At 37.4% G+C, this 71030-nt stretch overlaps 5 protein-coding genes, 1 long non-coding RNA gene, 1 other non-coding gene and 1 pseudogene across 18 annotated transcripts in view; 4 read left to right on the top strand and 4 right to left on the bottom strand.

Moving 5' to 3' along the window:
- The window catches only part of LOC148852024 (filament-like plant protein), an 11694-nt gene extending 877 nt beyond the window's left edge, over positions 1-10817 (top strand). For 3 of the 10 annotated variants that reach the window (XM_088944865.1, XM_088944867.1, XM_088944866.1), the window contains 4 exons: positions 414-574; positions 6808-7000; positions 8519-9828; positions 10324-10817. In XM_088944865.1, coding sequence (XP_088800991.1) covers positions 464-574; positions 6808-7000; positions 8519-9828; positions 10324-10728 — 2019 coding nt within the window. In that variant the 5' untranslated portion in view covers positions 414-463 and the 3' untranslated portion in view covers positions 10729-10817. Of the gene's footprint in view, positions 1-413; positions 575-6804; positions 7001-8481; positions 9829-10323 lie in introns of all 10 variants that reach the window. The other 7 variants (XM_088944861.1, XM_088944863.1, XM_088944862.1 and 4 more) reach the window with 3 other exon arrangements.
- Positions 10818-11953: 1136 nt separating this feature from the next.
- On the top strand, positions 11954-12025 carry TRNAQ-UUG (transfer RNA glutamine (anticodon UUG)). The gene has a single exon. It is a non-coding gene; the product is annotated as a tRNA-Gln (tRNA).
- A 232-nt stretch (positions 12026-12257) lies between these two features.
- Positions 12258-14541, top strand: LOC148852022 (26S rRNA (cytosine-C(5))-methyltransferase NOP2B pseudogene; annotated as a pseudogene). Its single transcript, XR_016099284.1, has one exon. The product of XR_016099284.1 is annotated as a 26S rRNA (cytosine-C(5))-methyltransferase NOP2B pseudogene (transcript).
- Positions 14542-14607: 66 nt separating this feature from the next.
- On the bottom strand, positions 14608-18318 carry LOC148852021 (TRAM, LAG1 and CLN8 (TLC) lipid-sensing domain containing protein). The gene is made up of 3 exons (XM_088944872.1): positions 17981-18318; positions 15411-15688; positions 14608-15214 (listed from the first exon to the last, which is right to left on the bottom strand). Exons 1-3 carry the CDS (start codon positions 18219-18221, stop codon positions 14909-14911), a joined length of 825 nt encoding a protein of 274 aa, XP_088800998.1. The 5' UTR covers positions 18222-18318; the 3' UTR covers positions 14608-14908.
- Positions 18319-25451: 7133 nt separating this feature from the next.
- LOC148852020 (uncharacterized) lies at positions 25452-26899 on the bottom strand. Its single transcript, XR_016099630.1, has 2 exons — positions 26666-26899; positions 25452-26096 (listed from the first exon to the last, which is right to left on the bottom strand). It is a non-coding gene; the product is annotated as an uncharacterized LOC148852020 (long non-coding RNA).
- Positions 26900-27062: 163 nt separating this feature from the next.
- CH1 (Pheophorbide a oxygenase family protein with Rieske 2Fe-2S domain-containing protein) lies at positions 27063-31952 on the top strand. Of its 2 annotated transcripts, none has more exons than XM_088946788.1 (9): positions 27063-27459; positions 27579-27815; positions 28074-28178; positions 29442-29717; positions 29851-29998; positions 30178-30362; positions 30502-30614; positions 30912-31206; positions 31408-31952. In XM_088946788.1, the coding sequence occupies exons 1-9, from the start codon at positions 27382-27384 to the stop codon at positions 31576-31578; spliced, it is 1608 nt and encodes a 535-aa protein (XP_088802914.1). In that variant the 5' UTR covers positions 27063-27381; the 3' UTR covers positions 31579-31952. The 2 variants fall into 2 exon arrangements, with proteins under 2 accessions (XP_088802914.1, XP_088802913.1); XM_088946787.1 differs by having other exon boundaries at positions 27195-27459; positions 27555-27815.
- Positions 31953-33501: 1549 nt separating this feature from the next.
- On the bottom strand, positions 33502-34283 carry LOC148852018 (zinc-ribbon domain protein). Its single transcript, XM_088942605.1, is given in 1 exon segment — positions 33502-34283. A coding segment is annotated over 1 exon segment (336 nt). The 5' UTR covers positions 34085-34283; the 3' UTR covers positions 33502-33748.
- A 9667-nt stretch (positions 34284-43950) lies between these two features.
- On the bottom strand, positions 43951-65186 carry LOC148852017 (uncharacterized). The gene is made up of 7 exons (XM_088944938.1): positions 64754-65186; positions 60676-60775; positions 60443-60563; positions 53420-53541; positions 53200-53321; positions 52934-53093; positions 43951-44319 (listed from the first exon to the last, which is right to left on the bottom strand). Exons 1-7 carry the CDS (start codon positions 64878-64880, stop codon positions 44205-44207), a joined length of 867 nt encoding a protein of 288 aa, XP_088801064.1. The 5' UTR covers positions 64881-65186; the 3' UTR covers positions 43951-44204.
- Positions 65187-71030: the final 5844 nt, after the last annotated feature.

The raw sequence follows: 71030 nt of genomic DNA, 5'->3' as shown, positions 1-71030 counted from the left end.
AACTTTGTTTTGTTTTGTTTTGCCTTTTTATCTTTATTTATATAGAAACTTTTTGGTTTAAAAAAAGATATAATATATAAGATATATTTCTGTTGGAGGTTGGATGGTTACTGGGGTGGATTTGAAGCAAAGGTGAGGGAATGATGAACAAAAGCTCTTTTTTGTTTAAAGAGCTGAGGCTGTGGGTGAGGGAACGGATTTCTTGGTTCTTAGGGTTTGATTTATTCTGTTTAGAGTTCTTTTAAGTAGCTATTTTTTCTTTTCTGCATCTGGATTTTCCTTAATGAATATGTTTTCCAGCTCAAGCGTTCCTCCACTTTCTTGTGACTTTGATTAATTGTCTGGGATCCACAACTTTGGATTCATGGTGTTTGTTAGTTATCCATGGAAGAATTGTGGGAATGTTTGTGCAGATGATGTTTATGTGAACTTTTAAAGAGGCTCTAGATCATTGGATTGGGAGATGGACCGCCGGAGCTGGTTATGGAGAAAGAAGTCTTCTGAGAAGAGTCCAGGAGAAACAGAAAGTTCGGGATCAATATCTTCTCATTCTGAAAGATGCTCTGATGATCAGGTAGATGCTAATTCCTTTCCTAGAGGGCAATGTTGCCCCTGTTTTCTTTCTCTTTGTTGTACAGTATAAGGTTTTGATTTGCCTCTAGAATAAGAGTTGTCTGGTAAGTGCTGTAAGGCTATGTTTATTTGTTATGCCATCATCATAACTTGATCTTCTAGTTATCTGGTTTATATGAAGCAATAAAGGAAATCTTGACTGCTTTAGTTCCACAAAAATACCTCAGAGAGAACTAAGCACACGTTTAGAAATTTGGTTGGTCTAACCGGTATTCAAGCTAGTGACTTTCATATTATTCTTGCTGACCTTATCCAATCCCATTTGCTAAATTTAATCCCCTTTGTTATATTTTAATTAGTGGTAAGAACCAAGACTTGCTGAGGTTCTGTAAATATTTAGGGCCTACATATTGATTCTTGAGTAAATTTTAATGAAGAGAATGATATGTTTAGAATGAAGGAGAGGCTCCAGAATCGTCCAGGAACAATGACAAAGAAAGTAAACTGATTCTAGGTTGCTGCTTTCCTGGTTTGTGTAATTCTTGAATTTAATTTGTTTGGTACTGCATTGTCCAACTATAGATGAATATAGAATACTTATTGATAAAAAAATGAATATAGAACACTACCAGAAAATAAACTGATTCTGACAATTGACATTGTCGTTAAACATTGATGGAAATAACAAAATGTCAAATTTGCCCTCTATTATTCTTCAAATTTTCAAAATAAACCCAACAGATTGAAAATAACAATACTGAAACTGATAAAATATTGAAAGAGTTGGCAAGCTTTCCCTAAGAAGTTGGTTGGGCCCATTAATTCTACAATTTTTTAAATCAAACCATTATCAGTCAAGAAAAATTCAGCAGCCAGCCAGCCAGCTAACTAGAGGGAGTCTGCCATGAGGATTCACTCCCAAACTTGAGATGGAAATCTGACTTCGAATAGCCCTAATTAAAGGAGTGAAGAGGAGAAAAGGGCTTAGAGAATAGAGGTTACATAGTAATGGCAATGCTTGAGTTCAAGCATTAGATGGCATTGCTTTAAGTGCTTTCAAGTTTTAACCCCATCATTCTATTGGACCCATAACAAAAGGGAGTTGATTGATCTGATCATTTCATTGATGGGGCTGCAGTGAGAATGGGCCTTAGTGGTTTTATTTCTTTTAAGTTATGCTTTAAGTTTATGTTCTTTTAGTTATGGGCCTCTTTTGGTTTGTTTTATTAGTTCTTTAGTGTTGGCTGCTCTATTAAGGGCATCTAAGAAATTGTAATCAGTTTTATCAAAGCGGGTTCTCACCTTCGACATCTTTTCCCTTTCTTAGACCATACATAGTGTGTATGGAGAACTGATCGGCTGATCAATTAGCAATTTATGTAGGAGGTTTTGTGGAGATTTTCATCCTTTGTTGAAGCCCAAGATAGGTTCTTGGATTTTTTTTCCCGAAAACCCTATATAACCGGAGAAATCTTGTTATAGGTCCTAGAGCCACTTTGAAGTTGGTGCTTGGGGATCAAAGGAGAGCACTTTGATTTCTATTAAAAGCAGTTTGTGTTGGACAGAGTTCTGAAACCTCTAGTAGGAGTGGTTGAACTTTCTCTCCTTCTCCTATCTTGCCAGGTCTTGTGAAACCCTAGTTTTGGGTGATTGAAGAGCAATTTTTTGCTTGAAATAGCAAATCTAGCCTAATCAAACCTTGATTTGATTTTCATTTGCTTCTGTTCACTCAATGGAGCAAATTGGAGGAGAAACCAAATATCCCACAGATTTTGGGTTTGGACATGGAGGGCCGGTGGAGACTGTTAGGGGTAGTGACCACTGTGAAGCTGGATGGAACCAATTATTTAGCTTGGTCTCAATCAGTTAAAATACATGTGTAGTAGAGGGAAATGGAGGTACATTATTAGGAGCAATAAGATATCAAAGGAGGATGATCCTACCTATGAAAGGTGGATGCAGGAAAATTACAAAGGAGGATGACCCTCACCTCCCCAACATCCAATCACTTTGGTCTTTGCCTCTGACTTTAGCCTTTTAAATCTTGGTTTACTATGCATGACATTGAAAAGAAGAGTTTGTAAGTTCTAAGTAATTAATTTGGGGAAGAGAAGAAGATTTTTTTTTTTTTCTTTTTTTTTGATAATTGGGAAGAGAAGAAGATTAAAGTGCAAGGTTCCTTGAACAATATTTTGGATCCTCTAATCTTCTAGCTTAAGCAAGTAGATTCTCTTACCCTGCCCCTACTTTCTATGTATATATATATATATCTTTTCATTTCAGAGCAATAAAACTCCAATCAGAGGGTGTAAATCAGGCCAGATAGGTGGCTTAAAGTTCAACCCGTCCACCAAAGCACTAGACTGTATCCAAGTCCTCTATCTAGTTCCATGGCAGTTCAATTCAATTTGAAAATTTGAACCTGTATAAATGTAAGTACTCAGACCAAAAGATTTTAACTACCTCCTCTTATTTTAATACTAGTTTTAGTATAATGCTTTGGGTCTGGGGTCCACATCATGCCACATTCCCTTTTCTGATTAATAAATTTATAATTGCACTAGGGTGTGCCAAGGCAAAATAATGATATAGGTTGCCCACATTAAGTGCCAATTTAATCCATTGATCAAGCATCAAACTAATGATCTAGACTATCCAAGTATTATTTATTTATTTATTTATTGATAAATAACTTGAGTGGCCAATTGGTATGGCAAGGTCAAGCATCTGATTTGGGTCTTCCACACAGTATCCAGAAATTGATCCAATGGCTTGGGCTGTTTAAGTTGTGTCTCAAGATCAAATCAATGATTTAAGCCATGCAAGTAGTGTGCTATAATGAAACCAATGATTTAGACCATGCAAGTGGTTTCCTAAAATCGGATTAATGATATAGGTCATCCAAGTGATAGCTATGGTTAAACTGATAATTTAGACATTCAAGCTGTATGTGAATAACACCAGTTGTTTGGACCATTATGTGTCAAGATTGAATTAATGAGAAGCACTACTGAGGTGCAAGGTGCAAGGTAAATACATGCTTGAATGGAGTGATTTGCCACTTTTGTTAAAAAAAAAAAAAAACTTATAAGAATATAAAGGGCAGTCCATTGCAAGAGACTCCCACCAATGCAGGTTCTGGGGAGGGACAGCCGTACACAGCATTTTGTGTGGACAGAACCCACACTTGTAATGGCTGTGATCTGCAAGCTTGAAATCAGTATGATCTCAGGTTCTTCAGTGAACCATCAATTATCTAGGTGGTACAGAGTTGCAGAAAGTTTTCAATGTGAAAACTGAATAGTTTCTAATGTAGAAACTGAGAGAGAAATGTCACCTACAAGTAAGCACAATAGGGCTACAGGAGTTACAAAGTTGAACACACAACAATTGCGGAAACTAGAAATGACAGTCCAGAAAATAACATGCTGGATTGCAAGGTTCCATTCAGTTTATATAGACCCTTCTACAACAGTAGAATTAATGACATATAGGAACTCACCTACATTATAAATACTCCCACGTTCCCCAACATTCTATGATTCCCAAAGGTCTCTTTGACTAACACAATAATAAGATGTTGACTATTTAATGTAGTCACAACTTACTATGACTCCACAGAGGACTACTGAATGCATTCTCAACTACTAAATTTGACATAAATAGGATTTTAATGGAAAATTTGACTCCAGCAATGGATCATCTAATAACCACTCGAAGCCCATTTTACCAAGTAGCCCTTGGCCCATGAAGCTGGCTCAGAATTCCTAGGCCTCGAAATTCAGGTCTAGAACTTGAATATCATAAGCTGCTACTTCTAGTTCTACATTCTGCCCACTTGGCCCATCTTGGTTGCCATAAAAAAGAAACAAAATATTGAAAGTCTATTAGCTTTTCATTTTGATAATTAAAATGGCCTATTGACTCAATTGGTTTGACTGTTATGGCATTATAGTATCGTATTATAAACAGAAAAGTCGTAGCATTGTATGTTCAACTGTAACGTAGGATAAACTATCTAAATATCATAGGTAATATCTACTCAACATCAAATTCAAGGTTAACTCATCAACATATAGAAAAAAGCAAGGACGGTTGCAACCTACAAAATGAGTCTGAGTCTAAGTGCCCAAAGGTGTATCTTTTAAAACATTTCTTTGTATGCCACTTAGATGATGATCTTGGTATGCCACTTGGATGTCTTGTTTGGCTTACTACTTGGATGCCATTGCCTTAACACACCAATTGGATGGCTGATGTAACTGACATGGAATGTTGCAAATTATCAAAAAAAAAAAAAAAGGAATTTGGCATGCTATAGGTCCGTAGGTCTAAAGCATTACCCTAGGAAAGGGGGAAATATTTGTTGAATGGGTTGAACAAGTCAGATTCTGGTGCCTGATTTTGTGTCTGGGTTGTCTCAATTCTCAAAAGAACCAAGAAACTGGATAAATGCATCTGATATGGGTTGAGCATTTTTCATTGGTTGCTTTTAGTTTGATTCAAGCTGCTGAATTGCCAACCTTTCCCCCCAATCAAGAATATTCTTTTCTGGTAGGTCTTCCAATCAGGAACATTGAGAGATTAAAGAACGAAATATATTGATCAAAAAAATTAAAGAATGAAAAAAGAAAGTGCATACAAAGCAAGAAGAGTAAAATATGCATAAGGAAACATATAATGGAGAAGTGGCTACAACTTCAATGAAAAAAGTGATTAAAAAACCATGGAGGCAACTGGATAAAGACTTAATCTATTTTAACTTTGATGGAAATAGCCTTGGCAACCTGGGACTTTGGAGTGGGAAGAGTCTTCAAGGATGAAGAGGGTAGAATATCCACTGGGAGTAGGGGATTCTACAAGGGCAAACTCTTGGCTGTTCTTCAAGGAACACAGTTGGTAAGGGACTTAAACGTGCACAAGTTAATCATGGAAGGGGACTTGCAAGTGGTGGTTGGGTGGTTGAAGAATGATGAGGAAGTAATTGATCAAAAAAATGATGAGGAAGTAGTATAGCCCTGCAGAGATGAACTTGGGAAGTTCAAACGGTTGACTAGGGATATTCACATGAAGATACAATGGGTATGGAGGTTTGCAAATGGTATGGTAGATGCACTAGCTAAGCAAGGGTTAAATAGGGATGGGTTTTATTGGGCTAATTTAAAGTGATAATGTTTTGGACAGGGTAGGATAATCCACCCTCTCCAAGGGGCACTTGCAATCAACGTTCAAGGTATCAGACTATTGGTATTGTGTATTGTATTGGTAATGAAATGGATACACCTGTATACATTGGGGAAACTCTTACAAATCTCACAAATACATCAATGATAATAAATCTAAAGTTGAAACATATACATATTGTACAATAGTTTTACTAATAATACATATACATATCATACAATAATTTACTAATAATACATCAACCATTGTTTGAGCTTCTAATCCACTAAAATTTCACTACAAGACACATTAATTTGATAGATCATTGCTAGATCCATCTTATAGTTCTTCCTTACCATGAAAATCAATTAGAATATATAAAATAAATGACTTTTTATTTTTCAAAGTTTCCCTGAAAATAAGAAAAAACCATTTTTGGCATAATTTTGGTTTTTGATAATTGAAGTAAGATTTTATTAACAGAGTATGAGATTACCAGCAACCCAAGGAGATTTTGGCATACATTATTGTTAGATGAATAAGTTGAAAAGATCATTGATGAATCCATTTATAATTCTTACCTGCAATGAAGATCATTTAAAACATATAAAAATCATTTATAATTTTCCATAGGTTTTTGGGACAGCCTATGGAAATTGTCAAAAAATTCAGAAGAATTAGTATTTTTATCTATGCCAGCTGTCACGTATCCACACTTGACAGTGTAGTTGTATTATTTAGTGGCGATAGTGACCGACAGTATAGTTGTATCATTTCGTTGCGTTCCGCGTATCCACATGTTTGGATACCAATGCGGTATGCCCTGTATTGGGCATATCATGTCAATATCTTAAACCTTAATGTATGTAAATTTCTATTGATATTTAGTACAATGTTCTCTTGTCTATCAAAGAAACTTGTTAAATATTATATTTCTTTCTGGGTCTTATACTTGTTCATTGTTGATTTCCCATGATGTATTGCATTAAGTTTTTGGTTTCTGTTTATAATGTGGTTGGTGACATTGGTTTTATCTTTTCACATGGTGCTGTATTGCCATTGGTGTAGCAGGAGACATCAAGGGCTTCTCCAAATCACAACACACTATCTCCAGAGATCACATCCAAAGTCACGGCTAGCAGTGAAGAGGTCAATGACAATGTGAAAAGCCTGACAGATAAATTAGCAGCTGCTCTTTCAAATATCAGTGCAAAAGAGGACTTGGTAAAGCAGCATGCCAAAGTTGCAGAAGAAGCTGTCTCAGGTAGGAAGCATTTCAGCAAGAAACAAGGTCACTGACCAAATTCTATTTTTAAACAAAGGAGAATCTGAAAGATACTCCAAGGCTGGACAACGGTTTTAAGCATGGTGCTTGTCTGTTAATCTTTGCCATCCAGATATTGGGCATTTCCTCTGATTTTCCAGTAAAAAAATGCATGTCTGATTATTCTGACTGTTGTGGGAATACAATATAAGCCATAAATTGGACTCTTGTCCCATCCAAAGAAAAGACTTATTAGCACTTGGTAGTTAGGTTTGTGACCAATCCATGAGGTATCCACATCAGCCCTATATTTCTAGTATGCATTGGATGTTCCTCCTATGAACAACAGCCACTGAAATATGCATGGTTTTTATATGCCAAATGGTAACACATTCTGTTCCTTTGGGTTGTCAAATGTGAGCTGTGTTATCATACATCAAAACAGGGAAGAATCCATAAGGAAGGAAATCAACTCTCGGACCTTCTTAAGCTCCATGATATGATGAGTTTACATAGGGGTGCCAAATGACCTTGTTAATCGTTGGGCTTAACTTCCACCCTTATCTATTTTATATTTTTTACTTTGTAATGAGAAATAAAAAGACAAGACTGTTCCTAGTAGACAGCAACAATAGAAAGACATAGAAAACTAATTATGTGTGGCTCAAAGGGCGTATTACAAACCCGCCCATAATGACCTTGTTAATCGGTGGGCTTAACTTCCCACCCTTTCACTTTGTAATGAGAAATAAAAAAGACAAGATTGCTCCTAGTAGGCGGCAATAATGGAAAGACATAGAAAACTTATTATGTTTGGTTCAAACGGCCTATTACATAACCCGCCCATAAAATAAACAAGTAAACTATTGGCCCGTATTTCAACAGTTTGTTTTGAAGCTACTCGCTGTCAAGAATGTAATATTCTTTTTTCTTTCCTTTTCTATTTCTTTATCTCTTATGGTGCACTGTCTCTTTTTTTCCTTTCTCTTCTATATTTTATATCTAATTCTCTCTTCTCATAATTTAGATCTTTATTCTTCCTTTCTTTACGCACCATGTACACCCTAGTAGGACTTTCCTCTTCCTTTCTTACATCACTATGGATCCGGACAATAATATCTCAGACAATGAGAAAACCTCTCTAGGTCTAGAGAAGCCTTCTATGTGAAAATGGAGGCCTAGCCTCTACTTATTAGGATCAAGTATGATGTCAATGCTCACATGAAGTATTGTTCTTGAATGAAACATTTGATAGAAATACTTGAGCAAAGATATATGGATATCTTAAAAAGTTGGATAGTTCTGTCTTGCTTATGGTAACTAGAAACTTATTGTCTATTAGTGTTATTCATGTCAATTGGCATTTTTTGATTGACTGTACTATGGATGAGCATGCCCTTACCTTACACTCTCTCTTGTATATATGTATTTTTTAATGAAAGAGATTGCTTCTTTATTTGAGATGATTTCATATTTTGTAGGAGAGTAACTTGTTACATTTAAAATTTCAAATGCTAGGCTGGGAAAAGGCAGAAAATGAAGTGGTGTCTTTGAAACAAAAATTGGAATCTGCCACTCAGAAGAACTCAACCCTTGAAGATCGGGTGAGCCACCTTGATGGAGCTCTCAAGGAGTGTGTCAGGCAGCTTCGGCAAGCACGAGAAGAAGAGCAGAAGATCCATGAAGCTGTTGTTGAAAAAACCAAGGAATGGGAATCTGTTAAACTTGAGCTTGAGAGCCAAGTTGATAATCTCCAGAGCCAAGTTGAAGCTGCTGCCAATTCTGATCTGTGCTCAAAACTCGAGTCTGCAGAGAAAAAGAATGCTGCCCTTAAACTCGAACTTCTTTCTCGAGTTGAGGAGCTTGAAATTAGGACTTTGGAAAGGGACTTAAGTACACAAACAGCTGAAACAGCTAGCAAGCAACATTTGGAAAGCATAAAAAAGGTTGCTAAGCTTGAGGCTGAGTGTCGCAGACTAAGGGCAATGTCCCGGAAGGCACCTTCAGCTAATGATCACAGGTCTGTTACTGCCTCTTCATTTTATGTTGAATCGCTCACTGATAGCCAATCAGACAGTGGGGAGAGGTTACTTGGAATGGAGATTGATACTCATAAGTTCAGTAGCATGGAGCTGAATGATGGTGAGCCAAGCTACTCAGACTCATGGGCATCAGCTCTGATCGCAGAACTTGATCAATTCAAGCAAGACAAAGCCATTGGTAGAAACCTCACTACGTCTTCTGTGGAGATTGATCTTATGGATGATTTCCTTGAGATGGAGCGGCTTGCAGCTCTGCCTGAAACTGAGAGTGGGGATCCTGAACCAGTAGCTGTTCCAGACCAAATTGATAGAGGGGAAAGCTCATTGACAGCTGAGCTTGAAACTATGATTCAGCGCAGTGCTGAATTGGAAGAGAAATTAGAGAAGTTGGAAGAGGAGAAAGCACAACTGAACATAGCTTTGGCAGAGACTCAAAGTCAACTTGAGATGTCAAATAATCAACTTAAGACAGCTGAGGAGAAGTTGGTGGAACTTCATAGGTGTCTAGATCTGGCCAACAACTTGAAGCAAACTACCGAGGAAAAGTTGGAGACAATCAATATGCAGAAAGAAGTCATTGAGTCACGCCTTGTAGGTGCAGATGCCGAGATTCGGGCCTTGCGTGGAAAGGTTGGTTCTTTAGAATCAGAAGTTGAAAAGGAGCGGACCTTGTCAGAAGAAATTGCGGTCAAGTGTCGGAAATTGGAGGATGAGCTAACGAAAAAGAAACATGAAGCTGAACTTTGGAGAGCTTCAAGATCAAATGGTGAACTGAAGATAAAGCAGGTCAGTATTCTATGACATTATTTAGGGATTGTTTGGTTTGCGGGAATAGGGGTTTGGAATCAGAACATTCCAGTTCCAACTGTTTGGTTGGGTGGAATCAGAACCCCATTCCCATTCCTGGTGGAATGGCATTCCCCCATTTGAGGGAATGGCCATTCCCTCCCCTCCCTTGGGAATGAAATCCCATTCCAGCTTATTCCAATTTTCATTCTGATTCCTGTCTGAACCAAACAGACTATGGGAATAGATCATTCTGATTCTGATTCCAAAGGATTTTGATTCTGATTCTGACTGCAAACCAGACAGACCCTTATTTTGTATTATTCTCTTTATCCACACTCTTGAAAGTGTAATATGTAGTCTGTGTATCCTTCTATGTTTTCTGTCTGAAAATAGTGGTTCTGCAGTCTTCTAATATTTAAAGATAATGCTCTCCATGATTACTTCCATGGTTGTTTTCTGTTTATTTAATCTTCATAACCATGTATATTTTAGGAGAAAGAGCTTGCAGTAGCGGCTGGAAAATTGGCAGAGTGTCAGAAAACCATCGCATCTCTTGGTAGGCAGTTGAAATCGCTAGCAACCCTGGAGGACTTCCTGATTGACCATGAGAAACCACTGGACCTCACTGTGGGATCGCCCATTCCTAAAGGTGGAGATCTATGGAAATTGCATTCAAATGATGCTCATTTACCCAAAGCCGAAGCCTATTCTTCCAAAATAGCTGGAGATGGCTCTGGTCCTTCTATGAATGGAAAAAATGGAGAGTCACCACCATCATCCTCATCCTCATCCTCATCTTCTGCACTAAACCATGCAGTTGCCTCTGAGAAGAGCCAAAATGGGTTTGGGAAATTGTTCTCCCGGGGTAAGAGCAGCATTCCTGTAGAAAATCAGTGAAGTAGAAACAGAAAGGGCTTTGGCGTTGCTGTTGTAAAGCAAATCAATTATTTTCTCATTAGTGAAATTGGCAGTTAATTTTACAACCATATATTGTCTTAAAATGTCTCTTTGGTTTCAATATCAAGTAGCTTACACACAAGGAAAATTGGCTCTGCTTCGATCTTGAATTTATCTCAGTTACCTGTAGTCATCTGTGTCAGGAATGGCATTTCATTCAAGTAATTGTGCCATTTCAAATCTACCCCTCATTAGGTTTGTAAAAAGTCTTGCATTGTGAATACTGAATACCGTCCTTTGAAATTCATTTTGAAGTCAAGCCCCTAATAGAAATGAAGAGCAATTTAGCAAGGGTAAACTTGGTGATGCTGTTTCTTATTAGTTTGGCCAAAGTTGTATTGATAAGATGGTCTGGACTGAGCAGCCCTACGGACTCTACCTGGAAAGAAAGAAGAAAAAACATACCGTGGTTGACATTGGTGATCTATTGGCTGTGTTTTAGAAAAAACGCCACCACATCAATGCCACATAGGCATGGGCATTTATTGCTTATGAAGCAAAATGAAACAACCCTTTGGTTTCACCGTTTATCAAATAAATGGTAGAAATCAGAAAGCTTTGATTTTTGTGCATGGGGCATTTGGGGAAACGTCAAATTATTGTTTCCCTCAATGCCCCAGCGTTTCTTGAAACCAAATGGAGGTGGAGAGTAAAAACCATTTAAAGTAATGGAATGGATTCGACTATGTTATGAAAAAGTTATGATATTTGAAAAACATCTGGCCAATCAATTGGAATCATAAACTAGGCAGCCAATCAAGTGTTATTTATCAAAATTGTTGAATGGGGTTTTAATTGGCCAAAACTTTTTCCATGCCATATGGCCCATATCTTTTCCATATCATATATTTTCCCTATATATAAAACCCAAATCAGAATCAATCAATGATGTCTACTGGATTAGGTTTGGAAGGGCAGTCATTTTCTAAATGGAATGGACAACAGTCGTTTAACTTGATGCCCTAGGCTGCAAAGATAAAACGAAAATGGTGGGTTAAGAGCTGGACCTCAGAATTACTCAGAACCTACGAGACCTACGCGCTAACCAAATGCACCACCATCCCATCGACATCTTATCATCAAATAGTAGAATAAAACCCTGGGCACGTGTAATTTCAATTTTGTCCTTATCTTAAGATTGACGTAAGCCTCTCTAACAGGAATTGGTTCCATGGTGTAGTGGTTAGCACTCTGGACTTTGAATCCAGCGACCTGGGTTCGACTCCCGGTGGGACCTTTTTCTTTTCTAATTATTTTCAATTTTGACTTCCGCATTGTGAGATGTGCGGTGTCACAATTCTACGGCTTGAATTTGTTGGTAGGAGCTTGGAATGTGTATTGTTGGCAGGAAATCCCAATTCTACGACTTGTGTTTTGAACGTTTGACATCTACAAGTCTTAGATGAGATCCATCTATCAATGGCCCAGATTGTCCGCATATAATATACGATTCAAGTCATTTAGGGCTGGGAGCCTCGGACAGAGACGGAGACCTTACAAGCACGAGCTAGGGTTTAGACTATTTTTATCTTTTGGAGCAAAAACCCAAGTCAGAACCCTGCTCTCCATTTCTCATTCTCTCTGTAGAATCAATGGCGGCAGCTCCTGCAGACAAGGGAAAAGGAGGGAAGGCTCGTAAGCCTTCCCCTAAGAAGAAGCAAAAGGAGTTCTTCTCGGAAAAGCCTCCGAAAGAACTTGAAGATTCTGATACTGATAGCCCAAGTGAAGAAGACGGTTCTGTAACTTATTCTGATGGAGATGACCCTTTCGCCGATGACTTCCTCCAAGGAAGCGATGAAGCAGGGAAGGAATCAGGTTTGGATTTAGAATCCGAACCAGACGACTCTGACATAGAGGAGAAGTCAAGGGCTATTGATGAAGAAAGAGCGAGGGAGGAAGAAGAAGCAGGGGCCGAGTTGCAGCTCAACATCAAAGAAGAATCCGATGAGTTCCGCTTGCTCACTAAGAAGGAGCTTGAAGAAGAGGCACTTCGACCTCCTGATCTCCCCAACCTGGAACGGAGGATAAAAGAGATTGTTAGAGTGTTGTCAAATTTCAAGCTTTTAAGGCAAGAGGGAGCTGCAAGAAAGGATTACATTGGACAACTTAAGTTGGACTTGAGTTCTTACTATGGTTACAATGACTTCTTGATTGGTGTTCTGGTGGAGATGTTTCCGGTAGTTGAACTTGTTGAGCTTATCGAAGCTTTTGAAAAGCCCCGGCCAATTTGCCTGCGGACAAACACTCTGAAGACTCGCAGACGAGATCTTGCTGATGTTTTAATAAACAGAGGTGTGAACCTAGATCCATTAAGCAAATGGTCAAAGGTTGGGTTGGTTGTGTATGATTCTCAAGTACCCATAGGAGCAACACCAGAATATATGGCTGGTTACTACATGCTGCAGAGTTCAAACTCCTTTTTGCCAGTCATGGCCCTTGCTCCACAGGAGAAGGAAAGAGTTGTGGATATGGCGGCAGCACCTGGTGGTAAGACTACTTATATTGCAGCTCTTATGAAGAATAGTGGAATAATTTATGCAAATGAGATGAAGGAATCCAGGCTCAAATCACTTGCTGCAAATTTACAACGAATGGGTGTGACAAATGCCATAGTGTCCAACTATGATGGAAAGGAGCTGCCCAAGGTTTTGGGTCTAAATTCTGTTGACAGGGTCTTACTAGATGCCCCCTGTAGTGGGACTGGGGTTATATCTAAGGATGAATCTGTAAAAGTTTCTAAAAGCTTAGATGATATTCAGAAGTGTGCTTCTCTGCAGAAGCAATTGATTCTTGCAGCAATTGACATGATTGATGCTAATTCCAAATCTGGGGGGTACATTGTCTATTCTACGTGCTCCATAATGGTTCCTGAGAATGAAGCGGTTATAGACTATGCACTCAAAAAGCGGGATGTAAAGCTTGTGCCATGTGGACTGGACTTTGGCCGTCCTGGATTTACCCACTTCAGGGAGTACCGATTTCATCCATCATTGGAAAAGACAAGGCGTTTCTACCCACATGTTCATAACATGGATGGATTTTTTGTAGCAAAGTTGAAGAAGATGAGCAATTCTAAGCCAACAACGAAACCATCTGATGCAGCAGAAGCAGTAGAGCAGGCAACTGGGCCTAATATAAAGAACAACCTGGAAGAAAAATCTCAACCCAGAGTTCCTAGTGATCTTAAGGATGGGAACAAGATGTCTGACGGTGGCTTGGGAAAGAGAATACCAAAGAATGGAAAGGACGAGTCTGATTCCACAACTAAGACGAAGAAAAGGAAAAGGAATTTTCCATCTCGAGAAGAAATTTCAAAAGCAAGAGAAGGAAGAAGAAAAGCTTTGAGGGAAGGTAAAGCCCCTCTAGCAAGAAAAGGGCAGAGACGGCCCAATAAACTTGCATGGTAACATGATTCGTGGTCGTTGGAACACATTGTCTGCAGATTCATGAGGACGCTATTTGAATTTCAGGTCACAAATGAAGATACATGAGCTCAGTGCACATGGTATAACCATGTTATCTAGGCATCTTCTAGTCTTGCTACTTTGTGGATGTGGAAGGGGTATTCATGCTTCACTCCTAGGGTTCCATAGATGCATGTCTACATTCTTGTCTTTGTTTATTTCCCTGAAAAGGAACCGATTGGTTGAAATAGTTGGGCCATATTTGTTTCCAGTGCAATTTCATTTGCATTGGTTAAAATGTATGGAAGTGCAAATGAGTTAGGTAGCAATTTTGGGTTTAATTTTGTTATATGTTTTGCTTTATTCTGTTTGTTTGCAGTGCATATGAAATAAAAGGAAAACTAAATAAGAATAATTTAAAAGCCGAGGCAAAAAACAAAGCAAATTCACGAACTTCTCGTTTACACTCTATCCATTTGTACTAGTACAAATGAAATTGCATTCTGGAAATAACTCCTTTAGCCAGCAAAAAATGGCGTCAAATTTAGAAATTGTGGTCTACAATTTTACACAACTTTCTGTAAAATTGCATTTCTCTTTTTTCTCTTTCTTTGGTTCAGAACTGAAATTTACATTCAGAGCTCTCATCTCTTGCCTTTTGAGTTTTTCTTTCCTTTCTTTCCTTCCTCTTTGTTCTGTTCTTGACCGTTCTCCCATCACTCCTGACGGTTATGTTGATGGGTCATCTCTCTTTTGTAAGCTTTAAAGAGATCAAGGCCGAGAAAGACGTTCAGTAAATTCATTCCTGCCATCCCAAAGAAGGCTAGTGGGAGCTCCACGCCATTGCCAAACTTGGATGCATCCTTGGTGAGCTTGATTGTGATCATAATGTGGGAGCCAAGCCTTGCTAGAAAGAAGGTGATCCAATTCAGCACCCACTCTACTCTCACATATTTGCTCTTTGCATCACGCATTCCAGCCATCCGTCTTACTTTCCTCATATGCAGTAAAATAGAATGAAGCTGCAAATAAGTCCAGACCACAGTTGATGCAAAGCATATTTTAATGGAAGCATAAGTATGAAGTAAGAAACTCATACACATTCATTAGTTTGCAAGCAAACTATTCGAAAAAAAAAAACATGTAGAAGCAAGAAAATGCACAAATGGGGGGGGGGGGGGGGGTGGGTAAGAGAGGAGGAAACATTAGGAGAAATACCTCACAAATAAGGGTGAGAATGAGGTAGTTTACTGTGACCTTACGATACAATGCAAGCGTAAAACAAATCAGGAGTATCAGATGATGTACAAGGATCGAAGGGATCCAGCCACTGTACAGGCGGTAGTGGAGCATATCCCACTGGTCATATGCAAAGTAGCCACATGAGAAGCACAAAGCTGGGTATGCCATAGGCCAAGTGCTTCCAAACAGCTGTGAATGCTCAAACATCTCATCTGGACCCTTTACTATCCACTGGTTAACCAGAATGAGAACCACTGCACATGATATAAAAGTTAATTCAACTTGATATGCTTCCAAACAACTGAGAATGCTCAAACATCTCATCTGGACTCTTTTCCATCCAGTGGATAAGATTCTTCTATAATACCTCATACAATCAACATAAAGAATCAGTGCATCACCAAAAGTACATTTATTTAGTTCCCATCAACGTGTCTATTCAATCTTTGCATATGTGCAAATTCTTGCCAATGCTATAGAATCAATAACTATATGAATGGATTGGAAGAGATGTGAAAAGAGGACACAGAGATATGGCCCAAGATTGATAAAAAAAAGAGATATAGCCCAAGGTGAAAATGGAAGCAAAACCTCAGAACAGAAAACCGAACAAAGGGTGAAAAGAGAATACAGTACTCCAATGGGACTGACATCCCGATATATGATGGCACTCAGTTAACCGTTGTTTTATCTAGATTGAAACAATGACCTAATACAGTGCCAAAGAAAACCATAAAAAAATATCACTCTCCAGATCAAGTCTCTTCTTGTATCCAAAGGAATGGGATGACCTCTATAACTTTGCTAAAAGTGGTCCTCATCTCCACCTGTGTATTTATGTTATTTGCACCAAACCAAGTCTTTCCTGTATTTGCAATATTTGCACCTAAACCAACAGAATGCAGCTTTTAATTGTAGTTTAACTTTGCAGTTAGAAACTCTCTAGCCTCATTAACCAAAGCTATGTTACCTGTAAATAAAATATTGGAGGACTTTCATCTAGGGAGCCGATATAAAAATATGCAGTCTCAATACTGAGATCTGCTGTAAACCCATTGTAGTTGGAAAAATATTTTTTCTTTCATCCATGCTTCTTAATGCTAGTTATTATTCTGTTATACTTGTCCTATATTCCTAGTAGATGTTGATGCATCTGATCAAGATTTAGTTCCTTTTCCAATGCCCATTAGATTATTGACCTTGAAACTCGATCTTATGCTTTCCCAGATCGGTAGGGTCATGTAGTGATTTATAAAATACCTTGTCGGAAAGGATGCTGCAGAAGGTAATGGAGGATAAAAAAACATCATATTGTGTCAAGGTCTTGAAGAGAGATACCTAAGCCCTGAAGAACATTCATCAATTTTTCTTCATTCATCATCAGAAAAAAAAAAAAAAAAATACAACATCCATCGACTCCTTCTAATATTACTAATTTATTATCATAAAACTGCACCCAGCTGAGACATTAGAAAGAATTCCATATTGAGCCTTGCCAAGAATGCTTTACTTTAGGGAGATTTTATTATTTAAGATATGTTCTATTGCCTGGTCTGGAAGATCTAAACTGGTCAAGTCGATTTTGAGAAGTTCCAAGTCAGTTTGGAAGAGCCCAAAATTAAACATCCAGATGACATTTTTATGCAACAAATCAAATAAAGTATTCTCAGAGAGATGAGACGAAGTTAAGAACGCTAATGTCATAAGGAAGCCAGAAACAGAGGGAAAGAGATTTCCTTATCTGGATATTGTCTTTGAAGATTATAAATGGAAAACAAAAAGCAAAATTAAATTGAAGAAGTAAATTTTGGTAAGAAATGATAATACAGAGCACCATCAGAGTTGATCACTAGAATAATATAACATAAGATTACAGTCAAAACAGGAAAGTAGTGCACTTAACGATTACCAATCACTATCACTGCAAAAATTAATATACCAAAACCGTTTCTGTTTCAATAGAAAAAATAGCGAAAGAAAAAAAAAAACCATCCTCAAAATTTCACTTTTAGCTAAAAAAAGTAAAAAGCTATCACAAACCCATTTCTGTTTCAACTGAGGAAATTAATTTCAGTTTAACCATCCTCATACCATTTTCCTGTTTCATGCTAAAACCCCATACTGGAGCAATCGAAAGCCAAATTGGAAAAAGTACCATATAATCCAAACAATAACTCAGACTTCACAAAGGAATTACACAGAAGTGCAGGATAAGCTTCACTCGCCAAACCTACTTACAATTTTACACTATTGGAGCTCAACCATCAAAAACCAAACAATAAAGACCCAAAAGAACACCGTCATTAAACATCCGTAAACCAGAAAATCCATCAACCGAGTCAAACAGGAACTCATGAAGTCATCAAAATAGTAAAGTAGAAATCCAAATCTCAAAACCGAGAAAACCATAGACCTAGAAACCAATTCACATCCATAAAACACCAGTAGAGCTGCAGAAGAAACAAGAAAGAATACTAATTCAAACAAAGTAATCCCCAATTCGAACTATAATTCACTAAAAGTCTAAAAGAAACAACATTGAGCACCTGAAATAGAAGCAATAGTTGAATGAAGCAAAGAAACGCTGGTGTTGACGAAGAGAGGGTCACGAGAGACAGAGCGACGGATGACCCAGTTGGCCGCTTGATAGAAGCAACAACCAGCAACGATGGATATGAGCTCTGACCTCTTGTTAAAGACTATCTCAAAGACAACAGACACGAACCAGAGAACCAGAGTCGCCACAAAGAAAGCTCCGGTGTCGTTTCTATGGCTTCCCCTTGCCATGTCGTTTCTATGGCTCGCCACCTCATCAGAGTATCGAGCTTCAAAAAAGTTTCGAGTGGCTGTCTGCCTGTCTGGTTCTTCCGTGTTCCGTATGCAGAGGAAAGGATAATGTCTCTTGTATGCGAGGCGATGGACGGTCTGTGATCGCCGTGGTCACACGTGGTAAGAGATGCCGCCGACTTTCGGTATTTCAAATTCCAATGCAACTTTGGGCCCCACGGTTGCAGCTTTCAATTTTAAAGAGCCGAGCCCACGAAATGACAGAAGCACCAGCCCCGCCCGTGTATTGGCAATTTGGCACAATTCTGAATTATCACCTACTTCTACTTGTACGGTACGGTGGAATTAAGATTTGTGAGAGTGAATTAAACAGTAAAAATCTTAATATACAAAAAAGCTGGGGGGAAAGGAATTTTGTCAATTAATTTAAAATGATAGACGAAAAATAAGATCTATACGTGTTTTCTTTTTAAATTACTAGCAACTACCCCCGCTTGTACATGTAATGTGGGCCGTGACGTGTCGGGAAGGCAACGAATTGAAGGCAGCCCGGATGCTATCCGTGGAGACTGGAACGGCATGGATATGCTTCTCACATATCGTACCTCACACCAGTGGCAAGGTTTAAAGTATTGAAAATGTTAGGTGTATCAAAAAATAATTTAAAAAAACGTTTTAAAAATATATAGATATAAAAAAATTTAAGATATGTATAAATATGCTATAATTTATTTGATTATAATTAATTTATTTAAACATAAAAACCATTATTTAATGATTTATATAAAGTATTATGACATAATTAGTAACTGTTGAAAAATAATAAAATAATTAAAATGTATGTGTATTTTTGAAGCTATTTATTATATATAGATTTAGATAATATTTATTATATACAAGTTAATATATACCTTAATTTTTAATAAATAAATATAACTTGTATTCATTTTATTATTATATAATTTTAATAATAAAATTTTAGCATTTGTTGAAAAACATCCACCAACGCAAGAAAAATTACATTAAGCATAAAAAAAATCTGTTAATATGATAAGTAATTAAGGTTGGCATAGTTGTTAACTAATTATTGTTGTAACCAAATGACTATGGTTCAAAACTTGATACATAATGTGTATCATCCCATTTCGGGATTGTATCGGCCGATACATATCTGAAATGGTCTGATATCGGGTGAAAAATTATGAAATTATCTAATATGTTTCGTGTATCGTAATTCTTCCGAAATAATACGTATCAGCTAATACATTGCAAAATTTTAAACCTTGCTTACATGCACATCTCACCATGTATTAAGAATATCTTCTATACATGTGTGCTATTATTCATGGGAGATGTTCCCAATACAAGGGATGTGCCTATGAGGTTGGTGAGAAGTGCACTGTGTGAGGAGAAGATGTCAATTCCTATGATGCCATTGCTTTGTCGTCCTGAGCTTCAAGCCTTAGTGGGGCATGCTTGGGCAACTTGGTCCCCTTCCTAGGTCAGGCCCTACTTGGCCTGTGGCCTAGTTTCTAACCGTGTCGGGCCTGAGGAATTGGGTCATGGTGGACTGGGCCTAGGCCGCTTGGCTTGTGCCTAATTTTCTCTTTTCCAATTTTTCCACCATTGTATCTATTAAAAGACACAATGATAAGCCATTCAATTCATCAAATTCAGCAGTTATGAGAAAACCTTTAAGAGGAAATTATGCAACAGATTTCCATTGAAATAAAACCATCAAGCAAAAATAGAATTGGTTTTTTCAACTTTTTTAAAGGGTGGATGTAGGGGTGTCACTTGGACGGGACTTGCTTCAATCCAATGAATATTTTGGATCATTTTGGCCTAGTTCAATTTGTTTAAATCGGCTTTAATTTAAATTGGTTCCAATACAAACTTGATCCATTGAAACATGTATTCTTATCTTCTATCAATGGACTGGATATTAGTTCGATTTGACCCAATCCAATATGATTCCATTACAAATGAATCGGGTTTAATCCAATCTAATAAATACTTTAGACCTCTAAGAGGGGCAGGGGATTAGTACATGAGTTTTCTTTTTTTCCCTTTTTTTAAGGCTCAGTTTAGGAGTATAAATGCAATATGTACCGTACAAATGCATACAAAATACAAGGTTTTACACTCTACATATTTGTATTTGTACTCATTCCAAACTGAGCCTATAAAGAACAAGAAGGATTCCAAAGGATTTTGATAAACTTTCGTTGAGTTTCTAAAGAAATCCTCTAACGCTATTTTATCAAGCTAGTTTTTCCATAATCCCTCCAACTTTCTCAAAAAGAACATATTCCAACAAAAAAAATCACCTAAACCTAGAAAGTAAAGCAAGAATATCAGGCGATACTTTGGAGTTCAGATCCTCTCTTCAGAGAGCGCTCCTCAAACCAATCTCACAACACATCCCAGTTACACATTGGAAACATCTCCCATACTTTATATTATTATTCATGGGGAGATGTTTCCAATTTACAATAGGATGGGGCTGTGAAATCAGTGAGGTGCGCTCTGTGAGGAGCAAATACCGATTCCATACTTAGCATGATAACAAAGGTCCTTTTAACAAAGACTTTTTGATTTCTTTGTTTTTTAGTAGTTAAAGTGATTGCATAATACAATATTACAAGCGTATAATGGTTAGACGAATTTCACCTTCAGAGATAAAGAAGTTTACAACCTCATTAAGAACTTAATCAATAAAAGACAAAACAATAAATCATATAAGTTCACTCACTTTAGCTATTATATCAAATCCAACAGCCTAATTTGATTGCTCATGAGGAAATTTCCATCCAAAGTAGACAGTTTCAATTCAATTTTTGTTAATATCAATGCAATTAATGCATTTTAGATACAAACTGTAATATATTTTAGGGCAAATTTCTTAAACTATCCTTATAGTTTTATTAATTGATCAAATTTATTCTTACTATTTACATATTGTCTTTAAGTACTCTTATTGTTTTTGATAATTGTCTAAAACCTCACCAACTGTTAACTCTCCATCATAAATCTCATAAATCGTTCACATGCAACATCAAGTGACTGATATATTATTCAAAAATCCCTAAAATGCCCTTTATTTGAGATTTGGAGTCATGGCTTTAAGAACTCATTCTTGGTATCTCGGAGGTCATGGCTGCCGAAATTTGCACGTCAACCACACTCTTCTTATTGGGAGTCATGGGGCGCTTGTACAGAGAGGTAGCATGGACAGAAGTTATGACCGAAGCACTTTCCATCCATGTCAGTTGCCATCGTCTTTGGAGAACCCAAACCATCAGAATCTGATGCTTCTTTCAGCCTCTCCATAAATCCCGTTCTTCAATCTTCGGCAATTAGGGATACGCTGGTGTGAACTGAGAGTTGGAGTAGTTCACAAGTGGACATCAATCTCCAGTAGTTCTTCAGTAGTTAGAGTAGTTCTTCAATCTCCAGTCTTCAGCAATTGGGGATCCAGTAAACCGGAATTTATTTCATTCAAGTGGACATCAAAGAATCTGAAAATATGCAATGTGAACTTAGAGTAGTTCGTTTTCCTTCTGCCACTTCTTCTTGATTGAAAGAAACCGCATGAAGAATCTGAAAATTGAAAGATAAGTCCCCTTTCTGTCACCTCATGTTCTGCAACCAGAATGGTCTCCCAAAGGTAAAGAGATAAAACAACTTAATCGATACTTGGGATCTGGTGCCGCCTTCCATGAAAGATGATCCTGACCTACAGCGTGTTTTTCCCCAAACAGTTCAAAGGCAATTTGGCTTTGTTGGGTTCGTTTGTAAAGGAGAATTCATGTTTTATTGTTGGGGAAATACATTACAGTAGCAGAAATGAGTGTAGAAACAATTTCATGACAGCATTAACCTTTCTCCTAAGTTTGTGTGTTGAAATAGTTTGTCAACAACAATGATAACAAGTAAACAAGTCAGTCAAGTAACAGAAAAACAAATAATAGTTACCACAGAATAGCACATTAGAATTTTTACGTGAAAAACCCCAAAATTTGTAAAAAATCATGGGACCTATGGTATGTAAAAGTCTTTTACTAATTCAGAAATTAATGGGTACAACAGTCATATCTAATTGCAACTAAAGGTTTACAAACTTCAATGAAATAATCATTGGCTCACAAGTACAATATTAACATCATCGAATGTAAGGTGGATATAACAAAAACAGAGGTTTAGATCTCACAAAATTGCTATAAATTTGAACTGAAAAGAAGAAGAAAGAATCAACAAATTTGAACTAGAATAGGATTCTTAACTCTAGCACTTGATTTCATTAAGAACGGGCTTAAAACACATTTGAACTTGGCCTTGAATGGAATAGGAACCGGTTCTTTCTTCTCTTGTTCACTAAACTCAAAACCTAAAAAACCCCTGACTCTCTGTTTTTTGTTTTCTTCTCCTTCGCGTCTTGCTAGGGTGATTACAAAAATATGAGACCCAAATCAGAAAAAGGTGGGAGACTTTTTGACTTCCACAATACACTCCTTTTGGAAGCATGTAAAGGTGGGGTGGGCCTCTCATATGGGTTGGACTCACACCCAACACTTATTGGGTCTTCTTCTACCCAAATTGGGGCTGACGATTGGAAAGAGTGAGAGAGATGAATTGCATAGAGGATTTACAGTTCTTCAAAATTTTCATCAGTTGGGTTTTATTTTGAAAATTTGAGAAACTATGAAAGGAAAATTTGACATATTATTTTTTTGTTAGAACTTATTGATAATGTCAGTTGTAGAAAACTCAAGGGTACTTATTTTAAAACAGTATATAAATAATAAGGATAGAGTTAGTCAATTAAATAAACCATAAGAATAATTTAAGAAATTTTCCCTATATTCTTATAAAGTCATTTCATTTCGATCTTTCTCATTTCAAGATGGACATAATTGGAACAAGGTTTAGATGATGATGATGATGCCACCAGCATAACTTAGAGTGCCTTCATCATAACTATAAGGGTATCATCTACCTTTAATCGTGCACCATGTGCCCCACTGGCTCGAAAAAATAAGTCCCATATATAATCTTCAGCCATCATTAAACAGGTCTCACCTAAAAGATGACTGCATAATCAGAAAGATTATATATATTCACCATCCCATTTGTGAATTCTAATGTAGTAGCTTATTATTCATTTTTCAATAAAATCTAACATCCCAAATAAATCTTTATGTTGAGTCTCTTAGTTCAGTTTGAAAAGAGTATAAATACAAATATATATAAATATATATATATATATATATATATGCATATATATACAAAATAGTTTAAAATACAAGGTTTTGCACTGTAGGTATTTGTACTGAGCCAATGTGACATGCAGAAGCCAGAAGACATCTCGTTACCGTTAAAAAGAGGTAGAAGACTTAAACATACCTAGAGCATTTTCAAATAAAAACATACCATCTCATGAACCTCTATTAGTATTTTAAAAAATCTCTTTTGCTCTTTGAAAAGAATCCCACTTCTAAACCAAAATGCATGCCTCGTTTTTTTGCTCCATTTCTACAACTGCAACAAAACTTGATTGTTCAAGGATCTTGCCCTGCTTTAAAACAGGGAGCTCTGCTTTAAATAGAACTTGATTGCTGAGGGTTGCTTTTTTTGAAATTGTATATGGGGAATGGTAACGTGATACATAGTTCTGTTTGTTTATCGTTCGATTGGAATCTGATACTTCTTTGTTTATCATTGTTACACCTTACACGAATTGTAAATGGCTCAATAGAATGTTGCACTAAAATGAAAAAAAAAAAAAAATCCATCTTTTCTTATTTTAACCATGAAACGATCATACTGGTATATTCTTTGACATAACAGCATTCTATCACTTCCATTTTCTTGGGTGGTTACTGATGAGGGCGGATTTGACCCTCCAATGATATTGTGACACATGACATCTCGGAACAACTAGGTGACACCCGAAATCACTTTGGCAACAATTTGCCTTAGCCAAGTTGATGGTGTCTCATCTGGCGGTTTGGCCCAGGCGCGACCTGGCGGCCTGGCACAGGCGCCAACCTGGCGACCTGCGAGACGTGTTCGTCGACAAATTTGACATGCATATCCAAACACTCACATGATGATTTGAAGTTGGCCCACGTGCCGAACGATTCAAAGGGTGGTCAACGTGCATGGGGGTTATCTTAGGGAATTTCGGACCACTTAGGCGACCTCTCGTATATCTCAGATATGGTGCATGAAGCCCATGTCAAACAATGCCTATATAAAGGCATCAACCCCAATAACATGAAGGGGGCAAGTAAACATGTTATAGCTCTCATACTTTATGATTTTTAGCTCGCAGTCTAACTATGAGAATATTGACTAAAGTGAAAAAAAAATCCATCTTTTCTTATTTTAACCATGAAACGATCATAGTGATATATTCTCTGACATGCCGGCATTCTATCACTTCCCTTTTCTTGGGTGGTTACCATCTTTTATCAGTTTCTCTGGTGAGAAAATAATGGGAGGGGGAGGGAATTTAGAAGGTAGCCGTACTCTTGTTTGGTTTGTTAGGTGGTAGTCGTTGGGGTTTGGATTTATTTGATTTTCTTTCAAAATTTAAAGAATGATGAGGGATAAAAAAGAGTATTTTACAGCCACAAGGTATATTTAAGTCTATTTAAGAAACTCAAGATACATTTAAGTCAATTTATGAAATTGGGGTATGTCTTAAGTGTTTTACCCATTTTATTGGCTCATTCCATCCCAACACTCGACTGATGGACACCCACCCAACATTCCCAACATTGTAGTATTGATATTTGACATATGCCTTGAAGATAACATGATGAGGGGCCCTAAATTCAATGAGAAAACATTTGGGTGTACACATTTGACAGCCTGTGCTGCTCGAAAGCTCTGTTCACATGTTAGCTCATACAGCCATGCCTTCAGCATGAAGTTCACATGAACTAATATGTTGTTAGTTAGACTGAGAAATGTAGACAGCCAAAGTCGCTCTCTGTTGCAACATTCCTTTAGAAGAAAAATTGTAAATAATTGAAACAGTGAAAAAAAAATCTTCTGAAAGATGAACTATTCTCCTTCCAATCAGTTTCTTCACTCAGAATATCTGCCAGAGAAAACATATATAATATGAGCCAAACAGAAACAAAGACAGCTGTACTGTTAGCAGATGTAATTAATCCATTTCTGTGTTGTTTCTACCTTTTAACAGATCCGGCCTCCAAAGATAAGAAGTGTCTTTGTGTTATAAGAGCCCGCAGGCAAAAACCAACTACAAACGCACGAAAAACAGAAAGAAACTACAAGGAAACCGAAACTAAAACAAACTAAAAAAAAAGCAACAGTCTTAAGCGATAGAACATATCAGAGAAGATAACCAATCGGGCAGAGCACCCTCAAACCACAGAACAGAATCAAAACCCAGTTTTGCAAGCTCATGAGCTGCACCATCGGCAGAAAGGCGGCACCACAAGAACTTGATCTCCAAGCCTTTACACAGGCTAACAAGATCCTCCTTCAGAAAAACCAGATCCGAAGGACTGAAATTAGCTGAACTGTTGAGGTGAGAAATCAAGTTTTGACAGTCTGATTCGACAAAAACCCGTGATAAACCAGATCTTCTCACGACTTTGACTGCTTCTACCAGAGCCTCTGCCATCAAAGGAGATTCAGCCAGGAGAGGACCACAAGAAGCCCAATGGCAAAAACCTGTTGAATCTCGAGCTATAATACCATAAGAAGCTTTATTAAGGGCTCTGAAACGTCCATCCACGTTGATCTTCACGAAGGCTTCTTGGGGAGGGTTCCAACAAAAAGATGGAGGGTCAAAAGAGCCTTTAGCTGAATAGTTTCCCGATTTCAGCTGCCGACCTGTTAATGACATTAATCACCTCCAAGGGATTAGGATTAGAAGAATTATTTTCAAAGCAGTAACTATTCCTATTTGATGGTTTTAAATGCTACTAATCCTCTCTGCAAAGTATAAGAAAAAAGGAGTATTGAAGTGATTAGACAGCCGATATTTAAAAATTGAATATTAAGCAAAACAATACCTTGGAGTTTGAATCATGTTAACACTAAATACTAATGATTTTTAATTAAAAACTTGGGATCCATTTGGTTTGCAGACCAAATTAGAGTAGGAACCAGAATTGGGATTCTCTGGAATTGGATATGGAGTGTTTTATTTCCTTTGCCTGTTTGGTTTAGGCTGGAATGTCAGTCAAGTCAAAATTGGCTGGAATGGGCTTTCATTCTCAAAGGGAGAGGGACGAAATGCCATCCTTCAAATAGAAAAAAAAAGGGAATCGGGTTCCAATTCCACCCAATCAAACGGTTGGAATCAGATTCCATTCCAATTTTAGACCCTTGTTCCCATGAACCAAACACACCCTTTTTTTAAAAGGAATAGCTGAAGTTTAACCTGTCTCTTCCCCTACCTTCATTGTTGCAACATCCTTACATGATCAGATTCATCCTTCTGGGCTTGTCTCCTTGTAACAGACCTCCAATTTTGTGGACACAAATCCTTGCAATAATTGAACCTCTTTTAGAGCAGTGCTTGGGTACCACCAGATTTGAAGTCGGAGCAAGAATAAAATTACTCTAATTTTGACTACTGAATGAAGCGTAGAAGAGTGGCTTGATATTTTTTCGCTTGGGGGGTGAAGGACGATTTGGGCACATCTCGGTTTCTTTTGATAATCAGGCACATCTGCAGCGAAAAGACAACAGCTACCCTTGTTTAATATTAACAAATGATAGAGATGCAGGGTATTTTTGTCTTTTAAGGGGCACCCAGTTTATCAAAAATGGGATATGCCCGTATCATGATTCATGAGAGATAAGAAACAGATAAGAAAAGATTGGGAAAGAAGGTAAAGATGTGATCCAAATCCGAGGTGGCAAGATATTCAGACCCACCGAGAGAAGATACTAACCAGAGACCAAACTCTCATTGTCACAGAGCGTGTGGGTGTGGGAGGCGCCACGAGTGCACCAGAGGAGTCCACGTTTGCACACATGTCAGTCCGTGGGCGGATTACTGAGATCGCGCGCGACGCCGGCCTCTTATCAACAATTCTCCCAAATAAAATTCCCCCACTTTCTCTCTCCTCTTTCTCTGCTGCTGGTGCTGCGAGTAAGCTTCAACGCCATGTCCACTGTCGCCACAGCTGCTGCTCTCTCTCTTCCCATCTCTCTGTGCCGGCCCTCTAAGATCAACACCAAGAAGGTACAGATTTTTATCCTTTTCTTGTGTAGTTTGTCTTCATTTTTTTTCCTGCTGAATTCATTGTGAGATTCGGTTGGTTGATGGGAATGGCTTAGATGGATTGCTGTCGGGATTTTCAGGGTGCTAGGGGGGGATTGCGGGTGGTTGCTATATTTGAAGGGGAGGAAGGGTTGGTGGAGAAGAAAAATGCTTGGAGTACACTCTTTGAAGTCGAGGATCCGAGGCCTAGAGTTCCTCAGTGTAAAGGGAGATTCTTGGATGCTAATCAGGCTCTAGAGGTGGCTAGGTTTGACATTCAGTACTGTGACTGGAGGGCTCGGCAAGATGTTCTTACCATCATGCACCTTCATGACAAGGTATCTACTTTCTTGTTCAAATTGTTTTTGTTATTTGTTATTTTTTTCGAGTTTGAAGGTGGGGGTTTGCGGGTTTTTTTTTTTTTTTTTCTTATACCGTAATGGGTCTTCTTTTTTTTTTTTTTGTTTTATTTTGATTTGATTAACTACCGATTTTTCAGTTTAAAGTTGAAAACAGATGGGTTCTTTCTGATTTGTTTGACGGGTATTTCTGTTCATGAAGAGAGATTAATCCTGTTTTCAGTGATCTGGGTGTAGGTGGTGGAAGTTCTCAATCCTTTGGCTCGGGATTATAAGTCCATTGGTACCATGAAGAAAGAGCTTGCCGAGTTGCAGGAACAATTAGCACAAGCTCACAAACAGGTCTGATAATTTTCAGTTAACGTAATGCAACTTGTTTTCGCACAAGGTTAAGTTGTAATGTGAAAACTAATTAGTAAAAATATCAGTCACTGATTAAACCCATTTGATTCGGACTTTCCTTCTAACTAGTTGCATTGTATGGATCTCCAATTCATGGATATTTCATGAATTGATCATTGCTCAAAATCAAGACAGGTTTACAAACAGGACTGATGACAATTAATAGGTTGAACTTATCTATCTTATACAATGTTTTCTGCAAAATTAAATCAGCACTAATAAATGGATTAACTATTTCAAGGTACCAACTGGCTAGTTGGTAAAGTCTCTGGCTGGTTGTAGTGGGGGAACTTGGGACGAATCCTGCCTGCACCAGGGTTGGGGGGTTATGGGTTTACCCCCTTTGTGTAGTCCTGTGGAGCAAAATATAAATAAATAAATAAATAAATGTATTAACTATTTAATTTAATAGGCCAATGCTTTGTTTATGATTATACAAACAAGGTTTTCTACAAAGGATCAATCAGCAGATATACATGCACTATTAATAATTATCCACTTGATATGGAGTTTCCAGTTAATGAATCATAGACTTAATAATAATAAGTTCCACAACTCGTTGATAAACCAGGATAAACCATGATCTAAATATTTCAAAGATTTAGTCTTAGGGGCTGACTTGGATTACTAAAACCAATTGACTATTTAGTTCATGTGCTACCTCATGAATGGACTGCTTATGACTCAACTATTCTCTAACCACTTCTTGATCCTAATATATTTAAGACTTTCTATTTTTTGAGAAAGGCACATTGGGGGAAGGGGGATGTTAAATATGTTATCACATACGAATACTGAGATCATTTTGAATCTTTACTGACTTCAATGATGAATTGACTGCTATACTTGGCATGAATTTCATTGGGACTGTGGATTGTCAAATTCTGTAGAAGCTCAATGGAAAATGGCCTGACTAAGCAGAAGCTACGTCCTGTTTTTTCTGTTGCGTCAGTGTAGACTCAACTGAACCATAATTGATCATAATCACCCCCCTCGCCAACAGGTGACTGGTGGAAATTGGTGCATGTTTTGTACCTTTTCTTTACCCTAAATCTGCCACATTTCATTTAGATTTCCAGGTAGTTCCAGTGAGTATGAATGAAAAAAAAAATGTATAAGATTTTGCATTTGGGTCATCCCGAGTCCTGTTATCATATGTATGCCTGATTCTGAACAATTTTTCTTTTGGCATATTAATTCTAGGTTCACATATCTGAAGCAAGGGTTTCCACTGCGCTGGATAAATTAGCTTATATGGAAGCATTGGTAAATGATAGAATAATACAAGAAAGGAACACAACAGAATCTGAAAGAAGCTCCTCTTCTCCTAGCACTTCTTCAACATCTCCTGATAGAGTAAAAAACAGGATGCCGCCCAAAAGCCTTAATGTGTCAGGCCCTGTCCAGCCTTACCATCCCTTTTTAAAGAATTTCTGGTATCCAGTGGCTTTCTCCAATGATCTGAAGGATGATACCATGGTATGCTAGTTGTGCTATAACATGAATTTAAACTCCTATCTGATATTCAAAAATCAGATTTACAACTTGGAATTATATTATTGCCTTCCTCTTACTTCTGACTCTGGCTTTCTGGTTGACCATCCTGTTTCAGATTCCTATAGATTGCTTTGAGGAGCCATGGGTTATGTTTCGTGGCAAAGATGGAAAGCCTGGTTGTGTTCAGAATACATGTGCTCATAGAGCATGCCCACTTCATCTTGGTTCAGTTAATGAGGGCCGAATCCAATGCCCTTACCATGGTTAGTGAGCTAGATGAAAAAAATAAAATATTAAATCTTTAAGTATATGCACTGTTACTGATAAAAAAAAATATTTATAAAGTATATGAAAATGTGTGCCTCTATGTTTTTTTAGCTTTAAATGGGAAAAAAAATTCAAATCTCTTTAATCTTAAGAACTTGGGATGAATGCACTTCAGGTTGGGAATACACAACTGATGGAAAATGTGTAAAAATGCCATCAACCCGACTACTTAACGTGAAGCTGAGATCATTACCATGCCTTGAGCATGAGGGATTTATCTGGATTTGGCCTGGCAATGATCCTCCGGCAGAAACGCTTCCTTCTCTCACACCTCCTCCAGGATTTGTTATCCATGCAGAGGTAATTACAATGTATTAAATGCATTCTGTAATCATTCTGTATGCTGCCACACCCATACATCCTATATACCTTTCTCATATCTGTTATCTCATAATAGCAGCTCACGTTATGCTTTTTTCTGTGTCCTTGTCACTGGTAGATTGTCATGGAGTTGCCAGTGGAACACGGGCTACTTCTGGATAACCTTCTGGATCTTGCTCATGCTCCTTTCACACACACATCCACGTTTGCCAAGGGGTGGAGTGTACCCAGGTTTGTCCCCATTTATCTCAATCTTCAAGGTGATTGGAAAAGCCACAGAATCAGAGAATTAGATTCCTACCACCCATTAGTTTACTTGGATCTTGAACCAGGGTATATGGATGATATGAATACTTTATAACATGTGTAATGGAATTATCAGAATAAGTAAATCTTTGATCAATGGTTTTGGACCGAAGGGGCTCACAATTAAACCAATGAACCATTCTCACAATAGAACAAACAATTGGACTTTTTTTTTTTTATCATAACTTGATTTTTAACATTGCTTATTTTTTGACTTCTCAGCTTGGTTAAATTCTTGACACCTGCATCTGGCCTTCAAGGATATTGGGATCCTTATCCAATAGACATGGAATTCCGGCCACCTTGCATGGTTCTCTCCACAATTGGGATTTCAAAGCCTGGACAACTGGAGGGGCAGAATACCCAGCAGTGTGCCACTCACCTTCACCAGCTTCATGTTTGCTTGCCTTCATCTAGACAGAAGACGAGATTATTATACAGAATGTCACTTGACTTTGCTCCTCTGCTAAAGCATATACCCTTCATGAACCTTCTGTGGAGATACTTTGCAGAGAAGGTGAGGATCTTGCTCCATAAATCAGTAGAACAGAGGACCAAAGTTCCTAAATTGTACTACCCTTCATAACCTTCTCAGAGAGAGAGATTTTACTTCAGTATTGGAGTTTATTCGGTGATATTTACCACTGATCCATTAATTTTTCATATTACTTAATTCTTATTTTTCCCCTAAATTTTGATGAATCGTTGAATAACACAGGTTTTGAATGAGGACCTACGGCTGGTAATTGGTCAGCAAGACCGTATGATCAATGGAGCAAATGTCTGGAACTGGCCCGTTGCATATGATAAGTTAGGAGTAAGATACAGGTTATGGAGAAATGCAGTGGAACGCGGAAGTAAGAAGCTGCCCTTCAGCCATTCCAAGTAGAATTGATTGACAAACAGGTTTAATTTTATATGATCCCACAGAAGAAAACCATCAGAACCAATTAGATGTTGCAAAAGCAGAGTATTCATTCCTCCTTTGTTTTATCAAGTTTCGTCATCCTCTCTAATTTTCCCAGAAGAATCCCAGTGACCGACCGGAAACTGTTGATGAATCAGAGGCATGGAAGAGATGATTTCTTCACCAGTCCAATGTAAAATAGTGAAACTGTACTCTTATCCCTATTGTTTTTGTGTACAGTTGATACCCAATTTTCCCTTTCATTTACCCTTTGCCCAATTCAATAAACTAAAGAATTCATTGTATGATTACTGCAGAAATTATTTCCACCAATTGAAATTAGTTTCGATCTCTCACTCTGACTTCAAGATGTTGTATGATATTAGTATTCCATTCCTATTTCTGTAAGAACAGTACCAACTCACCTTGTAATTTAACCTGGATGGAAGCATGGCATGAGTCGTAGACAAAAAAGTTGATAAAATCTGTTGGTTGAGAACAAAGAGTTTACAATCTTATGTACTTGGAACTTTCCCTACTTTTAAAGGAAAGCAAGCTCAAGGAAAACCACCAAGCAATTTGCTTTTTGAAGCCACATGTATCAAATTCAACTAATTTGATTTATATATTTTCTATATAAAAAATCACATAAACGCATGAATGCATGTTTCCATTTGCTGCTCACGTTTTCCATTGAGTTTACCTGAACCCACTATTTGGAAAGAGTGATGCTTCCAAATATGCATTGCTATGCAAGTCACTAACTCTTCTATTTATTTTTGTTAGAATCACCGCAAGTGACTAATTGATCCAACCAAAACTTACTTACAAATTACAATGAATTGGGTGAAGCTAATTAGACCATCAAATTATTTCTATCTACTCTGAAACACTGAAAGCCGTATGTTCCTTTTCCTTAGTACTCGCACAAACATGAAAACAGGCAAATGAAAGAAAAAGAAACCTCTCTCTCTCTCTCTCTCTCTCTCTCTCTCCAGAAGGTATATTCCCATCAATGAATACAAAATATACAAAAAAAAGTTGGGCATGAATTTAACTAAAAAGAATCTCATACTTTTATTCCTTTTTCTTTTAATTTAGAATATCTAAAGTAGTTGTTCCGGTTGGATGGAAATACGATTTTAAGCCCAAGAATGACTTCGTTTTAGAGGCTTCTACAGTTGGGGCTCAGATTGAACTTCCTACTCGTGCGAAGAAAAGAGTTACAGATTATAATAACCATTTGTATGGTTGTATCAAATGTTAGTTTTATTATGGCGTGCAAACCACAATGCCAAAGGATAAGAGCTCTTTCTTACACATCCGGGATATTTGGTCCCTGATTCTATCAGTTCATTGGGTTTCAGTCACAAATTCACAGTGAGTTCTATTGAGTGCAAGATGCATTTATAAGCGCTAAGCAGTAGAAGCTAAAAACGAATTTGCACCCCTGGCATTCTCAGCCACAGACAAAACATATCTACCAAAGGAGAAACTGTAAAAGGAAAAAATCCCGAAAGAAGAAAAAGAGAGCCACCAAAACCAAAAGGCCAACATGAGGCTATCCAGTACCCACAACTACAAGCCACAAGAATGTTTATAGCAGAGCTCAATTCCAACTTCCAACTCTCTACCTGCCAAGTATGTTTATCATTGATTTACTTCACACTACCTGGGTCTCTTGTTCTTTTTGGGGTAATTGAAAATTTTCAGTCTAAAAAAACACAATACAAAATGATTCTTCTGTATCGTGTTTCTGAAACCAAATTTTCTAGCTCTAAATAAAGAATTTAATTAATTCTTTTTTAGTCCAGAAAAAGAGTTAGTTGGAACAAGTCGCATTCATCTAAACTTAAAAATAAGTATTAGAATCACAAATTTCATCAAATTAAGTCTCTGAAAGCATGCCAAACTCAGAATTAATTCTCTTATTATTTACTCGTCAATGCACAAAAGCCTTTACTTTACATGTTTATAAGAAACCAAAAACCCTAACCCTAAAAGCCATCCCTCCCAACCAAAAAAAGATAGCAACATCCCACATTTCCTTCACATAACATGACATACAAAAGAGCCGGGTCACAACTCAGAGCAGGTTAGAAAAGTAGAATCTTTTTATTGTATCGAAAACAAACCCCATGAGACAGAGAGGTTACAGAGCTGAACCGCAGAAGGGGCAGAAGCTGAATTCGGGTTCAACGACGCGAGCGCAGGAGTGTCAGCGAAGAACATCAGGGAACGATGGGGGAGAATCCGAGCGGGGAGGCGGAGGGAGAGAGAAGGATTGAGGGAACATGAGCGAACAGTTGTTGCAGTACATTGCTGGCTCTTTACTAGGCCACCGCCACACGGGAACGAAGAACATCTTGAGGACCTTCTCGTATTCTACTAAATCCGCTACCGAACCGCAGTTGATACAGCGCCCCGCTCCGGCCTTGAGCACTTTGCTCACTTGTTGCTCTACGCCTCCGACGAAGAAGAAAAACATCTCCTCTATTTTCTGTTCTCCTTCTGAAAACTGATCGATCGCTTCTCTCTTATGCTGCTAGTTTACCTCTTCTTTGGTCTTTGATTTATTTCTTCTCGATTAGAAAATTGAAATGAATCGATTACTTGGAGTTTCTCGAGTTTTCTGATTCTCTGCACCGCATCTCAGACATCGGGTCATTGCTTACACACTCGCACGTTCGAGCGTCTCTTCAAATTCATCCGGTTTTTCTTCTAACTCCAAATGAAGGAAATTTTGGGTGGTCGGGTTTCTAGAACCGAAATGCGGTCAGACCGATGGTTTGATTTGAGCAGGTGGTTTAGAATTAGGAGTAATTATTCGAATAATCACTTATTTTGGAGGTAGACCACACCACTAATCACTTATTTGTTGAGCTTATTTTTAAGTACTTTATTTAACTGCCTTTTAACAAATATTCATGAGGGCTTGTTTGGATAAGCATTTATTTATTAAATAAGTACTCCCAAATATGGGCTTAAGAACTAACATGCATGGGTATGGCTAAAGATGATCCGTACTCTGTAGGTTCTACCCAGAATCAAATGGAACCAATCTCAATTAGCCTCTATGTTATTTTGTAGAGTCTATTTCTAAATTCTTGGAATTAACCACCTGGCCCCCACCCAGGCTGGTTCTACAGGGATTATTCTATCCAAACTGATAGGGTGTTTGATTGTGTGGGTGTTTATTCAATAAACGACATAGGTGCCATTTTAGCAGTTTTCTTCTCTTGTTCTTTTATATGCATTAAGAATGGCAAAAGTAGACTTTGATTTTTGAAATTAAACTTAGCTTAAAATAAATCCAACCTGAAAGACAATGGATTCATATAATTACACTAACATATAAACACGATTCAAACCGAACTAATTATTCACTTAAGTAAAAGCGTAAAACTATTTCTATCAATTTAAGAACTAAAATTCTACAATAATAGTTAAAGGGGTAAAATGGGTAATGGCAAAATATGGGAAACTTCTAGAATTTCAAGAACTCAAAATCATTATAAATAGTGTCTTATACCGATACGAAAACTTATTAAGAATAGATCCATCAAACCCATTACGGAGGGAGAAAAACCCACATTTTCCCTCTCCACAAAACTGAAAAACCCATATGCCTGTCTGCTGTGCACCGACAGAAGATAAAGGAGAGGAAATTGACTTTCGAACCAGGATGCTGGACTTCTTCGCTAGTTCTTGAGCAGTCTCCCAGAAATCTTTTTTTTTTTTTTTTTTTTTTTTTTTGTAGTCCATCGAAATTTGGTTGTTTAAAAGTTAATATTGATGGTAGTTTCATCCATCGTGGGCTAGCTGGATTTGGGGCAGTTGCAAGAGATTTCAGAGGTAAAGTGGTGCTCTTTTTGGAAGCTGTTAAGTAGAGTGAGCTCCTCCATTCAAGCAGAAGCATCAGCAGCTATACAAGGACTGAAGTTGATCTTGCATAATGATCGCTTAGAGATGCTTGCGATAAGCTTACAATTCATCAGTTGTCTGTGAAGAGCTTATAATTCATCAAGCATCTCCAATAAACAGACGATTCATCGCACGATCACGATAAGCCAGTACTTGAGACGAGTCATGATAAACTTTATCTAATGTGAACCTGTTACGAACTTTAGATGTGTGCGGTTTTGCGGTGAACTTCGGATGCATACAAATTTGTGATAAACTTTAGATGCGCGAGAAGCCGTAATGAATGCAAGACCATTACAAAATGGTAGTATCACTGTAGATTGGAAATAAACATCGGTTACACGTGCGTGCATTTTTAAATTACGCACATGACAAGGTGCCTCGTGGGTCTAATAAAAGAGTGTCCGCTAAATAATGACATCACTCGTGCCATGTTGGTTAAATGGGTCACGAAAGGAAGTAATACATGCGGATTATGAAAATCATTAGACGAAAGGAAAGTTCATCCCAAGGATATCTCATAAGACACGTGCAAAACCCTATCGGTGCTCTCTAGCAACTGACAGTAGATCCAAGATTTGTCTTTCCTAATTGGAATCAAACGCTTTTGGGTCTTTCTTTCGGGACCTTGGGATCCCTCCCTATAAATAGGGGTCCATCTCATAATGCAATCATCTTATCATTTTTATTTACCCTATCCTTTAACCTACTACCTGCCTTCAGTCTTTCTTTGTCTTTCATGAAGACCACTCTTATAACCTGACCATCGCACTTTCAAGAGGCTCTCTGAAAGTGACAAAAGATGCAGACTTTCTAGTTGAGGACATTTTAAACTCTTTAAAGAGGAGGAATCTGGCTTTGAATCTTTTACGAAAAAAAGAAAAAAAAAAAACTACAAGATTCTTGTTTGCCATTCCGTTCCATATCCAGTGCTTCAACATGCCTATTTTTTCATAAAAGGAAAAAGTTTTCATGTGTTGTTCTTTTAGAAACGTCCTAACATGTGTAAATCTAATAGATTTTGAAAAAAAAAAAAAATTAGAGGACAAACCATATCTACCTTTCTGTGCAATGTAAGTATAGACTTGCAAATTAGTTAATAGCTCAAGGATTTCAACTTGATTTTTCAAAATTTTCCTTATATTATGGCGAAACAGGATTTACGTAGTCGACTGCATATGCTTGAAATGAAGCTTAGATGATGATTTCATTTTTTTCGTTTTTTTCAGGAGAGAAATCCATACGGGAAAGAGTCTGAAGACCTAACATACACACCAAGACTCTCAATCTGTCACAGCAAGCACAGATGTCTTGGTCTACAACAGTTCTTGCCATGTCCGGTTTCGTCATACTTGCTCGATCTTTGATCGATTGGTCCTCCCTCTCAGCTCCATGTGGTTTTGATTTCAGTGATCAGTCCCGACCCAAGATGATCTTCACCCCATCAAAGGCTAGCAGGACACAGACATTTTGAGGTCGTCCACATTTTTCAAGCAGATTGCATTGCATAGATGTCTGGTTCCAATCTCATTCTACATGCATGCTTATTCTGTATAAATCAAAGTGGTTCCGATTTCCAATAATTTAGAATCATGGTTTTCAAAATTGGACTGGATCAGATGGTTGGACCGGAAAATTGAGAATCGGTCAGGTTTTATTTTTCCCCAAAATCAGATATTTGCAAAAAAGCATTGATTTAGTCAGTAAACCACTGACTTGGATGGTTGAACTGTTTATCAGAATGGACCAACCATTTGATTCGAATAGTAGACCGTTCGACCCAAGAACCGGGCCCTAACTAATTCGTTCTCCGGGTCAATTTTAAAAACCTTGTTTAGAATAAACAAAGCCATCTTATAAATTGTCTGAATACAATAAATCGTGTGGAAGGTGGAGATGGTCCCTATTCCCTAACCCATTTTATTGATGACAATTGTTGTTCTCCGGTTTGAGAGGCTTTCTCCTTTCACTGCTAAGATCCAGTTCCATTATTCCTCGTTGAAATACCCCATCTAGGGCTGTTCATGGGTCGGGTTGGGTTGGTTTATTGGGGTTTTCCCAACCGACCTGACTTGGTCGGGTTACCTGAGGTGGAAATCGAAACCGACCCACTGATAGGCAAAACCGACCTGGTCGGTTTGAGTCGGGTTGGATCGGTTTGGGTTGGTTTCGGTTTTGCTCCTATACAAAAAGGACAGAGAATCCCAGAACTAGAAAGAAATTTATTTGAGAAGATGGAAGAATTGGGAGAGCCAAGTTCAAAAATCAAATGATGTCTTCAATTGAGGACTTGAGGGGGGCAGACCAAGTTAGAGAATAGAAGAGAAGACAAAAGTTATCAATAAAATACAAAGTCAAACTGTTTTATAGAAAGAATGTTGAAATATTTATATTTCAATAAACTTCCTAAATTCTAATCTAGCTAAAAAATGACACTTAATTCTAATTGTAATTGCCTAATGGGTTGCTTATTTGGTGTAAAAGACTATAGAAAGTAGGATAGATACAACTTAGGTAAAAAAATGGCACCTAATTCTAATAGAAGACAAAAATTATCAATAAAATAGAAAGTCAAATTGTTTTATAGAAAGAAGGCTGAAATATTTATATTTCAAGAAACTTTCTAAATTCTAATATAGGTAAAAAATGACACCTAATTCTAATTGTAATTGCCTAATGGGTTGCCTAATTAGTGTAAAAGACTATAGAAACTATGATAGATACAATTTAGTTAAGTAGGAAGACTAGTTAAACTAATTGGTTCAGTTCGATTAGGGTCGGTTTCGGTTTTTACACAAGAAAACCGAAACCGATCTAATATATCGGTTTATGAATTTTCCCAACCCGAAACCAATTGGTGCTGATAAAAACCTAGCTAATTCGGGTTGGGTCGGTCTGAGTTGATCAATTTAATCGGGTTGGGCCTTCTTATGAACAACCCTCCATCATTCTATCCCTCATGGTGAGGATTCTTAGCTGTCTTATGTGTTGGGATTCATATGGGTAGTTAAAGAGAATCCCATATTGGAAAGGAATGAAAGATGTAAGAGACTTAGGTGGTGTTTGATAATATTTTTAAGACCTATAAAGTTTGAAAATATTTAAGTGTATTTGAATTTGGGTTTTAAAATTATTTTCAGATTTGAAATAATAAACCCTGGCTAAGCGCAAGCGCTAAATGCATCCAGATGTGTTTCAGACCAGGCTAAAAGTCCAAAATACCCTTTAATTAAAGACATGCTTGCATTTCTCGCTCCCACCGTTCATCTTCTCCACTTGATACAGTGGCGAACCAGCGACTACAAGTGACTCCTCTAGTGAACCAACAGCAACAAGTGATTCTTCCGCCCTCTCTCTCTCTCTCTCTCTCTCTCTCTCTCTCTCTCTCTCTCTCCTTCTTTCCTTCTTCTTCTTCTTCTTCTTCTTCTTCTTCTTCTTCTTCTTCTTTAGTACTGTGGCTTCCATTCTCTGTTTTTCATTTTCAATTGCCGCTGAAACTCTCAACAGCGGCAATCTCTTGCCGAATCTTCAGCGTTTCCGTCAGAATTAGAAGCCACAACAATTGTAGTAGAGTTGAGATATAGTATATGGCGTCACAGAGAATCAAAACCATCGAACAAGAAGAAGAAAAGGTTTGCTTGAGTTCAACTAGCAAGAAATGTCTGCATCTCCCTTGATCAATCGTTTATCTAGAATTAATTATTGAACAATAGAAGACGACAACGTGAAGATGATCTGGGATCATGGGCAGGCAAAACCGGAATCGTTGCATTCAACTCTAACAACCGTAGTTTGAGAGAGTACTGGTGACTACTCAAAATCCCTCTTCATTACTGTTGTAGTTATGCTGCTCACCGTATTCATCTTTCTCTTCCACTGAACAAATTTTATTTGTATTAATCAAGGTTCAAAATATTGATATGCTCGATATGTCGGTAGTGGCATATCGGACAATATCGATAACATTATTTTTATTTTTTTTTTCGAATCTAGTTCATAGGGGCTGGTTTAAGGTCTGTCCACCCTTTGAACCAATCGGGACCCTAAAACACCCCTTATAGGGTGTATCAGGAAGCCGTTGATATGATACATATCAATGCTTTGAACCTTGGTATTAATTATTTTAATTTTTATTAATTATTAAATATTTTAATAATTTTAGGATTTTATTTTTCTAATTATTAAAATATTTTTTTCATTACTTCAAGGAATTTATTACTATTTTTATTATTATTTTAACTTTTAATAATTATTTGTAATTTATATATATTCCCGTTTGGTTGGGCATAAGCATTGATAGACACACATGGTAACTCCCATGACTTTGTCTCCATACATAAGAATGGTGCTCTATGTTTGCGGGCAAAGAGCTTTTGGTTGATGCACATCAAACTTAGCAACATGACAATGGTTTCCGTTCGAGGGGGAATATGGAATTCCAAATGTGGAATTGACTTATATAAATGAGTGTTTCAAGAGAATCCCGCATAGGTACGAGAAACTTCTTATATACAAGAATGGCCCAACCCTCTCTTCCGGGGAAGTCCTAATGTGTCTATGTGTATGAACCCCCAGTTTTAAGTTTTAACCACTCTCCTCAATGCATAACAATATCAGTGCGCTGGTCTACTATTACATAACCGTAAATACCAATACCAATCGATTGGCGGTTCATCTGGTACGATTTCTGGCTTGTTCCAGCAGAGATGGAATTCCCACTAACTTGGGGTGTCTTCAATCGGGGCACAGGTGCATCACCAAACATAAAAAAAAAAAATAGAATTGTCAACGGATCAGGTCAAGAAGAAGACCCAACCGATCAACAATTATGGCAATACTGCGTTTGTGATTTATGTCGCGTTTAATAATTGGGTCTGAATCGGTTCTCGCTGTTCCGGACCAATTAAGATATAGAGGTCTCCTTATTTTGTTGTAAATTTTACTATATTTTGTTTTTTTGGACAAATTTAAGTATTCCAATGATTTAAGAAAGTGATTAATTCTACCCTATTATAATTTTCTGACAATTAGCATCTTTGATATGCATTAATAAAAATATGAAATATCGGATTTGCCTTTAAATATATAAAATAAAACTTAACTGATGAAAATTTTCAAGAACTATAATCTCATCTGCAACTCAGGTGATTTGGGATTAGAAGCTCGTTATCATCTGAATCTCAATCATAAGCTGAAGCGGTACATATTCATGAGAGAGAGGGTTTATAACGCTTATCGTCGCTCTTCTTAAGTTTTATCTCACTCTATAGTGGCCATACCTTCTGTGATCTTCCTATCCTTGGCATTCGCGGCGATAACGTTTTGATCGATGGGTCTGGTTGGGGGGTTTTCTGGGTTCCTGTTTTATTTCATCTAATAATCTTCGCTTCATTCTGGGCTGGGAGCTCGTTCTCACAGGAGTGGTGTCTCATGTGATGTTGGGGTACACGGTGGTGGTGCCATTCTTGCATACTTCCTCCTATTCAGTGGCTTCTTCATGTACTTGGATATAATTCTATTCAAGGTTCAAAATATCGATATGTTCAATATGTTAGTATGGGTGTATCGGGCAAATTGATACTGTTTTTTTATATTTTTTCTGAAACCGGTTTAGGGGGCCGATTTAGGTCTCCTCCATCCCCTGAACCGGTCAGACCCTGATACACCCACTATAGGGTCGTATTAGAGAAATCCTGAAAGAATATCGACTGATACGAGCCAATACATATCAATACTTTAAACCTTGGTTCCTGATATTCAACAACACGCCACTTGGGGTGGTTCCTGATGCTCTCAAGTCAAGGTTGTTGAAGACGTTGAACAATTCGTTAGCATTTAGCAATGAACATCGACAAGAGGACAACGACATTTGCATGACGACGGTGGTGGACATATTGAGGATGCAAGGGATCAATAGTCGTAGTAACCTAGTAGGAAGCCTAAAATTCCCCAAGAATGGCACACGACAGCATGCGAGCGGGATCAGCAAATGGAATTCCATATTCTATAGCAAGCGGAAACCTTTACCTCTCCCCAGTCCCCACCAACGAATTCCTCAATGTTGCCTGAAATTCCCCTCTAACGAATTCCATCTTCTACGCATCCCACTGACGCCATCTTACCTTCTCGAAAGTCTGGCGAGCCGTCCATTCGGTTGCCACCTGCCTCTCCGAGCTGGGAATCCGAAAAGGTAATGTCGTTCTACTACTGTCCCCGAACAAAGAAAGAAGGATGAAGAGAGGGGGAAAGTTATAATTTTCAAAGGACTGATTCGTCAGACTTAGAGACATATAGAGATGGAGACAAAAACTGAGACGAAATGTATTTTAAAAAAATATGAGAAAGTCTATGATGTGGAAAAGATATGGTATGAGAAGAGTTTTGATCAACCAAAATCCACCCATGAATTTTGATAAATAACACTTGATTGGTTACCACGATTATGATTCCAGATGACTGGTAAAAAGTTTTTTAGATATCATATCCTTTTCATATCATAGTCAAACCCTTAAATATCAGTGATGTTATATATAAACAAAGTGTAACGAAAAGTTAATGGTAAAGGAGATTAGACAGTTGTCAAAAAACTTAAGGGTAATTTAATACAATATGTAAACAATAAGGGTAGAGTTTAGTCAATTTCCTAAACCATAGGGGTACTTCAAGAAATTTACCCTTTTTTTGGGTATCGAATCACTCGCCTTGGTGCCCTCACAGGGGCTATATTACATATCTTGTTAACGTACTACAACACTTTTTTTCCGCAACATTCTAATAGCTCTTCTCAAAGGTGGTGTGAGCCAATAGAGGGGTTCAAAACTGCATCTCTTTTGGGATTACCCACTTTATGTATCAACCAAGTCACCATTCAATTGGTTTTGCTATATTTTGTTTGAAAGAAAATTTGATACTATGTATTATTTGTTTTGTTGTAATAAGATAATTTTAGTTAAAAGCATTTGCTTTTTCGACACCTGACCAGTGTATTATTTTAAGATCATTTTTGTTAAGGTTATATTATAAAAAATGTTCTAAGTTGTTATTAACTTATTATCATGGATAAATTATATATGTCAAGTCAAGGTTTTAAAAACAGAACCGTTTTGGCCACTAGTTTCTGGATTTATGGTTTAACCATCTGATTCGAAAGAATGACCCATTCCAACTTAAAAACATTAAAAATTAAAAAAAATTAAAATGAAAAAACAACCAAAAACTATTGAACAGATTGAGGTTCAACTACTTGGGTGAGTGGATCACTAACCAAATCAACAGTTTTTGGCCAAGAACCGGGTTAAGGGTGAAAACGGAACCAATTGCCGAAACAGTTCCGGATTGAACAGTCCAACCATTTTGGTCAATATCTGTTCAAAAACACTATGTCAAGTAATCTCTAATCAGGTCAAACCCAATTATCCCAATTAATTAGTTTTGTTCTGGGTCTGTTTATACTTTTATACAACTAATTTGGCCGGGGACTGGTCCACCCTCTCTCGAATCAGATCCAACTAGACCTGGCAAAAATTTGACCCTCAACCAGTGAACCCAACCCCAAAAAATAGGGTTAGGATCTTATATTTAGTTACCTGAATTTGAGAATGACTCGACTCAACCCAACCTGGAAAAAAAGTGGGCTGGATTGGGTTGGGTTGGGTTGGGTTGGGTCAACCAACTAACCTTGTTAGGTCTAATTGGGACTATTTATGTAGTGTTACAAATTTTCACTCTTTAATCTTTACTATTTAATGTTTACTCTTTGAATTGTTATATGTTTAAGTTTTTTATTTTATTTTTGGAATTTAAAGTTAATTCCTTTAATATTGACATTTTTCTTGTATTTTCTCTTTATTTTTTTTTAATTTCAATTAATTTTTTTAGATGACCCAAATTGATCCGTGGGTCAATCCTAACCCGAACATTTAGGGTTACAGCCTAATATTTTCCAACCCAACCCAAAATCAACCCGAAGTATCTTGCCAGATCCAATTGCCAACTCAAAATCAACCCAACCCACCCAACCCAATTGCCAGGTCTAGACCCAACCTATTGACAGATCCAATGCCAAAGGCATTAAAAACTTTTGGAACACATCAAATCATCAAGCTAACCCATTTATTAACCCGGAACCAGTCATGACTTTGCATCCAGTTTTAGACCCAAAACCGTTTGATCAGAGTAGCGGTGGCCAAAGCAAATTCTTTTCCAGGTCGGTTTTAAAAACCATGTTAGCAATAGCCTTCACTAAACTCCAAATAGCTCTATCCATCATGGCTCTCTATTTCAACTTAAGACCTTTTTTGTGGACATATGGATTGGTTCTAATATCAATTATTAATTATTTGACAAAAAGCTTTTAAGACTACTGAAACATGTAAAACAGCTTTAAGCTATATAACCTTCAGGACCATATAGATTGGATTAAGTACAAGGTTAGTAGCGGACTCAAAAGATATTATATTATATAATTAATGAAATGCAGAAGAATTCAATATGTTAGTATATTTACAATCACAAAGAAAAGACATTTCATCCTTCCTGAGGTAAAAAAGAACCCATACAGAATGTCCAACTTTTTTTTTACATGCAACTCAAGTATACATTTTCTTTTATGGACGATGTGACTCAAGTATACATTTCGCGTCTACTGTTATTGCAATTAAAAGTCAGGAGATCATTTGGAAACATTACCGTGACTCTTCTGTTGAAACATTCGAGTAGCTGTAAGTAAAATTTTCCATCTTGAACCCATTTTGTCTGACCTTTTTCCAGGAAATCTTCCATGTCTCGAGCAAACTTTGCCTACATTGAACAATCACAATTGTTGGATAGAAGTCCAAAGGGCAACTCAAACTAGATATTCAGAGTCACTATTCCTAAAGAAACCTGAATAAACTAAAGGCAAGGTGTGCTGGAAAATAAAACTTTATAGTCAACATAATGTTTTAAAAGGTGCAAGGGACAATTTGTGCTTAAGGCGCAAGGTGAGGCGCACACCTTTTTGAAGCAAAGCCCAAAAATTAAAAAAAAATGCTAAAAAATAAAATGTCAGGAAATTCAAAAAAATAAGAAAATATTAAACATAACATTAATAAAAAATATATAACTTAATAAATGTTTTAAAAACTTATTATCTAAAATTAGAATACATAAACATAACATGTAAATCGTATTAAAATGAAAATTTAAAAAATAAAATCAAACATATAAAGCATTTTCAAATATGTAAAACCCATAATCTCTTTATTTTCCCCAATTGCATTACTTCAAGTAGCTAATGTGATGTAAACCATATTGCATTCCTCATTTTATAAGCCGCCTTTGTACCATGCCCCTCGAGACAAGCCCAAACAAGTCCATTTTAGGGTCTTAAATTCTTAGTTCTCACATAAAAAATAATGATTTTGTAACTTTAATTGCCTTTTAAAAAGATACTTTATTAAAATGAATGAATAAACAACATTAGAAAATGGGGGAAAATAGAGTGTTCTTGAAGCTTCGGTGAACGAGCAAAGCGACCGAATTTAAGACCCTAACATGGACTTGTTTGGGATTGCCTTGAGGAGCATGTTCGGAGGTCCGGGGGCGGAGCCCTTGAACTAGCCGCTAGGTTAAAAAAAAAAAGCAAAAAAAGCAAGAAATTTTAAAAAGGCATACACCTGGGCTGAGGTGCAAGGCGCATTAGGCACATACCTAGATGCATTTGCATGTGCCTTTTGAAAGGGTTGTGCCTAGGACCTAGGTGAGGTGCATACCTAAAGTGCATGTCGCCAATGTGCCTAGTTACGCCTTTTAAATCACTGAGTCAACAGCTTTATGGATTCGTAATTGCTTCCTTTCTTCATTTTGTTAAAATAAAGAAAATAATTGCAAATCAAGGTACACATAAAATTAGAGACCAAGAGATAACTCAATGGACCTTTTCTGGCACCTTGGCTCGATGATTCATAACAAGGGAGAGATCAAGGAGGATGTTGCCCATAGGATTAGAACAGGATGGACAAACTGGAGGGGTGCATTTGGAGTATTATGTGATAAGCAAATACCACTTAAATTAAGGCCTTGTTCGTCTACAGTTTTGTAACTTATTTACCCAGGTAAATGTTTCCTTGGTGACACTTACTCAGGTAAATTCACTTACCTATGTTCTTTTGATTCTCAGGTAAGTAACAGAATGACTTTTTTACCCATAAAAGCCAAAGTTAAAATGAACAAACTTGTCCCATTATGTTTTACAAACTTTCCCCGCTTGTGGGAAAATTACTTATCCACCTAGGAAATGGATGTTTTACCCAGGTAAGTGAAACTGATTTTACCATGGGGCCCAATACTTGGTGCAAAAAGAACACTGTAAAATTGGCCAATGGGAAAAAGATACCCATTGACCAACTTTTCTCCTCTCATTTATCGGTAAACGAACAGGGCCTAAAAGGAAAGTTCTATAAAACAGTCATTAGGCCAGCTATGTTGAATGGGCTAGAGTCCTGGGCAATCAAGAAACATGTCCAAAAATGAGTGGCAGAAATGCATGGGTGAGTGGAAAACCTAAAACTAGAAAGGCTAGAATCAGAATTGAAGTCATTTGAAGGAGCATCAACAGCACCTATAAGAAGTGATTTGTTGCATGTTGAAAGGTCTAGGAGTAGACCAGAAAGAAGACAGGTAGTAGGAAGAATTGATTTAGGCACCAATAATAATTTAACAATGGAAAAAAAAATTAAACGAGAGGGAATGGAAAAACAGGATTCATGCAATAGTTGGGATAAGGCTTTGATGATGATGATGATTTATTTATTTTATATTTGGGATTATTCCAGCCACAGAGAAAATGATACATGATACTAAATGCATTATCAAACAGCGTAGTGGAGAGCCACTTGGAAATGGGTAATTGTCCCTTGAAAGTATTAGCAGAGATACAAGGATCCATGGATCTTTTCATTTTCATTCTTTTTCGAATAAAGGTGAAGTATATTGTATTGAAATAAAAAATGTGTATAGTCTGTTGAGTGGGCCGGTTTGTTTTGTTGAGTGGCCCGGTTTGTCTTTAGTTTGTTTTTATTTAATTAGGCAGTTGTTGGGCCTTCGGTCCATTAGTTTTTTATTTTTTAAAGTTGTGACAATTCAGTTTTAGTAGCCACCCTACTAAGGGCATCCTTGTAATATCTCATCTTTAAGTTAAATATAAATATAATGAGGGGCTGGCGGCTAGGGTTAACTTTCTCATAATTCTAGTTGACCTCCTACTCTTTTCTTCTTCTCCTTCCTTCTCTACTGCTGAAATCTTCACCTTCCCCCTCTTTCTCTCACAATAAGCTTGACTGAATCAGCAAATAGTGATTTCTACTTGGTATCAGAGCAGGTTGAAGGTTCTTGAAGTTGTTCTCTCATGCAGCCCTAGATCGGCCGACTGCATGGTGATTTAAGAGGCTGATCGAAGCTCTCAGGTAAGCCCAGTTTTTGGATTTTCTTGATGGATCTGTGTGCCCTGTAGCTGGTCTAGGGTTTCTCATCAGAATCGGAAAAAACTGGAGAAAGGGGAAGAGTCCTGTTTTTGTTGGACTCTTCAATTTTGACCTAGGAAGCGGCGCCCTAGTTTTTTAGGGTTCCTTGGAGTTTTTTATAAGGGGCGATTCAAGTCCCACGTGGTTTGGAGGCTTCCAGAGAGGGCGGTTGTCTTTTCTCTCTCTTCTCCCATCCCATAGAAAATGAATCTTTTGTGGAAAGAAAACCCATGACACCAAGAAAGTGTTGTTGGTTCCAACAGGTGTCTTGTTTGATCTTGCTGCAATTTTTAGTTATTTTCTATACCTTTTTTGAGAAGCATGGAGGGCCATAGAGTTGAAAATAAGTCTGGGAGTGAAATGGGACCAGTGGGAGGGGGTGCTGGAGACCCCTTCGGGGCTGGAACCATTATTACAGTTAGGCTAGATGGTGCAAACTATTTGGAATGGTCACAATCTGCAAAGATGGCCATTGGGGCTCGTGGGAAATTAGGGTATATCACTGGTGAAGAGGTGAAACCCGAAACTAGCAACTCCCGGTGGGTGCAAGGAAATTATATGGTGATGACTTGGTTGTGTAATTCCATGTTGCCACATATAAGTAAAAATTTCTTATGGGCAAACACTACTAAGGAAACATGGGATGGGGTTGCAAAAACCTATTCACAAAGGGAGAATGTTGCTAGGGCTTATCAACTGAGAAATCAGATTATTGCTACAAGGCAGGGAGACAGATCTGTTGCAGCCTATTTTTCAGCCCTTAAGACCCTGTAGCAGGAGATTGACCATAGGGTGTTTGAATTCCTTGTTGGCCTTAACCCTGAGTATGATATTGCACGACAACATCTTCTTTCCAGGGATAGTGTCACTCTCTCCCAAGCATATGCTTTTGTGTCAGGGGAGGAGTGCAGGAGGGATGTGATGATGAAGACCCAAAGTTCTGATAAGTCTGCCATGGTAAGTGCTGTGAAACCTAAACAAAGTGGCGGTGAAATCAAGAAGGAAGACAAAAGAGACTTGGTTTGTGACTACTGTAAGAAGCCTAAACATACAAGAGATACTTGCTGGAAGCTTCACCCACATCTTGTGCTGACTAGATTGAGAAATAAGAAGGGAAATGCACACATGACAGTTACCGGTGACACTCCGGCCCCTCTTACTACAGCTGCTTTGGAGTCTGTTGCAACTACTGCAGTAAGGGCCGAACTTGAGAGGTATGGGCTACTTCTGAACCAACGGAATACAGCTAGTTCCAGTTCAGCCGCAAGCAAACAACAAGGTACAGGTAGCACTAGTGGAGCTCACTCTACCTCCTTTGCTCACACATGCAATTCGCACGTCACTACAAATTATGTTTCCACTTCAGGTAAGGAGGGACCTCCTTGGATTATAGATTCTGGAGCCTCAGAGCACATGACCCATAGCTCCACTATTTTTTCCTCTTACCAGCTCTGTTCTGGCAGAGATAGGGTCTTCACTACTGATGGATCCCATGTTCCTATTGCTGGGAAGGGATCTGTCAAGATTAATGATTCTATTTGTTTACCCTCTGTCCTTCATGTTCCCAGATTGAGCACAAATTTGTTATCTGTTAGTAGTTTGACTAAGAATTTGAACTGCTCAGTAATTTTTTCTCCTGGACGTTGTATTTTGCAGGATCTTGATTCAAAGAGGACGACTGGGAGTGGTCGTGAAGTGAATGGAATCTACCTCCTGGATGTTCCCCCTCACCAGAGTCATCATGTTAGCAGGGGCAGTGAGTCAGGATTTGTGAGTCAGATTATGCTTTGGCATAATCGTTTGGGCCATTTATCTTTTTCTTCTTTGAGTTCCTTGTTTCCAAAACTTTTTGAGTCTGTTAGTCTGTCAAGTCTGGAGTGTGAAGGTTGTGAACTTGGAAAGCATTATAGACATTCTTTTAAACCTAGTAATAAAAGATGTTCTTCTTCTTTTGATGTTATTCATTCGGATGTGTGGGGTCCTTACCATGTTCCTTCTATGGGAGGCTATCGCTATTTTCTCCTATTTGTGGATGATTTCTCTCGATACTCTTGGATTTACCTGATGAAATCCCGCAATGAAGTACCACCCTTGGTGCGACAATTTCATCAGATGGTACTAACACAGTTTGGAACAAGAATAAAGGTGTTCAGATCTGACAATGCCAGGGAATATTTTGAAAGACATCTTGCCTCGTACTTGTTAGAATATGGTGTTGTCCATCAGAGCAGCTGCTCCTACAGTCCACAACATAATAGTGTTGTAGAAAGGAAGAACATACACATTGTTGAGACCGCAAGAAGCATGATGATCACATTTACAGTTCCGGTTCGGTTTTGGGGTGATGCAGTTCTCACAACAGTATATCTGATTAACAGGGTGCCTTCTAGTATACTTGGATTCAGCACTCCATTCAGCCTTCTTTTTCCTCAGGGGGAGATGTTTCATGTTCCTCTCAGGGTGTTTGGGTTTGTCTGCTTTGCACACATCCTTGGTCCTCACCGCTCGAAGCTTGATCCCAAGGCAAAGAAGTGTGTCTTGCTTGGATATGCAGAGAATCATAAAGGGTACCGCTGCTATGATCCAGTCTCTGGGAACCGATATGTTACCATGGATGTCACATTTTTTGAATCCACGTACTTCTTCTCACAAAATCCTTCTCAGGGGGAGTGTTTTGGGGAAGTAAGTCAGTAATCTATCCCTCTCCTAGTTCCAGTCCTTGTGTCACCTCCTATGCTTGACCACCACCCGGTGCCACCTACCTTGCCACCTCCTTTGTGCTCTGTTTCTCAACAGTACTCATGACAGAGACTTCACATGGCGGTTGATTCCACCACAACAGAACTCACACCACTTCCTGTCGATCCCTTGGAGACTCCAAATTCGGCTGATATGGATTCAGGTATTCCTCTTGATCCCGCTACTATTTCAGTTCCCATTGATCCTACTAACTCTGTTACCGATAACCTTGATCTCCCCATTGCTCTTAGAAAAGGGAAGAGAAAGTGTACTGCTCATTGTATTTCACAGTACCTATCCTACAGTGGACTTTCTCCTTCCTACCATGCTTTTCTCTCTTCTCTTGATTCAGTGTCTATACCCAAGGGTGTTAGTGAGGCTCTCTCCAAACCTGAGTGGAAGACAACTATGTAGGAAGAGATGGAAGCTTTGATTAAGAATCAGACATGGGACATTGTGGACCTACCATAAGGCAAGGAGACAATTGGATGCAGATGGGTTTACACAGTACAATATAAGGCAGATGGAAGTATAGAGAGGTACAAGGCAAGACTTGTTGCAAAAGGACACACACAGACCTATAGGATTGATTATTTAGAGACCTTTGCGCCAGTTGCAAAGATGACCTCCATTCAAATACTCCTTTCCCTTGTTGCCTCATACTCTTGGCCCTTGTTTCAACTGGATGTGAAGAATACTTTCCTAAATGGGGATCTGCAAGAAGAAGTGTATATGGATCTTCCTGCTTGTTTCTACAATGATACTGAAAAGGGAAAGATATGTAGGCTTAAGAATTCATTATATGGCTTGAACAATCTTCCAGAGCATGGTTTGACAGATTCAGAAAGGCCTTGATTGATTTTGGCTACACTCAAACTCAATTCGATCACACTTTGTTTGTGAAGCGCAGGGGATCTTTGGTGTCAATCCTAATTGTTTATGTGGATGATATTGTTGTCACTAGGAATGATCTAAGTGGGATTGATAGTCTGAAGAGGAACCTACATAAGGAATTTGAAATTAAGGATCTTGGAGAACTGAGATACTTCTTAGGCATCGAAGTTGCAAGATCAAAACATGAAATTTTTATCTCTCAAAGGAAGTATGTCTTGGACCTTCTTCAAGAGACAGGGAAGCTTGGAACAAAGGCAATTAACACCCCTATTGATCAGAACCATAAAATCAGTGCAACAGAAGGTGAACCAGTAAAGGACATTGGGAGATATCAGAGACTTGTGGGTTGGCTGCTATACTTGTGTATGACAAGACCAGACATCTCCTATGCAGTTAGTGTAGTAAGTCAATACATGCATGCCCCACGAGTCCAGCATTGAGAGGCAGTTGATAGGACCCTTGCTTATCTGAAGGGACATCCAGGTAGAGGCATATTGTTTACTGATCATGGACAATTGAAACTAGAGGTTGATACAGATGTCGATTGGGCAGGATGCCTTGATGATAGGAGATCAACTTTAGGACTGTGCACCCTAGTTGGGGGTAACCTAGTCTCATGGAAGAGTAAGAAACAAACAGTGGTGGCAAGATCAAGTGCTAAAGCCGAATACAGGGCCATGGCGCATGGAGTTTCAAAACTTCTCTGGATCCGTTCTCTGCTAGAAGAAATTGGTGTACAGGCAGAAGAACCCATGATGCTATACTGTGATAATCAGGTAGCAATTAACATTGCCCATAACCCAGTCCAGCATGACCAAACTAAGCACATTGAAGTGGATAGACATTTTATCAGAGAAAGGGTAACTTCTGGAGAAGTTTGTCTTCCATACATTGCTTCTGATCTGCAACTCGCCGATGTTCTCACAAAGGGTGTTGCAAAGAACAAGCTGGAGCATGATCTACGCAAGTTGGGAATGTGTGACATTTATTCCCAACTTGAGGGGGAGTGTTGAGTGGGCCGGTTTGTCTTTGGTTTGTTTTGTCTTAATTAGGAAGTTGTTGGGCCTTCGGCCCATTAGTTTTTTATTTTTTAAAGTTGTGACTATTCAGTTTTAGTAGCCGCCCTACTAAGGGCATCCTTGTAATATCTCATCTTTAAGTTAAATATAAATATAATGAGGGGCTGGCGGCTAGGGTTAACTTTCTCATAACTCTAGTTGACCTCCTACTCTTTTCTTCTTCTCCTTCCTTATCTACTGCTGAAATCTTCACCTTCCCCCTCTTTCTCTCACAAGAAGCTTGACTGAATCAGCAAATAGTGATTTCTACTTGGTCCTCTATACAATGAGATGTTGTACATACATAACCTTTTAGGACCTCAAAAAAAGTCCACCCTCATAAAAGACGTGGAAAAAGCATCATCTTTGTGTATAGACAGCCAATTCCTATGTTCCTCAACTACCAAATTAATCACCCCTGATTTTGAAAATGATTTCTGCAAATTAATAACATCGATGTCTGTATTTTTTTTTTTTTTGGAAAAAGGTAAAGTAATTTTATTCATCTCAAAAAAAACATACAAGCTGGGATCTCAAAATTACATCGATATGTCTGTATGGATCGTTGGATCTATTTGTCTAATAGATACTTTTTTCTGGATTAATGAAAATGTGCAAAATCTCTATTTACCTCTACAGTTCTGAGTCCTTTTCTAGACTAGAATAAACATATTCAATGTTATGAAACCACTCAAAGCTCAAGCCTCAAACGTATTAGCAGAGACAGCAAAATGCCATCACTACAAAAGATTGGCAGTTCCAGGTTTGAAAAAAATTGCTTTATATAGCATTGAACACATCTACTTCAGATAAACTTGGGAACATGTGAATCTCATAGTAATCCTACATGTATATCAGTTGCATGACTCATAATGTTTCTGCTTGACACAAGTAGTTCAGTTGTAGTGCCAGATGATGTGAATGTGAATGTATGTGTATAACAGTGATCAATGTTGACAATATGCAATTTCCAAAAGAAGTATCCTCACTGCATCTGCCACACATGGCTTTTGAAATCTTAACTTTACCTGTTACTCTGGTAAGACTGATTTGTTTGTTAGGACCTTGTTTTTAAGGCTTACAATTAGAAAATCAACCTTCAAATATAGATTGAAGCCGCCACTTCAAATCTTCAATGCTTTTATTATAGAAAGCAAATAAATGTGCCAAAACAAGAAAAGAGAAACAAAAGGTTTCCAAAAAGGTAAGATGGAAGCTGACCTCTCAGGAGCAATTCTCCTCTTGGCAAGCATGAGTGCCAAGAAAAGAGGAACCATAGCAGCAAATAAATGCTTAAGAGTATGCCCACTGACAACACGAGAAGTCCATTTATAGATAGGTTTGTCTTCTGCTTCTTCTATTTTAGCCAAGAGATAAAATGCTGCAACAATGGGAATTAATACCATGATTAATCTGGTTCACTGTTAAAGACAGCACTTCCACACGACAAAATTTCATGGAAAATCCATGTTCCATGAACCACAAACCTGCAGCCCAAAGCCAATAAGCTGAATGCGTATACATTGGAGGCAATAAGATAGCCATTATAGGAATGACAATGCAGGGAACAAACTGGACAAGTGCATATGGACGGAGATCGTCAAAATACCTGCACCATAATAAAAGAGCAAGATTTTTGTGATGAAATCACTAGGTCCAGAAGGTAATCATCATTAAATGGAAAAGAATAAGATCTTGCATCCTTGCCTCCAATAGAAAATGCTTATTATACCCGTCAGAACAAGGGGAATGATAGACAATGTTCCCTTCTTGTCATCGACCCTTTCAATGATAAAGATTGATATAATTGATGTGAATGCAATGGTCATCTGCATTAGTTAGGAAAGTTTCAGTATGATATGTAAAAAACAGTCAACACATAAGAACATAAGAGAGTGCTATCAAAAAATATAATAACATAAGAGAGTGAATGGCTGCAAAGGCAGCAACCATTTGGACAACTTGAGAGAAAAGAAATTCAAGGATCTTTGGGGAGCAGATAACAAAATAAAGAAGCTTAGATTGACTGCATAACAGCTAGGGTGGCAAACTGGATTAAATCATTGGATGTTTCTTCTCCTTAATTGATATTATAGTGAGAAAGTGGGGACTGGGGAGAAGTGGCTGCAACCTCCTCTTAAAAGAAGGTGACTCAAAACATATGGACACTACCAGAAAGACTTCATAAAATTTAACTTTGATGGGAGTAGTTTTGGAAGCCTGGAACCTTCTGGTGTGGAGGAGTCTTTAGGGATGAAGAGGGTAGAATAAAAGCTATACCCTTGGGTCCTGTGGGAGAAAGGGATTTTACAAGGGAAAAACTCTTGGCTGTTCTTCAAGGAATACAGCTGGCAAGGGGCTTAAATCTGAATATGATAATCATTGAATGGGACTCAAAGGCGGTGGTTAGGTGGTTGAAGAATGAAAGAGAAAAACAGTGTGGACCTACAGAAACGAACTTAGGAAGAACAAGTGGCTCACAAGGGACCTTCAGGTGAAGATTCAATGGGTACAAAAGTTGGAAAATGGCATGGCGGATGCACTAGTCAAACAAGAGGTAAATAGAGGTCAATGCTACTGAGATAATTTGTAAAGTGAGAATACTTTTTGGGTAGGGGAGGATCTTCCATTCTTCCCAGGGCACATGAAATCAGTAGAAATTGCTTAAAATTGTTTTTGATATGATCCTTGTGAAGAAAAAAAAAAGGAGTTGAAAGGTTTCCGCAAGAGAAAGGAAGAGAAGAAGAGAAAGGAGGATCTTCCACTCTTCCACTCTTCCTAGTCGCCTAGCCTCACCTTGGCGCCTTGAAAACTATGGTTTGGAGAGAGCCTCACTAACACCCTTGGGCATAGACACGGAGTCGAGAGAAGAAAGGAAGGCTCGACAAGAAGGAGAAAGTCCACTGTAGGAGAGATATTATGAGATACAATGAGCAGTACACTTTCTCTTCCCTTTTCTGAGTGCAATAGGAAGGTCAAGGTCATCTGTAATGGGGTTAGTGGAATCAATAGGAACTAAAACATCAGAGAGAGCAAGGGGAATACATGAGTTAGTGTCAGCCGAATCTGGAGTCTCCAAGGAGCCGATAGGAAGTGATGTGGGTTTTTCTGTTGTGGAATCAACCTCCCTGTGAAGTCGTAGGCGCTGTCATGAGAAGCACTAAGAAACAAGACACAAGGGAGGTGGTAAAGTAGGTGACATAGGAGGATTAAACACAGGAAGGTCAGACACAGGAGTGGACACAGGGGCTAGAATCGGAAGAGGAATAGACTGCTCACTTCCTTCCCTAAAACACTCCCCCTGAGAAGAACCCCTCTAGAAGAAAGGTGTGGACTCAAAAAAGGTGACATCCATAGTAACATACCAACTCCCAGAGACTAGGTCATAGTAACAGTATCCTTTCTGATTTTCTGCATACCCAAAGAAAAACACACTTGTTTGCCTTTGGATCAAGCTTCGAGCTGGGAGGACCAAGAACATTAGCAAAGCAAACACAACCAAAAACCCTGAGAGGAATGTGGAACATCTCCCCCTCAGGAAAAAGAAGGCTAAATGGGGTGCTATATCCAAGAACATGAGAAGGCACCCTATTGATTAGAAAAACTGTTGTGAGAACTACATCACCCCAAAATCGAATTGGATAGTAGATGCTATCATCATGCTCCTCGTAATCTCTACAATGTGCCTGTTCTTCCTTTCTATTACACTATTTTACTGTGGAGTAGAAGAACAACAATTCTAATGAATTACTCCATACTCTGATAGATATGAAGCAAGGTTCTTTTCAAAATATTCCTTGGCATTGTTTGACCTGAACACTTTCACGCGTACCCCAAACTATGTTAGCACCATCTGGTGAAACTGTCGAACTAGGAATGGCACCTCATCACGGGATCTCATCAAATAAATCCAAGAATATCGAGAAAAATCATCCACAAATAAAAGAAAGTACCGATAGCCACCCATAGAAGGAACATGGTATGTATGGTCCCTACACATCAGTATGAATAACATCAAAAGCATATGAACATCTTTTATTACTAGCTTTAAAAGAATGCCTACAATGTTTTCCAAGTTGACAACCTTCACACTCTAAACTAGACAAATTGACAGACTCAAATAACTTTGGAAATAAGAAACACAAAGAAGAAAAAGACAAATGCCCCAACCGATTATGCTAAAGCATAATCTGACCCATAGACTCTGCTGACATGATGACTCTGATGATTGGGAAGCGCATCCAGAAGGTAGATTCCATTCACCTCACGACCACTCCCGATCATCCTCTTTGAAACCAGATCCTACAAAACACAATGGCCATGAGAAAAAAATCACTGAGCAATTCAAATTCTAGTCAAACTACTAACAGATAACAAGTTAGTACTTAATCTGGGTACATGGAGGATAGAGAGTAGGGAAATGGAATCAGTTATCTTGACAAACCCCTTCCCAACAATGGGAACATCAGATCCATCAGCTGTGGAAACTCTATCTCTGCCAGAGCAGAGTTGGTAAGAGGAGAAAATGGTGGAAATACGGGTCATATGCTCCGATGCTCTAGAATCTATAATCCAAGGTCCCTCCTTACCTATAGTAGAAACATAATTTGCAATGGCATGTGAACCACCCATATGGGCAAAAGAAGTAGAATGTCCACCACCAGATCCACTTGTACCTAGCTGTCCACCTAATAATGGATTAGGGCTGATTGTATCTCGCTGATTAAGTAACTGCCCATATCTCTCCATTTGGCCCTCACTACAGCAGTTGCAACAGACTCCAAAGTAGCTATAGTAGGAGGTCCAGGCAAGTCACCAGTTACTGCCATGTTCACATTTCCCTTCTTATTTTTGAATCAATTTGGCACAAGGTGAGGGTGAAGCTTCCAGTAGGTATCTCTCGTGTGCTTAGGCTTCTTATAGTAGTCACAAATCAGGTCCTTCTTATCTTCCTTCCTGTTTTCATTTCCACTCCTATCTCCACTCTATTTAGGTTTCACAGTACTAACCATCGCCGACTACTCAAGACCCGTATTCTTCATCATCACATTCCTCCTACTCTCTTCTCCTAATATAAAGGCATATTCCACTTGAAGCTCTTTGTGACGTTAGTGTCTTTTTCTTTTTTCCTTTCTTGAAGCTCTTTGTGACTCTTGGAAGATAAGTGTGTTTGTCTTCCACTTGTAAATTTTCTATTGATGAATTAATGAAAGTGATATTGATAAAAAAAATAACAATAAAGGCATATTCCTAAGAGAGAGTGACACTATCTCTAGAAAGGATATGTTGCCCTGCGATGTCATACTTGAGGTTAAGTCCAACAAGAAATTCAAAGACTATTCTTCTCTAAGAGCTTCTGATGGATTGCTGCATCCATGCTACTTTCCCAAACCACAGTCTCCAAATGGTCAATCTCCTGTCATAGGGTTTTAAGGGCCACAAAATAAACAACAATAGGTTTATCTCCCTGTCTAGTAGCAAAAACTTGGTTTCTCAACTGGTAGGCCCTAGCAACATTCTCACTTTGTGAATAGGTTTCTGCAACCCCATCCCAAATTTCCTTAGCTGTGTTAGCCAACAAAATGTTTTTACTTATATGGGGCACAGCATAGAATTGCACAACCAAGTCGTTACCATATAATTCTCCTGTACCCATCGGGAGTAGTTAGTCTCGGGTTTCACTTCCTCACCAGTGATATACCCCAACTTCCCACGAGCACCAATAGCTATCTTGGTAGATTGTGACCATTTGTACCATCTAACTTAACTGTAGTGATGGTCCTAGCCTCAAAAAGGTCTTCGACACCTCCTCCCCATTGTCCCATCTCACTCCCCGATTTGTTTTCAGCTCCGTAACCCTCCATTATGCCCAAAAAAAAAAGGTTAGAAAATCACTTTAAGATGAAAAAAAAATGTAATAATCTCCTTAAGGCACCACAGAAACCCTTCTGGTACCCTGGAAGCTCCTCCCACAAAAGATACCTTTTCTACAAGAGCTGGAGGAGAGAAGAAGCAGCCGCTCCCTCCAAAGGCCTCCAAAACAGGTGGGACTTGAACTGCCCCCTTCAGAAAACTTCAAGAAACCCTAAAAACTAGGGTGCCACTTCCTAGGTCAAAAATGAAGAGTCCTACAAAAACAGGACTCTCCCCCCTTTCTCCAATTCTTCCTGAATTTGGTGGAAAACCCTAGACCAGCTACAAGGCAATGCAGATCCACCAAAAAATCCAAAAATTGGGCTAACTTGAGGTCTTCGATCAGCCTCTCACCTCACCATGCAGTCGGCCAATCTAGGGCTGCATGACAAAGCAGCTAAAGTAACCTTCGGCCTGCTCTAATACCAAGTAGAAATTGCTGAAAGTTGTTTTTGATATGATCCTTGTGAAGAAAAAAAAAAGAAGCTGAAAGGTTTCAGCAAGAGAAAGGAAGAGAAAAAGTAGAAGAGAATGTACAATAATACCCTTAATATGTTGGCAACTTGAAGTAGTTGAACAGTCACAACTTAACATAAACTAATGGGCCTAAGGCCCAATAACTTCCTAACTGAATAAAGTAAAAATAAAATAAAACAAAGTTGGGCCAAATAACTTAACATCGGCCCAAACTCAACAAAATTTATGTACATTTCTGTTGATATTTAATACAAATTTCCGCTACTTCTTAAATAATAATAATAAAAACAACATGGAGATATGAGTAAATAAAACAAAATACATGAAGAACCCCTTCTTTATAAGAAACAGTAAAATAATATTTCATGTCAACTAAAAAAGTTCCTAGCTATCTAGCAGGAGTTTAGTAGATCAAAGAAAACAGCAAAATCATCTACTGACCAAACCAGTCTTCTGTCATGCAGCCATGAATCGATGAACACCAAGTTTTCCATCTTCATTGATAACTATCACATGTTTTGAACTTTTGATAATCTGAATAGCTGCCTCCTAGCAAAACAATTTGACCTTTGGAGGAGAGGGCCCTTTTCAAATGGCTTTGTCTAGCAAAGTTTGAGCTAAAAGGTTGAATTGCTAGAGGATATTGAAAAATGTAGTGCATGAAAAGTTTCCATTTGGATTAGGATACCAAATTCTTTTGTCAATACCATAAGGGCAAACAAAAAGGCAAACTTTAGTTCTCCCAAAAGGTTTGTTTCTATGGACTCAGTCTAAAGCCCAAACCCCAAGATATTCCCAATAGAAAATTGTACCAATTAGAGATTGGTTTATTTAAGCAAAAAAGAAGTTAAGCTCAGTGATTTAGAAGGTGTGCCTCAGGTGTGCCTAGGCACACAGGCAAGGCACATTTTAGGGTATGTGGCTCGCCTAGGTCCTAGCTACAACACTTTCAAAAGGCATGCCCCCAGTGTGCCTTGCGCTTCAGCCCAATCATGTGCTTTTTAAAAATTTGTGCGTTATAAAAACATTTTTATAGGGACTAAGAATTTAAGACCTTGATATGAGCTTGTTTGGGCTTGCCTCGAGGGGCTTGGTACAGGTACAAAGGTGGCTCGTAGAATCAAGAATGCACAATGTTTAACATCATTAGCTATTTGAAGTAATGCGATTGGGAAAAAATAAAGAGATTAAGAGTTTACATGCTTGAATATGTTTTATATGCTATGCTTGATTTTATTTTTAAATTTTCAATTTAAATATGTTTTACATGTTATGTTTATGTATTTTAAATTGAGATTATAAACTTTTTAAAACATTTGTTTTAAAACTTATGCTTATATTTTTTAATCAATATTGTGTTTAATATTTTTAATATTTTGCATTTTTTTGGCTTTTTTTGAATTTTTTTACCTTTTTTTTTGCATTTTTGTGCCTTGCTTCAAAAAGGCATGTGCCTCACCTTGTACCTCATGCCTCGGGTGCAAAATGGCCCTTGCACTTTTAAAACACTGATTAAGTTATTTAGAAAGGTCTTTTACCCCATCAAAGAACTTCTCAAAACTTTACCCTACACCCCGTGATGGAGCCATACCTAATGTGCTATGAGAACAAAGTCATTTTCCTGAAATGAGTTCTGCTTTTACTTTTAACCTCCCTATTCCCAGTCCCCTTTCCACTTTACTCCTACAAATTTCCTAGTCTGTAAGATGGTGTTTTTTCTGTTTTCCTGATTCTCATATGAAAATCTCTAATAATCTTCTTAGTTCTCTTCACCCACCTTCATGGGAACCTTAAAAATTGAAAACAAAGAAAAGACAAATCCAGAGAGTCCCTTATGTGATAGACAGTCCACATTGGCCAATATTCCTCCATAGAATAACTAGGATGGTTCTTGGAGAATTAACCTAAGATGTTAGAAACAATTAGCTAATAATGAATTTGAAAGTTCCACCATTCTCCTTGGTTCTATGGTTCTCCACACCAGATGGTGCACAAAGATAGGTCAGCATCACAAAGTAGTAATTCATGGATACAGTTTTTTATCAATAACAAAAATATTTCATTAATTAGAAAGAAAGTACAATAGGGAGAGGTAAGTTCTCTTGATTAATAAATAAATTCCTTCATTCATCAAAAAAAAAAAACTACCTTTCATCCTGAATTCTATCTAAGATGGTCTTCATGAATACATGTACTATATTGCAAAAAATAAAACCAAAACTTGCAGAACAGAAATGACTCAATATGTTTTGCAGGGAAGAAAAAAGAAAGAGAAATCACTATTCCATGAAAAAGGTAACCATCCTTCAATCTAAAAGAAAAAAGAAGAAAGAAACTTACTGGCAAGCGATCCCATACAAGCTGAGCATCATTTGGCTTGAGATGATAGTAGGCAGAACCAAATGCAACTGCTGTTACACCAATGAAAAAAATTGTCCAACCCCACAATTCCCCTTGTGTGCTATAAGCACAACAACAATTCATGAGCAAATCACAATCAGCCATCAAGAGAAATAAACAAACAAAAACAATAAATAGAAGACATCAATCATTGATAAACTTATAAATGTTACCTGAAATGAAAATAGTTTCGATGATAGCAAAGTATAAGCCCAACAATACCAACAACAAGAAAGGGGAAATTTGAAACCACATTCAATGTATTTGGTATCCCTGAAAAAATAATAACCTTGTAAGGTATGATATAACACACAAAGAAACATATTAAGGACAGTTTACCATGCTAATAAATAAATAAATGAAGCATCACGCAATTGCATTTTCAAGTTTCTCACAACACCAACTCAGAAATCATCTAACCACATGCATAATATAACACAAGACACCCCAAATACCAGTAAAAACAAAAAATAAAAATAAATAAAAATAAAACTTTTTTACAACACCAAAGTTATAACTTCATCAGTAATGCCAGAGAGTACAGTTAGGGTCTTTGCACAGATGCCCTATTTGTAAAAGAGCCCCAGTTCTACTGAATTCCTGGGACGGGGATGGGGGACAGGGTCTGTGTGTTCTGCAAATATACATCACACTGCTTTTATTAGTGTCAGTTCTGGATATAGAAAGGGGAAAATTCAATCCTTTGACATTAACATTACACGAGCATTTTACATTTTTTGAGAAAAAAGTGAAGTATATTGTATTGATTGTATAATAGGGACACACCCAGTACAGGGAGTCACTGTATATGTGATGAGAATGCACAAAATATCTGATGATGTAATACAGAGAGTGGCTATACACAATCATTTACTCTTCTTGCAATCTACATCCTAATGGAAGGAAACAGGTTTCTATAAGTACATTGCATTAGGTGACCAAAACCAGTTATGTGTCAAAAGATTTCTTGTGCAGTTATGTCTATAAGGGCCTTTTCATTTACATGGATGTTAACATGTCAAAATATTACTTGTTTCAGTTTTAGACAAGAATAAACTGAAGTTTTCAATGCCATCATGGTGTATCATGGCAAAGGACAAGTAGAAAAAAAAATCAGATAATAAAGAATAGACATTTGCAAAATATCAATGGGGAAAATAAAGACAGATAAATACAACAAAACCTAGGAATCTGTACCAAAAAATCTTTTAATGAAAAGTCCAAAGTTTTGAGGAAAATATATGAACGTTTCGAATGAAGATAAGAGCAGCCAACTGCATAAGGCTCCCACCAATGCAAGCCATGGGGAGGGACAGATGTGCGCAGCCCTACCCCTGCACATACAGAGAGGCTATTTCCAAGATTTGAACCCTGGTTACCCAGGTCACAATGGAGCAACCCAGCTGTAGGCCCACCCTCATTTCAAATGAAGATCTAAACCATTAAAAGAAAATGAGAGGGAAAAAAGCTGCTGCTCCATTTTTATACATTTAGCCCACCACTCCTATTCCATAGGCAGAATTGATAAGTAATTCCAACAGGTTATTAATAATAACATAAAAGGGGAAGGACCCAAAAGCCTAGTATAAATAGCAATTACATAGTTAATTGGGAAAAAAACACTTAAAACATGTATATCAAAATGTGTCCACATGACAAAAGAAGAATAAAAAATTAATGAGTCCTATTGGTTCATTTTAGGAATTAGAGTTGAAAACAAAGAACTCCTTCAACACACATGGCCACCAACCCAACCGTAGGCCCACCCTCATTTCAAATGAAGATCTAAACCAAAAATGAGAGGGATGAAGACTCTTCCTGTTAAAAGATTGATAAAAAGAGAGACTTTATACATAACCAAAAAACCAAGTATCTTTTCAAAAATAAAACAAACTAAATAAATGCATCCAACATTTTTGAGACAGCTTTTAAGGATCCTAGCATGAGTAAAAAAAAGCTGCTGCTCCACTTTTATACATTTAGCCCACCACTCCTATTCCTTAGGCAGAATTGATAGGTAATTCCAATAGGTAAAGGCAACCTTATTAATAATAACATAAAAGGGGAAGGACCCAAAAGCCCAGTATAAATAGCAATTACATGGTTAATTGGGAAAAAACACTTAAAACATGTATATCAAAATGTGTCTACATGACAAAAGAAGCATAAAAAATTAATGAGTCCATTGGTTCATTTTAGGAATTAGAGTTGAAAACAAAGAAATCCTTCAACACAGATAGCCACCAAATGTTTGTCTATCAATCACCCAAAGAACTACATCTGAGAATGAACTCTTGTCCTTATGCATCTTTTGTTTGGAATTGATTGTCTCTGTTTGGTTGCAGGTGGACCCTCCGTCGGATGTGGCAGGCCTCTTTGATCCAAGTTTTATCGGATGTTCAAAGAAAAGGGGAAGAGTAATGTGGAAAGCCACAAGAGCAGCTACCCTCCAGAGAATTTGGGAAGGGAGGAACAATAGAATCTTTCAAGGGCTTGAAAGATCTAAGGAGAAAACCATTGACTCTACAACTATTAAGGTCTTATATTGGATGAAATGAATTGACCTATTCAAAGACTATTCATTAGAGGACATTCTCAAAGATTGGTTTATAGTGGAGAATTCAACATTAAAGATTGTGGTTCAAGATCAATGGATTCCTCCAGCACAACAACGGGTGAAGTTTAATTTTGATGGAAGTTCCTTGGGCAATCCGAGCCCCTCTGGAGTTGGGGGAGCATTTAGAGATGGGGAGGGTAAACTGATTGTGTTGTATTCCAGACCATTAGATGTGGGAGATTCACTAAGATCTGAAGTTATGTCCTTACTTCAAGGCTTGAGGCTAGCTAAACAGTCGGGCTTTCATAACCTTGAGGAGGAAGGAGACTCAATGTTACTACTAGAATGATTGCAGACAGGAAGCATGGGGGTTTGGAAATGTAGACAGAAAATGAGGGAAATATTCTGCTATGGAAGGGAAGTTAGGGCTCTCTTTAAGTGGACAAGGAAATATGCAAATGGGTTAGCTGATGCTTTGGCAAAGCAAGGGACTTATAGGGAAGATCTTTTCTGATCGGTGCTGTAATTTCTGAGATAAATTTTGGGCCTTGTGGGGTCAACACTCTTGTAGTGAGTGGTTGACATTTGTACTTTTTATATTGCCCAGTATTACCACTCACAAATCCTCCAGATTTTCACTTGATTTGCTTCCTAAATCAATTTCAATAGAACAATAAAAAAGAATCTTCTGTCCTGCCAAGATGTCCAAGAGCCATAAGATAAAATGAGTTAACCGATATAAGGAGTCTGGTTTCCATATTTTCAATTCCCTATTTATACACTGGTTCAGCTGCTTTTTGTAAGAAACTACAGTAGCTATTTCTTTATCATAGTATTTTTCCTTTAAGCCCTTCTAAAGAAGGAAGAAAAAATAGAACAAAAAAAAAAAAAAAATCAAATTTGGGGGCAGGCGTTTATCCTTAGCACATTGGTGCAAAAACTATGAGATTAGATTAGAAACTCAATTTTCTGATAAATCCTCTTTGTTTCTATCTTATATCTTATAGTTTCGTTGCCTTGGTTTATTCTTCACAGAAAGGATATGCTACATGTGAAAGAGAAGAACAAGAGAGTTCCTCCGTCTAATGCAGCAGCTAATCCAGGTATTTACTTAGTGATCAGATTAAACATAAATCTTTATGATTACCAATCAGATTAGTTAGAGAAAAAGAACCCCTAATTACCATTCTTCTTGAGTAAATTTATGCAGTTCATGAAGTTGAGACAAGGCTTCCCTGAGCTCAGTGGTAGCATAAAGTCAACCAGTAGTCCTTAAAAATTCAAATTTCCGTCATCTCAATCACTATAAATTATTATTTCTCAATGTAGAAATTTCAGATAGAAAAATTTCAAGGTATTTCTAACTTCCCAAAACATAATTCATCTATTTCGATACCCAAGTACACTACAAGAGTTAACAGAGATCAAACGAACTTTAACGACTTCACATAGCACAGAAAAGCCAAATCAAAATCTTCCTAGTGACCTTAGGATCAAGTGAAAAAAAAAAAAGAACCAAATTCAATTCCCAAACCCATCACGAATAAACCTTCGGCTTGAAAATCCCAAATATAACACGGTACTATAAGAATAAACAAAGAAAACGTAGAGCGAGTTAAAGAATCAAGCATGATCAAGCATATACAATCCACAACAGAGTGAAGATGGAGGAAGTTAAAGAAAATTTGAAGTACCGAAGAAATCGCGTTGATCGGCGAAATCGTGATATTCTTCATTTTGGGGAATTGCTGGAGTTACGATCATCAGAACTACGAAACACACAATCGCAACCCCCCATACGTACAGAGTTCGCCTCTCCATTTCGTCGCACTAGACAACCGGGAGAGAGAGAGAGAGAGAGAGATGTCTGAAACTGAAAGAAACCGAGAGAGAACGAGAACGGAGAAGGTTGAAGTTCCTTTTACGACGGGTTCTTATGACAGTGGCTCGGCTCAGCCGGTTGGACAATCAGAGATGCAAGAAGACTTTCGCTCAACTTGTCTCAGCTGACTGCAGACGATGAATTAAAACCAAAACGTCCACGCGGCGTTCAACGGCGAAGATCCACTTATAGTCGGCGTGAGCCCATTTTAAGTGGATTCGGATTCGGTCCTCACAACATCGAACTCAGATTGCATCCATATGAATAAAAAACATACAAGTACGAAGATATTATTAATGCACGGCTGTAAAAACTGTTAAACGGTGTGAGGGAAATTTTGTGACTTGTGACGGGATCTGCTCCTCATAAATGGGCCATCCACCGTGCAGGAACATCTCCCGTGAGGCGCTATGTGTGAGGAGCAGATATGGTCTCCGTAATGTAATGTAATGATGTAGCAGTGAGCCGGAGAATGATCACCGCGTAACTGTGGGGCGAATATTCTCATAAATTTTGTTTGATACCTATTATGTTTATGTATGTGATGAATTTAGATTTTATTTTTTATTTGATATTTTTTTATGCATAGTTTTATTATTTAATTTAAGAGATTAAGTCATGTTTTATTTCTAAACAATCCACTTTATGGATTTTAGATTACTTGAAATGTGTGTTTTTATTTACTTCTAGTGGAGTTAATCACCATTAACTTTCTATTTTAAAGTAGAGATAATTACTCTTTTGTTATTGCTAAAAAAAATTCTTTTGATACTTTTCTTGAAAAAAAAAGTAGAGAATGACCCTCATAATTAATTATACCTATGAATCATTTTGGTCTTTGGTCCTTTTTTTTGTTTCTTTTAATAATATTATTTTAATTGAGACTCACAATTTTTTCTTATAATTATATATAACTAAAATTTTTATTTAATTTTAATAATTAAATCAGATTTAATTTGTAATTTAAGATTATTGCTAATGATTCTTAGTTGAATTAGAAAACTGATTACAATGATTAATATGGACCCTACATGTTTTGGAATGGAAACCTTTTATGAATAGCCATGTGCTTTTTCTAAGAGTGATTAATTGTTCATAGTCTTTTTGAAAGTGGGTAGATACATGTATAAGAAAGAAATATAAATTAAAGGAATTCCCTCTTACTAGAAAGGTTTTCATTTAGGGGTGCTCACAATCGTCGACTTATTTTCCAAACTAAATTGATACTATTGGCTTTTGGAAAACCAATAACCGATACTGATGGATTAGTCGGTTAATTGGTTCATTTGTCAATTTTTCAGCTTTTTTTATTTTCATAATATTATATATAATAAATATAAAATATTATATTATAAGTTAGAAATGCATATATTTATAATATAGAATGCATATATATTCATTTATAATATAAAGATAATATAAAATATATATATATATATATATATATATGAAAAATATAAATAATATACATAAATATATAATATATATAAATATATGGATACCAGACAGTTCGGTTAACCATTAATTTTTCATATTGATTAACCAAAACTGAATCGATACCTTCAATTTTACATAAATATATAATATATATAAATATATGGATACCAGACAGTTCGGTTAACCATTAATTTTTCATATTGATTAACCAAAACTGAATCGATACCTTCAATTTTTCAAAAAACTAAACCAATGGTTTAATAAATCAAAATTTGTGGTTCGGTCTCATAGGTTTGGTTTTTCGTGATCATATCACCCCTACTATGGACATGGTATTCTAATTTTTCAAGCAACAATATGATTCTAAGAAGTGGGCACTTTTTACTCTCAAATAGAAACTTTATTTCTCAAACATGTGCCTATCCACTCCTAGTAAAAAGTGAAAGTAGTCAACTCCATTTTCATAAACAAAAATTGTTTACCTTAAATACACAACAACCCATAAAAAAGTATCAATTCTAAATTAACTTTAGACATCCCATTACTCATAAAAGAAGTACCCATTCTAAATAATATGGGGCTTGTATTAATATTTGTATTTCAGATAAAAGAATCACTACAAAAACATTTAAAATTACATATTAAACCTGGTTTTATAATTTAAATTAAATAAGAAATTCAAAGTAGACATAGTTATCAAGTAAATAGTGAAACTCAAATAAAATGGCATTATTACAAAACATAAAAACAAAATAATACATAAATGTAGTTGCCTTGTACTTGGTGCGAGGGTCATTCTTTCAAGAAAGAGTATTTAAAGAGTGGTTATTTCTACACTTAAATAGAAGCGCTGTTTTTTAAACATGTGTATAAGTATACCCACTCTAGGAAAAAAAGTACGAGCTTCAATGTTGGTTACTTCAACTCTCAATAAGGTTAATGGTAGTTACCTCCACTAAAAAGAAAAAACCCTCATTCAAATGATGTATGATCCATAAGGTGGGTTATTGTTTAGAAATAAAACTTGTTTAGGTCTTTTAAATTAAATACAAAATTTATATGGAAAAAAATATTAGATAAAAAATAAACTCACAACATAAATAATGGGTGTGAAGTAAAGTAAAAATTATTATAATACAAGCCTTGTATATAGTACAGCTGATATATATTAAAGAAAAGCCTTCAAACTAAGGAGGTTTTCCTTCAGACAAATGGCATTCTATTTTTTCAGGAAATAGCATCTTATAGTTACATACTTTTCAAGTAGGAGCTTTCTTCCTTAGGCATGTGTCCACCCACTCTCAATATAGTGACAGTAGTTAACTCCGCTCTCGAAAAAAGTGAGAATTTTAGATTAGTGATTATCTATAACAAAAAAAAAAAATGTTTCCACTCCAAAGTATGTGAGGTCTATATTAATCCTCTTAATTTAATTTTGTAATTCAAATAAAAGTCATTATGAAGACTTTTAAATTACAAATTGAACATGATTTAATCATTTGAATTAAATACAATTACCAAATAAATAGTGAATCTTAAATAAAATTGTATTATTACTTAAAATGATGTCATTCTCTATTATACATATACTAGAGAACGACCACCTTGTCTTAAGTATGGGGACAATATTCTGTTAAATTTTGTTTGACACCCATTATTTATGTTGTAAATTTATGTTATTTTTTTATATCTAAATTTATTATTTAATTTAAAAAATTAAATTAGGTTTTATTTATAAACAACCAACTTTATGGATTCTACATCATTTAAACGAGTTTGTTTAGTTTTAGTGGAGGTAATTACTATTTTTTTTTTTTTTTTGCATGTGAGCGGGTAAACACATGTCTCAAAAAGAATATTTCTATTTTTTTTTATATAAAAAGAATGCTTCTACTTGAGAGTGTAAATAACCATTATTTTCATACTCTTTCTTGAAAAAATATGATGCTAATTGCTTGAAGGAGAATCCCTGTAATGTAAAGCCTTTTAATATATATTATACCAGCAAGGCTTGTGATGTATGAAATTTGTTAAATTTAATTAAAATAGAAGAAACCCTATATCCAAGGTCATTGGTAGTAACAAAAAGGCCTTCCATTCAATGGGAGACGCCTATTCAATTATGAGAGTGTAATTCCCTTCGTGTGAAAATATTAACACAGCTATGTCTTGCTTTTTTTTTTCTTTTTCTTACTTTAAAATTTTAATTAATAAATTCAAAATAATACAACCTAAAAATGGAAGATTTGAAAGTAAAGAAAGTGTGTAACATTTATAAAGAATTGATGAGGGGTAATTTGGCACGACCTACTAAATAAAGGTCGTGTGGACGTGATTTGTTCGTAGAATGACAACTTAGCAAGGAAAGCCTAGTCAGCAGTTTATAGAGTTCGGATGTTCGGCCACCTCAGCATAAAGTCACTTTGGCATAACGCCACCCTGCATAAAGTCACCTCGGCATAAGGCCAACTAGGCATAGAGTGACCTCAGCGCCTAATCAAGTTCAAAGCCCAGGAACCGAAGTGACACATAATCAATTCCAGAAGCTTCTCAGCAGACTCCGAATATTACAAGATCATGCCACGTAATGGCCGACCTTATCCTTTCCCCGCCCGGATCGGGCAACGACGATAAGCTTCATTGACTGATACGTTACTCATTGACTGAAGCGGAAACGGATCTCATCCATTCAAGTCGCAGATCCCGAAATCGTTTCGGGAGATCCATGATAGCTCAGCTATATAAGGGCATCAATCCCTCTAGTGTCCAGGTACGCGCGATTACTTTCACTCAAGCTCTCTAGCATCCAAACTCTAGCTCGCAACCATACTGACTTAAGCATCGGAGCGACTTCCCTAGGTCATCCACCCCCATCACTTTGATATCTGTTTTGCAGTTTGATCCAGTTCACCACACGAGTACGTCTAGGCAACCCTCCAGCTAGGAGCTCTAGATCGCGCATCATTAATTGGCGCCGTCTGTGGGAAACGATTGAAAGGTCATCCCAATTCTGTTTACAGTCTCAGACTCAATTTCAAGCTCAATGGCATTATCCAGCCACAACGAAAAGATTAACATGAACATTAATAGGGGGCAAGAGCAGTAGATAGTCGCTCCCCAAAGACCATCGGTGACTATCGGTCAGTTCACCATTCACCTGACCTCCTCCAGGGTCCCATCACTATCTGTGCCACACACTACCCAACAGGTGAGTGTCCCACTCCCCCAGGTGAAATTCTTGTAGAATGCCTAGTCAGCATTCACCAGCATTCATTCATACCAAACATGTATTAAAACAAATGGACACACTGCTCATGGGATAGGGTGTGTATATTTCATCCTCAATCATATCATCATACCTCAACACCACACTAAACACCTACTAAATAGGGCCACAAATAAATCAAATTGAATTATATAGATCTAATTTTGATTTGTTTTTATTCGAATTCAAATCAGATCTTATCCATCGAAAACCAATCTACATTGTGATGGGATATTGAATAGTACAAATAATTAAACTAAAATGATCAAAATCTTATATGTTATACAAATAAAATGGACAAAAAGTGACTTTGTTATTTTATTTCCTCAATAAAATGAATTGAAAATTGTTTGTATGGAACTTAAACCTATAACAATTTAGTAAAAACACATCATTCAAACCATCTTTACTAATAGATGCAATATAAATTTTAAGTATATATTAGCATATAATTTAAGTTAAGGTTTTAAAAACATCATTGGTCCAGATGGTTGAACCATTTGACCCAAGCACCAGTCATATTACCAGTACTGGTTATCATCCATCCTGGTTTCTAACAAAGAACTGCTGGTTTGAAGGGTTAGACAACTGAAATGTTTGACCCAGGCATTATCATTAACTTTTCCATGACACATGAGAGTTATTAAACTCTAACTCATTACCATTTGCGACCCATGGGCCATGGGACCCAATATAATTAATAAATTGGTACACATGCAATACAAAATGGTGCTATGTTATTAAACGTTTGATGTGATAGGTCGATCCATCAAAAGGAATTCTATGTTTAGATTGGTTTTTAAAATATTGATTTAAATTAAATCAAATCGGGTAGTGGTGTATCCATTTTTTATCCGATTATAAATGAATTTAATTTAGATCACCCTTAATTAGGATCAAATTCAAATTCGAACTCAACAAAACCGATATCATTTGTAGCCCTACTACTAAAGGGTGGACTCAATGTAGCTCATTTGCTTAATCATGAAGAAATGAACGAAGTGGATTACAGATCTGATTCGATCTCTATTTAACAGTTACTGACGATGCTATCCTAGAAGTTCTTTTGCCATAGGCAGATTTGGTGATTTACTCATGGGTGTTTTACGAAATCATCTAGCAATCAAGCAGCACTGACATTGATCCATTCATGGAAACCCAGAGACCTTACCAATTAAGCCACTATCAAGCAGCACTGATATTGGTCCATCCATGGAGGATACTGATCTGATTTGGTTCTATTTTCAATCTCAAAACGGAAGTTCACCCGGCTAAGAAGTTGGAAGAAGTACTGGTTAGCAATTGCGGTGGGAGATCAGCAATTAAAACTTTTCCAAAAGTTCTTTAATTGATAATTACCATTTTAAATCTAAAAAGTAAAAAAAAA

Source organism: Nelumbo lutea, chromosome 5 (assembly GCF_056320005.1).
Source record: "Nelumbo lutea isolate HS-2025 chromosome 5, American lotus-T2T, whole genome shotgun sequence".
Taxonomy (NCBI): domain Eukaryota; kingdom Viridiplantae; phylum Streptophyta; class Magnoliopsida; order Proteales; family Nelumbonaceae; genus Nelumbo; species Nelumbo lutea.
This window is presented reverse-complemented; position numbering and strand designations above follow the sequence as displayed.

Excerpts from the sequence above, each read along its gene's own strand:
- CH1 (XM_088946787.1), top strand. The coding sequence starts at position 27,382 with ATGTCCACTGTCGCCACAGCTGCTGCTCTCTCTCTTCCCATCTCTCTG. Across the intron at positions 29,718-29,850 it reads ATCTGAAGGATGATACCATG|ATTCCTATAGATTGCTTTGA; the intron begins GTATGCTAGTTG and ends ATCCTGTTTCAG. Across the intron at positions 31,207-31,407 it reads GGAGATACTTTGCAGAGAAG|GTTTTGAATGAGGACCTACG; the intron begins GTGAGGATCTTG and ends TGAATAACACAG.
- LOC148852017 (XM_088944938.1), bottom strand. The coding sequence starts at position 64,880 with ATGGAGAGGCGAACTCTGTACGTATGGGGGGTTGCGATTGTGTGTTTC. Across the intron at positions 60,776-64,753 it reads CGATCAACGCGATTTCTTCG|GGATACCAAATACATTGAAT; the intron begins GTACTTCAAATT and ends TTATTTTTTCAG. Across the intron at positions 53,094-53,199 it reads TTATTGGCTTTGGGCTGCAG|CATTTTATCTCTTGGCTAAA; the intron begins GTTTGTGGTTCA and ends CCATTGTTGCAG.
- LOC148852021 (XM_088944872.1), bottom strand. The coding sequence starts at position 18,221 with ATGGCAAGGGGAAGCCATAGAAACGACACCGGAGCTTTCTTTGTGGCG. Across the intron at positions 15,689-17,980 it reads AACTATTGCTTCTATTTCAG|TGGTTCTCATTCTGGTTAAC; the intron begins GTGCTCAATGTT and ends TATCATGTGCAG. Across the intron at positions 15,215-15,410 it reads TTCTCACCCTTATTTGTGAG|CTTCATTCTATTTTACTGCA; the intron begins GTATTTCTCCTA and ends ACTTATTTGCAG.